Below are 72,089 nucleotides of genomic sequence, written 5' to 3'. Positions count from 1 at the left end.
AATATACAATAACCTCCCTTAAGTTCTCATCATATAGACTAACACCTCCCTTCTATGTTAACACCGTTCATTTTTCGTTAACATTTTTTTTCTTTCTTTTTCACGGTTAATTTTATGAACCTATCAATCAACTGGGGATCATTTGAAGAAAGTTTCTGGGCAGTTTAAAGGACGCTAAAACTGGGATCATTGCCCTGTTTTCCATTATAATCATTCTTCTAAGTGAGGTACTTATTCGATTGATTCTCAAAATGATTCTTAGAGCCCCGCTCCATGTTTCACATGAGCATCAATATTGTCTTGTTGCTCTAATTTCAAGCCTTAGTTCTTCTGAAGTGGTACAAGTTATGCAAAATACACAGTAGAAATATTTATAATCATACTATAAGAAATTGAATTGAAATTAACGTAGAAAATTTCAATTCGGGGGAGTAAATAATAAGGAGATAAAGAAAATGGGAAGGGTTGTCGTAGGTATAATTGAAATTAACGAATAAAATATTGCAATTTGGGAGAATAGTTTGATGATAATGTAGGGATGCATCATATGAAGCTTGATGCTGGTTGTTTGAAACTGATGGTGGAAAAAAAGAATTAACAAAGAATTAATTGGGAGCCATTGGTTGTATGTTGTAATTTCAGAGAGTTTGTACTTGTTAGCGGCGGCATATTGGTTTCATAGACAGAAGTTTGACACCGTTAGAAGGGAGGCAGGTGAGTTTAGAAAATTAGAGGAGGTGTTTGTGTCGTATAAGTAAACCTCAGGGGAGGTCAGTGTAATTTACCAATTTCTTTATATATAGTATATAATAATAGATATATAGTATAGATACTAATTTTTCCCAAAAAAAAAGTATAGATATATACTAATTTCTATTTAAATTTAAGACAATTTGTCAGCTTTGAGTGAACGGAGACCTATTGGTGAGGCATTGTGAACGAGAAGAAATATTGTTACTCGTGAAATATTGGACGGAATGGAAATATGGCTGATAGCAATTGTTATTAAACATAGAGGAAAATAAGCAAGAGAAAGTAGATAGCTTGCAGCCCAAGTAATTGTTAGAGGGCAGTTTAGTCTTTGTACTTTGTTCTTCATTTGTTAGTTGAAGTTAGTTACAAAGGACTCATTAGAACTTGTATATATACCAGTGTAATACTTCAATATTCAATGAGAATTAACACTTCATTTCATTCATTTTGTTTCCTTGATAATATGGTATCAGAGCTACTCTCTCTCTTCTTGAGAGGAGTTTGTTACGATTCAGTTACAAGCTTCCGCCATTGATGCTCAAATTCAAGCTTTTCATCTTCTTCGTTTTCGTTGATTCTTTTGCAGAATCTTCTTGCTTCTTCTTCGTTTCTTCTCGATTTTGTCTCAATTTCACTTTGAGATTCTTCGTTCTTCTTTTTTTCTCTTTGATCATTCTTCTTCGTTTTCTTACGATCATACTCTGTTTTCTCTGATTCGCATTTCTTGCTTCTTCTTCATCATGCCTCCTCGTCAAGCACCAGTTGCTCATCAACCAGATACGAATTCTCCATACTATGTGCATCCTAGTGAAAGTCCAAGCTATGTGTTAGTTACACTTCTTCTTGATGGTTCTAACTACCTCGCTTGGCATCATTCTATGAAGCGTGCTTTAGGCGCGAAGAACAAGCTTTCCTTCATTGATGGATCTATTCTGATTCCTCCTATTGATGATTTGAACCGTATTGCTTGGGATCGCTGTAACTACTTGATTCACTCTTGGATTCTGAACTCTGTTTCTACACAAATTGCTCAGACTATCGTATTCCATGAATACGCCATTGATGTGTGGATAGAGCTTCAAGAACGTTTCTCTAAGGTTGATAGAATCAGAATTGCTTCTTTACGCATTGCTATCAATAACTTGAAATAAGGTACCAAATTTGTTCTTGAATACTTCACTGAGTTGAAGTCTCTTTGGGAAGAACTCAATTCACATCGTCCTATGCCTATGTGCACCTGCCCTCATCCATGTCGTTGTGAATCTATAAGATCTGCTCGCAATTTTCATTTGGAGGATCAAGTCATTCAGTTTTTAACTGGTTTGAATGATAATTTTAGAGTTGTAAAAACTCAGGTTTTACTCATGGAGCCTCTTCCTTCTATCAACAAAGTATACTCTCTTGTTGTTCAGGAAGAAAGTAATAATTCCACTATTATTACTTCTCCTTCTATTGAAGATTCTAGCATTTTGGTGAATGCTTCTGAAGCAAGAAAACCTTTTGGACGTGGCAAACCTACTTCTGGTTCTTATCCTCCAAAGAATAACTCCAAATATTGCACCTTTTGCCATAAGACAAATCACACTGTTGATTTCTGCTATCAAAAACATGGTTTCCCTAATGCTAACAAGGGAACTCCATCTACTCATGCTGTGAATTCAGAGGCTGTTCCTGATTCACAAGGTGTTGCTGTAGGTTCTTCAACTATCTCTCAAACTGGTTTGACTCAAGATCAGTATCTTCATCTTGTTAACTTTCTCCAACAATCATCCCTAACCCCTCCACCATCAAATACTACTTCAGCCAACACCAATCATGTTCTTTCTGCACCTGTTTCATCTTCTGCCAATGCTTCTGCAGGTATAAACACTATATTTTCCTGCACTTTGCATGTTAAATCACCCTACTGGCTTATAGACTCAGGTGCTAATGAACACATTTGTTCCTCTATATCATTACTTCACTCATTTTACAAAATTAAACCTCTCAATGTTACTTTACAAAATGGTCAATCTGTTTTAGTACATTATGCTGGTACTGTCTTCTTTTCCTCTTCTTTTCATATCACCAATGTCTTATATTCTCCTCATTTCAAGGTCAATTTGATTTCTGTTTCTAGACTCCTTCAACTTATGACTTATGCTATACATTTTGTGCATGATGTATGTACCATACAGGATGTGAAATCACAGAGGATGATTGGTTTGGGTGAACTCTGTGATGGGCTTTATAGACTGAGAATGCCTGCTACATCACTCTCTGATTCTGCTTCTGATAGTATTTCTAAGTTTCATTCAACTAAAAGTTCATTGCAATCTTGCAATTCAGTTTCTTGTACTTTCAATATTCATGTACCTTCTTCAGCACTGTGGCACTTTAAATTGGGACATTTGTCCAATCAAAGACTGTCTCAGATGCATCAATTGTATCCCAGTATTCATGTTGATAATAAATCCACTTGTGACATTTGTCACTTTGCTAAACAAAAGAAACTACCTTATACTTTAAGTACTTCTATTGCTTCATCCAATTTTGAATTACTTCACTTAGACATTTGGGGTCCCATTGCTAAAGTTTCCATACATGGTCATAGGTATTTTCTCACTATTGTTGATGACCATAGTAGATTTTTATGGGTTATATTACTCAAAACCAAGTCTGAAGTACCTTCACATATTCAAAACTTTGTTCAACTCATTAAAAATCAATTTCATGTTACCCCTAAAATCATCAGGTCAGACAATAGACCTAAATTCCTTTTGTCTACATTTTATGCCTCTCATGGCATCATTCATCAATGGTCTTGTGTTGAAACTCCTCAACAAAATGGTCGAGTTGAGAGGAAGCATCAACATATTCTGAATGTTGCTAAAGCTATCCTTTTTCAATCCAAACTTCCTAATTTCTTTTGGTCTTATGCTGTTTTACATGCTGTGTTTCTTATTAATAGAGTTCCAACTCTTGTTCTCAAAAACCAGTCCCCTTATCAAGTCCTTTACAATACTTTACCTGATGTTAATTCCTTCAAAGTTTTTGGTTGTCTCTGTTATGCTTCCACACTTCAAGCTCACAGAACCAAGTTGCAATCTAGAGCAAGAAAGTCTGTTTTCTTGGGATACAAGTCAGGCATTAAAGGGTTTGTTCTTTATGATTTAAACACCAAAGAAATCTTCATTTCTAGAAATCTTACCTTTCATGAGTCCATTTTGCCTTACATTTCACCTCCCACTCAATTTTTTTCCAATTGGCAATATTTCACATCTTCCCCAACTCCAGCATCTTTTGCTGATGAACCTGTTTCTCCTTCTTTACCTATTATCATTCCTCCTAACCCTCCACCTATTAGAACCTCCACTAGAACTAAACATAAACTTGCATATTTACATGATTTTGTTTGTCATTCTGCATCTCATAATCAAACAATCATTTAACTAGCAAATATCCTATTTCTGATTATCATTCATATGCAAATTTATCTAACTCTCATTCCTTGTTTTCTTTGTTCATATCCACTCACACTGAACCTAAAACCTAAACTGAGGCCATTAAACATGATTGTTGGAAGCAAGCCATGCAAAATGAAATTACTGCTCTTGAACAAACTGTTACTTGGCAGATAGTTGATCTTCCTCCAGCAGTTAAACCTATAGGGTGCAGATGGATTTTCAAAATCAAGCACAATGCTGATGGATCCATAGAGAGATACAAAGCTAGATTGGTTGCCAAAGGATATAATCAGATTGAGGGGTTAGACTATTTTGATACATACTCACATGTAGCTAAACTCACCACAGTCAGACTCATCATTGCTTTGTCCTCCATCAATCATTGGCATTTACATCAACTTGATGTAAATAATGCTTTTCTGCATGTAGAGTTACAGGAAGATGTTTACATGACAATACCCCCTGGTGTTCCTCATTCTAAATCCAATCAAGTTTGCAAACTCACCAAGTCTTTGTATTGTCTCAAACAGACTAGTAGAAAGTGGTATGAGAAGTTAACCACTATTCTTCAATCCAATGGTTATAAACAAGCAGCTGTTGATGCTTCTATGTTCATCAAAAGCACCAATTCCTCCTTCACTGTATTATTGGTGTATGTTGATAATGTTATTTTAGCTGGCAACACTCTCTCTGAGTTTACTTTGATTAAGAATGTTCTTCATGATGCTTTCAGAATCAAAGATATTGGCCAACTGAAGTATTTTTTGGGACTTGAGGTTGCTCATTCCACTTCTGGCATCTCTTTATGTCAGAGAAAGTATTGTCTTGACTTATTAGAGGATTCAGGTTTACTTGGTGCTAAACGATTGTCTACTCCTTCTAATCCTTCTATCAAGTTACACAATGACACTGCACCTCCTTTTCCAGACATTCCTGCTTATAGAATGCTGATTGGTAGATTGTTGTATCTTAATACAACCAGACCAGATATCACTTACATTACTCAGCAATTAAGCCAATTTCTTAGTAACCCTACTCAAACTCATCACAATGCTGCTATGAGAGTGTTGAGATACTTGAAAGGTTGTCCTGGTAAAGGCTTATTCTTTCCCAGAAATTCATCCCTTAAAATCAAAGGGTACACTGATGCTGACTGGGCTGGATGCAAGGACACTAGGAGATCTATATCTGGCCAATGCTTCTTTCTTGGTCACTCTCTTATTTCATGGAGAACCAAGAAGCAACTCACTGTTTCCAGGTCCTCTTCAGAGGCTGAATATAGGGCCCTTGCATCTGCTTCATGTGAATTGCAGTGGCTTACCTACCTTCTCAGAGATTTAGAGGTCCAATGCATCAAACCATCTGTGCTCTATTGTGACAACCAGAGTGCTATCTACATTGCTGCCAATCCTGTTTTCCATGAACGCACCAAACATCTTGAGATTGATTGTCATATAGTCAGGGAAAAGTTGCAAGCTGGTTTGTTCAAACTGCTGCCTATTTCTTCAAAAGATCAAGTTGCAAATTTTTTCACCAAATCCCTGCTTCCTCAACCATTTCATCTACTCCTATCCAAGTTGGGGTTGCTAGACATTTATCAACCTCCAACTTGTGGGGGGATATTAAACATAGAGGAAAATAAGCAAGAGAAAGAAGATAGCTTGCAGCCCAAGTAATTGTTAGAGGGCAGTTTAGTCTTTGTACTTTGTTCTTCATTTGTTAGTTGAAGTTAGTTACAAAGGACTCATTAGAACTTGTATATATACCAATGTAATACTTCAATAATCAATGAGAATTAACACTTCATTTCATTCATTTCATTCATTTTGTTTCCTTGATAATAGTTGTTGTGCTAATGTCATTGTTATATCTTGTGTTGATATGTATGATCTGCAGTTTGCAGGTATGCGTAGGGTGGTTAGGACAAGCACAACCCATTGATATGTATTAATGTTACTATTATCACCCTTGTTAAAAAAAATTAAATTTTTGTCGAGAAATATTTATAATGTTCTAAACATATCTTCAAAAGTTGATTATAAAATTATATGGATATATATGAGTTAATTTAATAGCAAATGCTAAAACTGTTGACGAAAAATATTTAGTGAAGCCTGAAAGATAGAGAAATTTTTATAGGGTCTAAACATGAGAGTTTTAATTTTTATACGACTCACATACCAATTCTTTCTTCTCCCACCACTCATCAGATGCATCAACGGTATTCTTCTCAAAATTCCATCCTAATTCGGTAACTTTTCCAAACAAGTTATACACTACTTTCCATTCCTTTCTCAAGCTATCATACCTATTATTCAACTTTACCTTGTCATATTTCAGTCCACTTAGTTCATTAAATTGGGAAACAATACCTTGCCATCCTTTCTTGGTAAAACAAGTACCAACGCGTTGACCCTTGGTAACTTGATCCAAACATGCATTGACAAAGTACTTAGTGGCTTTAAGATCCCTCCAACTAGCTTTGGAACTTTGACCCTCATTGTTAGTTGAAGGGGGGTTAGCAGAAACTTTCCTCTTAAGTGAGTCCATACTACTATATACACAAAAGTATGATAAAAAATGAAACAAACTAGACATAAGCAACTTGATCAAACTAACACCAATACCCTTGTTTTATGCAGATGAAAATGATAACATAAAACAAAATACTAGAAGAAGTTCTGTTACTTTATGCTAAATGTAACTCTTTTTTGTGAAGGTTGAATAACGTTTATCTAAGAATGAAAAGGCACAAAAATTAGCATTACAACGGCTTGAAACTATAAGTTTCTTTTCTTACATTATTTCCTTCATGTTCAATTACTTTGAACACACCAAATACCTTAAACAAAAAACAATACACTCCTTGCTAAAAACACAAAAACATAAGGAAAAAAAAGACATAAACATATCAATAATAACATAACAGTCACTTCTACAGGTCAAGAAGATTCATCAACATAAACATATCAATATAAGAAAATTGTTTTTTCTTTGAGACTATTTATCAACCACATACAATGCATTGATGTAGAATGGAAAAATTTATGTAAAACTTGTAACAATTAGAGCAAAGAGAAATAGAAATTAACAATATTGAAGCAAGTAATCAAAGCAAAAAAAAATATGAATATGTATTTACCTTCAAGCCTTGACAGAGCAATGGAATGATTCTCACAAGTATCTCATAAGCATCATATATAGGGGAAAAGGTGAAGGAATAAATTCACCCAACCAACACATCTACCATGAGTAATGAGATTAACCACGAAATCTGAAAAAATTGGGGAAAAGCTGAAGAAAATTGAAAGCTTGGATATGCAAAATCTTCACAATTAGCAGAAAATTCAAGGTTGAAGTGATGTGAAATAATGAAAAGGAAGAAAAACTGCAAGAAAGAGAAATTGAAGGCTTGAATTCATGGGTAATTAAGTAAGTACCTGCCATTTGAGTAATTAAAGGCTGAAACCACATTTTCATCTGCCGTAGAAGATCCGAATCTCAGCTTCAGAAAACTGCGTTTTAGAGACAGAAACCGCGTTTCACAAACTAACTTTTTGATTCATCCAAACAGCATGGAAAAAGGCAAAACGGTGTCTGGCAAAAGTAACCCACATTTGGAGCCTGAAAACATGTTGCCAAACACATACATAGTAAGTTTGTGGTCCAAGATTCATAAAACACACAAATTTCTCTCTCTTGCTTTCCAAATCCGTAAGCTTGCTCCCTCCCACAATCTCCATCTTCTCTCATCCATAACTTCTTCATTTCTTGTCCGAATCGCGCAAACGAGATATCAAAACGAAGCTAGCGACGAATCCTACCTTCTTTTGCATGATTCACTGTCATTTGATCAGGTATTCCTCTCATTTTTAATCTTTTAAAACTCGGTTTTGAGTATTTTTGAGTGTTGTGTGTCGATTTTTGATTTTCTTGCATGATGTTATGTATTAATGTTGTTGGGTAAGTCCGTTTGAATATAGATCTACAAAGAAATTGATGATCTAACTATTTTAGAATTTTAGCATTTTTTGAAGAGTGTCGGAATGTGAATTTTATTTGATATCCAAGGTTTAGACGAGTAAATAAGTTGAATCAACCGATTGGTTTCTGAAAAATGTTGTCCCGACAAAAGGGCTGATCTATGTAGGGGTATTTTCGTCATTTTAAAATTGTTGAAATATGAAAATGAGTTGATCAATGGATTCATGTCGTAGAAACGGTCAAAATGGATCTATGGTTCGTGATGTATCGACGACGAATGAATTTATTTTGATTTTTTGAAAATAATGTGTCTGAGCTGGCGCTGGAAGTGATTGCTGACACTATAAGAGTTCGAATTTTAAAATGTTTGAACTGCTAAGTTGTGAAAATATTTTATCTGTGATTTTGTGTTAGGTTCACTGAGCCAAAAGCTCTGGTATACGTTGCAAACAAAAAGGAGACTCTATCGAAAATTAATCAGATTCAGTTTATCTTATTTTTGAGTGGTTTTGAAAAGAGGTTTCTAAACGGATAATATTTTGGGATTCATCTGAACATGAAAAGTATTTGTCAAATTGTTTGGAAATCTGTAAGTATGATATTCATTTCAAATTATAAATATATATATATATATATATATATATATATATATATATATATATATAGAGGATGTATATTATGAGAATGAGTATTTTATATGAGAATGGTGAGAATGATTATCAATCATCAGATCAAAAATAAATGGTTGGGATTAAAAAACCTCATTTTAATAACAATGTGTCTCTCTCTGCTCAATTATTTCTACTACTCCTTTTTCATCTTCTTCCACCATGTAAATCAATTAATTAAATGTTTTGATTTTCTAACTATTACCGACTCCATAATTCTTTTTCATCTTCTTCCACCATGTAAATCCTTTTTCCTTTTTCAATTATCGTGAATCGCTCTTAAAACATTACTGACTCCATTTTTTCATCTTTCTAACTATTTACTTAAATCAATTAATTAAATATTTGGTTTTCAATTAATAGCACACGAAATCTGAGTTTTGTTCATCTATCAATTTGAAACTCCGTCTCCGTTCAAAGGGAAAAATATCACAACCTGAAAACGAATTCGTGGTGCAATTGCAATTAATCCGATCTGCGAATTGGATTGTGGTGTATTTGTCAAACCTGAAATTGATTCAGAGAAAGTTTGAAGATTAGAACTCAGTTAAGATGAATCAGAAAAGATTTGGTGTTTGGGTTGATGAAAGAGATGTTTCAATGGATCTGCCTGCAGAAAGAAATTACATTGAAGATTTGATAGATGAAAAAGTTAAAGAAAATGGAGATTTGGATTTTGGAGAAGATGAAGCGCTGAATGGGTATGGTGGATAGACTAAGTGAGGAACATGGGTTGTTTAAATAAGATTATTTAATCGCAACCATTTATTTTTGATCTGATGGTTGATAATCATTCTCACCAATCTCATATAAGATACTCATTCTCATAGTATACATCCTCTATATATATATATATATATATATATATATATATATATATATATATATATATATATATATATATATATATATATATATATATATATATATATATATATAAGTTGCTTTTTGTGAACTCAAATCATGGTGCGAAAACCATCACACACTTCCAAGCTCCTAAATAATCAACCTCGTCATTCTCGTATCATCTCCCACTCTCCTTCATGTTCTTCTCATCAACCTAGTCATTCTAGTATCAACTCCCCTGCATCTTCTTCCTATACTCCCCTTAAGATTTAAGCCAAATAAAGATCATATGGTGTTAGGAAACATGGCATCCATGGATGAAGGAGAGAAAAGCTTAACTAACTCTTTGTATTGATGAAAATGAAATATTACAATGAGTGAAAGTTGGTTACAATGTGACACCTTAAGCCTATTTATAGGCACTAACTAACTAGTAACTATATGACTAACATATATCTCTAATAGTCCCCCTCAAGTTGGAATGTGTTGAAAACACTTCCAACTTGAAATGAGAAAATACAAGGAAATATGCCGGGAATACATCGGCTAAAAAAAAATCATCAAACAAGTGTTTATCCAACAGGAAGCAACCACAACTCAAGGTTGAACCAATTGAAGGAAGGAGCATCAAAGCAAAGCTTAACCACCATCCGGTAGAAGCCAATATCGACAAAGCCAATTAAGGCACAACGCTTAACCATCAAGAGTTCTCAATAACTCAAGACAGAAGCACAAGAAGAAGAAGAAAACGACGCTTAACATTCATGACGGAAGCATATCAACATGACTTAACCATCATGAACAGAAGCACAAGACAAGAAATACAAGGATATCCAAAATCAATGATGATATCCAAAAAAGAAGTGCAAGGAAGGGCCAAAGTCTTCAATGGAAGGAGGTCATATGTTGAACAAACTTCACACCAAAGGTACCATGAAGCAACAAGACCAAGGTTCCAAAGATAAAAAAGTGATGCCCTCCAATGCCGAGCCGAGACAAGAAAAACCAAAAGCAAGCCAATAGAGATGCATAGCCATGTGATGTGTCTTCAAACCATAGAAAACAAATCCATGTTGATGCATTCAAACCATAGGCCAAAGCCAATGCTTCCAATAATGAAGCTAAACCAAATCCAAAAATAGTCTTCCATTGTCACAATAATAGGCAAACCAGAAGCAAACAATAGGCCAAAGCACAAGCTTCAGAAAGCAAACCACTCCAAACTAAGAAAGCCAGTAACAAATGCTAATGAAGACATGATAGCAACATATAAAAGAAGCTCCATCAGACACCAAAATTGTGGACAACAAGGTATGGAAACCTCACCAACGATCCAGGACAGTAATAAATGGCATATTATCACAAGCTGCCAACTCAAATACCACACATAACACAACAGAATGAACTTTTATGAAGCAGCAAGATATTAGAACAGCAAAATATCGAGCAAATGAAGATAGTGTAATTCCCACAACAGTAACAAGGATGTCCAAACAATAATCCCAAGAGAATGGATCATCAACACTCAACGAAATCATAAGAGTGGGAAGTTGTCTTCAAGATAAACAGGGAATGGACTCACATGCATTGTTGAGAGACAAACACTAAATTTCCACAACTTGATCAAAATAAGCCAATTCCTACACTCTAGTGACTGCTCACAATGTAAAGCCTTCTGCAGCCACTCATTTACAAGTGCTTCATACTCAATTGTAATCACCAGAAAAACTCTCAAGAGAATAAATCCAGAAACTAGCAATTCCCACACAGTTATTCCTGTAAATATGCTTCAAAATCATGTGGCAACCAACATGAAATAACAAAAAATAATCCAAAATGTGTTGCTGCAATGCCTTTCCATGAACAGATGCAGGTCCTCAGAACTCAGTAGACCAATGACTATTCGAGACCAATTGCTACAAGTCTTCTAACCATAACCCAAGTCTTCTAACCATAACCTATTCTACCACTGATTTCGTCATGCCAAATCCTCCAATGCAGTATAGCATCGATATAACATCAGAGCCAACATATATCAGATAAAAATAGAGGACATGGACAGAAGAATGAGGCATACCAGAACCAGCACAAACCAATATCCAAAGGTCGGTTGCAATGAGGCAGTCGATTACCAAAAACAACGATCCTTAATTGAAGCTTCTTATCCTCAATCAAGTCAGAAACCATGCGATATGGATCCAATAATCAACAATATCACACAATCTGAACATGTTCATCTTCATTCAGTGATTGATTGTGTTGTCAAACCATAACAGAATCCCAATAATCGGGTTCGCAAAGCCGTGAACCAACAAGAACAGAACCAAAATTAGACTCAGAGGAAGAGAAGAATGTAGCCAGAACATTCAAGCTCAAAAATAAGACTCAGAGGAAGAGAAGAATGTAGCCAGAACATTCAAGCACAAAATAATCGAACACAATGGATTGGGAACAATGAAACCCTAGAATTTAGAATATGGGAAGATGAAAATAGAATCAAATTGAACATGAAACGCAATTAGAATTTTAAATGAAAGCAAGACAAATCAGATTGAAACCAAACAAAGAAGATCGGATCAAAAATCAAAACCAAATTGGAGTTGGAATCGCAAACCCTAAGATTTGGGGAAAATTGCGAAAATGAAAGATTTCGATCAAGAACTCAAACAGAATATGAAATTAAATCAAAAAATTGAACAGAGAAAGAAAAACAGTGCACGAACAAGAGGCAAACACACGCGAAATCGCGAAACCCTAGGAATTGGGGAAAAATACAAAGTGGAATTGCGAAGAAATTACGAATCGAAAAATGTTGATCGAACAGGGAATAGGATGAACAAGAGTCATATGAAACTGAGATAAGGATGGAACACGAAATCAATTGAACAAAACAAGAAAAGAAACTTAATCAGAAGATTATTCTTGAATTTTCTCTAGAAAAACGAAAGAGAGAAAGAAAAACAATCACGAAATTGAAGATGAGAAAATTTGGATTTTCTCGAGAAAATGCAGCGGAAAATTCCTTCAAGGAAGATACCAAATTTGCTCTGATACCATGTTAGGAAACATGGCATCCATGGATGAAGGAGAGAAAAGCTTAACTAACTCTTTGTATTGATGAAAATGAAATATTACAATGAGTGAAAGTTGGTTACAATGTGACACCTTAAGCCTATTTATAGGCACTAACTAACTAGTAACTATATGACTAACATATATCTCTAATATATGGCAATTCTTGAATGGACATGTGTTGTTTACCGTCACCATCGTAGATGTAAATATTATAAAATAAAATAAAAAGAACCTATATGAGTGGGCTACCAAGCATCTTGTCTTTAAGGAATGAGAAGTTCAACGCGATAAAAATGACAAAGATTGAAAGTTGTGCTTTGTACCACCGAACGATGAAAATTAGAGGTTTGATAAATTTTTCGATGCTTGTACCTATGAGTTGAGGGAGGCGCAAGATGTGGAACCCTTAATTTTCAAGAAAACTCTTTATGACGAAAATTTAAGGTGTGGAATGTGTAATATTGTAGTTATCAATTCTGAGATTATTGAACTGCATCAAACCTTCTACAACGATGCATGTAAGGTGTGCTTTTATGCTCTACAAAATCAGGTTTGCCATAATACTATCATTGATGATCACTTGTCATCATGGTCTCTTATTAAGTATGATCAACGAAGTCCAAGTCCGATCAAAAATATGATCCTAAACTTTTCAAGAAAGACTCTAGTTAAAGACGAATGAATTGAGTTGAAAACTCACCATAACTGAGTGATACTTTAAAAGATTCCATTTCTTTATTCTTTCAATTGTATTCTTTAATATTCTGAATCTATTATAAAATGTTTTGCTGTATCTTGAACAACTTATATGTTATTTTGTTTTGGTTTTATTTGATGGTTATGTAAAATTTGAACAATGGTTGGGTTGTATTTTAATGTTGAACAACATACGTTTTATGTTAGGGGGCTGCTATGGTGAAGTTGCTTTTGTGACTTTTTTGGAAAAGTCGCTTATGTGGGCTAATAGAAGGGTGCCAAACGATTTTTAAAAAACTTTTGTTTTTTGAAAAAAAAAAGATATTTTATTTTTTATTTTTGTCTTCATACTTTTCCCTTAAGATTGTATTACTGGCTCTGATACCAGGTTGGGGGCAGAATCACCAACGGAATTTTGTCGAACTTGGTTTAACATTTGTTCGATTTTAATTAACCCTTGAAAAGGTTTTAAGAGTGTTTTAGCTCTTTCTTTTTGTATATTAGTAAGATTTTCTAAATCTTCTATTTCTCTTAGTAGATCATCAATGTATTTTATATGATAAGCTACGAATTCTTTAGAATGAAAAAGAATCTGTCTTAAGACAATTCTTCTATGATAAAATTCTATATCAGAAACTATGTTTTTTACTCTTTCTTTAAAAAGTTTTAATTCTATTATAAGACCCAAACCAGGCATTATATATTTGAGGAACTTTCTTGAATGTTCTTTAAAGATTGTTTAAATTTAATTAATTTTTGGGATGGCCATAACAGAGTTGTGGCTCTTTCTTTTTGTGTAACAGAAATATTTTCTGTTTCTTCTAATTCTTGTACCATTTCTTTTACATATGAAATATGTAAAATCATTAAATCACGAATTCCCCAAAGTGTGTTCTTCATTTCTATTCTTAAGAAATTTTCTTCTATTTTATTAACTAAATTTTCTAGTTTTATTTTGAATAAACTTAATTCATTTTTTATTGTTATTCCTGGCATTATAATTTTCTATTAATGCTTAAAAGTTCAGTTTTTATTTCTAATAAAGTTTTGTCAAGCCTTTTCTTTCCATTACTATCTAATGAAGTTCTTGCTGGTAAAAACCTTGATTCACTAGTACTTTCTTCTTGTCTTAGAAGAGGTGTTCTCTCTATTGTCATAATAGATTTGGACCGTTTTAATGGTTTTAGAATTGGTGATTCTAATTTTATTAGTGGTGCAAATAGTTCATCTATTTGTATCTTTTCTTTTCCACTAAACTCTATACTATAATGAGAGTTACTTAACGCATAGTTCATCTTATAGCTTATACTAAAAGGATGATTTCCTGGTCTCATGAGGTTCTGGTCCTTAAGTTTATAATGAATTACTAAAGATCTGTTCAGATCTATATCATTTAGACTTAAACCTATTTGTAGATTTATGTCGAACTTTAATTTTCCACACTTTAAATTTCCTTCACCTTGGGTTATTAGTGAATGTTTTTCATTCATCCTAGCATCTTCGATAAGAAGTTCTAGTTCTGCATCTATTCCTTTCATAAAAGTACTTTTTATCATTATTTGGATAGTTGATATATGAATATATCCTATCTTCTGTCTTTTTTCTAACGATAGATGTTTTAATCTATTATTAATTTGATCTTTGTCTATTATGGATATTACAACAGATCCATCTGTTGCTTCCATTGGAACAAAGTACTTCTCCTACCATAATTCCATATTTTAATATATTTTCTCTAGATTATTTTTCTTTTATTAAAGAAAAAATACTTTTTTGTTTGAAGTTTTCTTCAGGTTTTAAGGTAAAATCTACCTTTTCTATATGGTCTATTAATACATCTGCCATAAAATCAGATGAATCCTCTTTTTTCATACTAAATTCCATCATGAAATGTAAAAAACTATAAAATATTTAAAATCATACCTGACTTAGAGTTTTTGATGATTCTTGAATTTTGAAATAACCTTGCGATTATTGGTATTTGAAATTTGAAAATCTTTCGATTTGGTTATGACAACCTCAAATCCTGCAAAGTTCTTTCCCAAAAACGTTTCTCAAACTATATGGTACTTACTTCATTGATTTAAGTTGTACATACAAATGAGCATCAAGCTCTTATTTATAGGCTGATGAGACTTACAAATCGGTCACATGTCTCTACCTCGCCAACTCAAAAGAAAAATAAAGATAACACGCACTAAGAAAAGTAAAGACACTAAAACACGCAAAGAGAAAAAAGATGTATTATCACCTAATGTGATAAGATTCTTATCTCTAAGTGGTCCCCATCTGACTCAGATGATAAGGTTCCACTATTACAACTTTTATTCATACGGTCATTTACATGACGCGTGTTTAGGCTTTTTCTTTTGCCTTATCTTCCAATGCTGAAGCTGTCGGTAATTTGTCTTCTTCTGCCAACACTCTGTTTTTTGCACACCATTTATAGATATGTCCTTTGTATTTTGAGAAGTATTGGCAACACTCCTGTTGTACCTCATCTGGGATCCGGTAAAGACCATTTTCAAATCCTGAAAATAAATCTTCAAAATGAAGCGTTTGCTTAAGGTGTTCTTCTGAAACCTTCTTCCTTGAGTCACAGACCATGAAACAAAAATCTGAGACATATAAAACTTTGTAATTAATAAGGGATGATCCGAATTTAATCAGATAATCATAAAAATATTTCATTTGTTGGACAAATGAATTTAAGGTCCATCCAACACTTGTTGAATTTGGTTCTAGATAGGTTTTGTTTGAAATGCCTATCTTTATGATTGTTCTTGGCCTTACAGCCATTTGATTGTTTTCTTCTTCGAACCATGGGTATGTTTGTTCGAATTGGAGGAATATTTCTCTTCCTTTAGCAAGAAAGTCGTTAAATCTTTTTGCTGTGTCACCAATTTCTTTTGGGAGATCAGCAAGTTCTTGGAATCTACGACCATCCTTTTCATCAAGATATACAGTCTTGAGCATTCCGTAGTCATGGAATTCTTTGAGCAATTCCTTGGATATACATGGAGCTGTATTAGCTTTTACTCCATATTTGGTGTTAACTGGGTAAAAACATTCAAGTGCTAGTTCTTCTTTGAAGTTTGCAAGCCACCTCCATTTTCCCATGAAGTCATCAAGGGTTTTTAGCTTATTTTTCTCTTTTTGGAGATTTATGATAGATCCTACTGAGATCTTCTTTTTTGTTTCCATTTTTGATGATTGACCAATATCTTTGGCAATGGCCATTTCTTTGTAGGAAGCTTTATAAGCCTCTTTTGCTTCTTCCATGGTTGGATATGAAGGTGAGAAAAACACAAGAAGGGGGGGTTGAATTGTGTTTTGAAAAATTCTTCGTTTCTCCTAAAAACTGAACACACTGATCAGAAGCTAAGTGAGACAGCTTCTGAAGTGATAATCAGAATCTAAATGCAGCGGAATAAAACAGAGAGAGAGAAGAAGAACGACACAAAGCAATTATACTGGTTCCTTCCACAATCCGGAAGTAGTCCAGTCCCCCTTGCACTTCCAAGGAGATTTCACTATGAGTAATATCTGATTACAAATGCTCAAGCACACAAGCAAGAGACTTCCTTTGCTTAAGCACACAAGCTAGAGACTTCCTTTGCTCAAGAACACAATCAAGAGACTTCCTGCTCAAGCACAACTGCAAGAGACTTCCTAACTAAACAAAATTACACAGAAAATTGTTTAAGGTTGAACACTTGATATACAATCAGAGGTGCTCTCAATACAAATCAGATACAGACTCAATGGACTTAAGAATTTCTAAGATGTGACTTTTAGACACATAAATTCTAAGTGAATGCAGAACAATTTCAGCAGAGGTTTGGTACTTGTGAAAATCTTGTGAGTCTTTCGTTCAGCGTTCTTGCATTACCAAATCTCTAGGTCTTCACTCCTTTATATAGAGGTGTGAAAGAGACGTTGTGAAATTGCCAGCACATCAAAGAGTCGTTGTTGAAGCTTGATCTTTCACCAATGATCTTTTGCCTGATTTGGTTGTTGTCCTACGAAGAACCAATTTGAAATCCATTCCTTATCCAAAGGAACATATATGCAGGCGAGACCGTATTCTGGAGCTGTTTTCTTGTCTTGAAGCGTGGACACAAAACAGAGTAGTGGAGAACGTGGTTGTACAATTCGTACAATAGTACAATGTCAACGCTTTCGTCCAAATTGCAAGCACATGCCTTCAAACACCTTTGAAATGACCGTTGCAATGTTCCACTAATTTTCTGATATGTTTTCGAATCCAATAGACAGCTTTTGCATTGATAATTCTTCAATTCTTGAATCTTTTGCAAATCCAGTTGAGATTCAGCTTCTGGTGAAATAGCTTCTGATGAGGCAGCTTCTGATGATGCAGCTTCTGGTGATGCAGCTTCTGATGATATGACTTCTGCAGCTTCTGATGATGCAGCTTCTGATGATATGACTTCTGGACTTCTTGTCTTCAGGAGCACTATTCTTACTTCAGAAGCGACTTAACTTCAGGAGCACTATCCTTACTTCAGAAGCGACTTAACTTCAGGAGCGCTTTTTCTCTTCAGTAACAAGTTGCCTTCAGGAGCGTCCAAGCTTCAAATTTTTGTTGTTTCCTTTGCTCTTTATTTGCTCATTCAGAACCAATGATGATGTAACTTTATAATTATGGTCATGTACACTTGAACAAATATTAGCTAGTCCAATTTACAATTTTTAATACCTTGTTATCATCAAAACTCTTTAAGGTTCATTGTTAAACACATTTTGTTCCAACAATCTCCCCCTTTTTGATGATGACAAACAAAAGTATTTAAAATTGATCAATTGTTGTTAATCTAATTAACAAGTTGACTTTGGGGTTCTGAGGTTTGTAAGCTCAGAGTCTGAGGTTTGTAAGCTCAAACTCCCCCTGAGTCTGATAGTCTTTAAGGTGAGGTTTGTAAGCTCCCCCTAAGTTCTATCCAGGTTAATTAAATTCATTTTTCGCACAATAAAAATATCAGAGCTTTAAAAAATGAATCATTGAAAGAATTAACTTATAGATAAGAAGAATGGTTCAATTAATTTTACTTGAATTTTGATACTCCTTCTTTCGTTCATAACTTATACCAATAAGGTAAAAAAAATGATAGAAGTTTTTCAAAATTTCAAATGCCATTAATGTTAATGGGGCTCAGAGCCTTTAAATACTTGTCACATATACTCCCCCTTTTGTCATTATCAAAAAAAATGAGATAAAAATAAGCATAAAAGACAAAAAGATTTGAGAAAAACTCAAACATGAGAGAGTATACTTAAGAAATTAACTAAATAAATCAGACCAAAGTATATGAACATGAATATCCAATTATCAGAAGCAGCTAAGCAGTCAGAATCATTTAAGCATTCAGAAGCATAGAAAAATAAAACAAGATGGTTTCAGAAACAAGGACTAAGAAATTAAAACAAACAACAAACAAAAGATAACACTAAGGTGTGCAACTAAGGGTTGGTTTGTTGTTGTTTCTTCATCTTCTCCATTTCTTCAGTTTTTGCCTTCAACAATTCTTCAAGGTATTGTTGCCTCTGGAGAAGAGCCTGTTCCCTTTCCTTAGCCTCTTGCTGCTGCTGTGCCATCTGTTTCTTCAGAAGCTTACACAACCTTGCTTCTCTGGTCAAGTAGTCCTTTTCTGAGAAGAAAGGCTGGTTTGCCAGAAGCAGTGTAGAACTTCTTACTCTGAGATTCTGCTGCAGATGCTCCATTAACTTCCTGACAGAAGCTTCCTTGCTTCTGATGCACTTAGCCTTTATGCTTTCAATTAGCTCAGTTGCCCGGTTCTGAAGTGATGCCCAGGAGTCTTCATATGCGTTGGTAAGATCAATTGTCATCCTTTGATCCACCAGATTATGCATTTGACTAAGGATTGTGAGAAGCTCAGCATTAATATATCCAGATTCCAGGATGTTTGTGGGTGGTTGTTCAAGGGTTTCAAGATCAGAATCACTGATTTTCAGATCTTGAACAGGGTTAGGAACTGGAATGGTAAGGTGTGTTTGTGTGTTTGAAGATGAGGGCTGGTCAGAAGCAATGTGTGCGGTTAGGTCTTGGACATTGACTTGAGAGTTGTCAATATCCATGGGAGTTGGTTGTGGGGAGTGTTCAATTTCAGTTGGTGGTTGTTGTGGTGAAGTTGATGTTTGAGTGTTGAGTTGGGGGTCAATGGTAGCTATTGGTGATTGTGGGGGTGTTGTGGGTTTATGTGGTTCAGGTGTTTGTTGATGGGGGTTTTCTGAAACAACATTTGCAGAAGCAGCTGCTTCTGGAGTTGTTTCAGAGGCCTTTTCTGAGGTGAACTCAACATTTTCTGGAGGAATCATGTTGAGAGGTTGAATGTTAAGGGGTTGAGGGTTAAGGCGAAAGATAGTGTCAATGACTCTTTCTCTCTGCTCAGCCAATTCAGCCAACTTCTCATTAATTATGTGACCAACTGGTTCATAAGTAGTTGACTGAGAGGGCTTTTTGTTGGTTTTGGTTGATGTTGACTGGCTCTTTACTGGTTTTTGAAAAAGTTGAGCTAAGGGTATATCATCATCAGAATCATCAGAATCTGATAATGGTGTGGATGCGGAATCTGATGATATATTAATTACCTTCTCTGGTTCAGGATCAGAATCCTCTTTAGCAGACTCACTGGTCATCAGCAACAGTTGCTTGGCTTCTGAAACTACAGACTCTTGTAGCTCAGCAGCAATCTCCAAGACTTTTTCAGCTGCTGCCTTCTTCCCTTTTAACTCCTTTAACTCCAAATCAGAAGCAGCTTGAGCTGTCAAAGTGATATGAGGAAAATCCTTGGTCCTCCTCAAAGCTGGCTTCCTCTTCCTCTTTGGTATAGCTGGTTGTATAGGGGCAATACCAGAACTTAGGACTGCACAAGAGTTGTTGTCTTCAGCTACCTCTTCAATTGATGGTATTGCAGAACCACCAATCTTGAGCTTGACAGAAGCAGGTCTTGCCTTCTTAGCAGATTCTTCAACCTTCAGATACTCTTCTTTGGTCATTTTCCTCTTAACACTTCTGCTTTTTGCCAGAGGCACAGTACCACCATACATTTCCTCAGGTACCTCATCCAACCTGATGACCTCTTTGGTTGCCACATAGTGTTCCTTGATGTACCTCATTTGTACTTCAATAGGATCCTGTTTGCAGATGGGTGGAAAATCCCTCATAAGATCAGACACGACATGGGATTCACTTAGATCAGTCTTAAGTTTGGTGACCTTGCTGATCAGCTTCATATTCTTGAGAGTTTTAGCATTTATGAATGCTCCAGTTTTTGTATCCAGCATCTGATCTGTGTAGCCTTGAGCTCTGCTTAAACTGTCCAAGACACCTCCTTGATAGAATATTTCTAATAAGAGTCTTCCATAAGGAACCCAGGGCCTTGGTTTATCTTGCAGCTGACTCTGTTTCAGACACTCTACCAAGTACTTGAACATGTATTTGGGCACATTCACCTTTTCCTTCTTGATGAGGTGCTGGAGAAAGACCTTCTGAGCCAAATTTGGTTTCTCATTGTCACCACATGGAAGCAAATCCTCATTCTGAATCTTCAGAAGCATCTTGGTTTCCATGTTTAATTCAGCATATTTCTTCTCCTTTTCAGAATTGAATATAACCAAGTTAGCTCTTTCCTTCCAAATGCGTTGTTCAGCAGCACTTGAAAGATCAATTCCAGAGTAATATCCAGATGCTTCAACCTTAAGAACAGCTTCTATCTGCCATTGAGTAATTCTTACTGGAATACCACAGATACTTGATCTGATTTCATCCTCAACAAACGGTGCAAGACCCATTTCTTCTCTTGTTTTCCCTTCTAATTCAGGATACATTAACACCATTTGACTTTCCTCAGCAAGGGATGCCTCTCTGTTGTAAAATTTTGCTCTTACCCAGAAGTGTCTAACCAGAGCTTCGTATGTTGGTCCATTCAACATTTTGAAGTAATGCATGAGTCCTTGCTCTTCAAAGTAGCTTCTGATCCAACACTTATGAAAACCCAGAGAATCAAAATCCACTGGATTCTCTATCTGGACTTGTAAATCCCATTCTTCCAATTTCATGCTTCTTCCTCTGTAGTCATATTCAGGGATCATTCGTGAAGTAGATACTGAATCTTCTCGTTGCGAACTAGATGATGCCATTTTGATGATTGACGAAGATTTGAAGAAGATGAAGATTTTAGGGTTCTAAGGTTGAGAGAATGCGCTTACTTCGCAAGAAGTTTGAGAGCAAATGTGTTTGTTGTGAGTGAGTAGTGTGTGAATTGACAAAGTGTTAAAAGTAAAACGATTGCAATTCAAAAGAGACAAACAAACATAACATTAATGACAAAATTGGGGGCGCGTGAAAAGTACTTTCAAAGCTAAAATCATCATTGCCCTTTTTAGTTATACACCAACACATACAGGCCACGTAAGAAGTTCACAGAGTAACTACCAAGTTAGTGGGCCAGAAGTTACTTTTAAAAAGTAACTCCCAACGTTTCCACTAATTCAACTATTCAGAAGCAACAAATCCAGCTTCTGGACTTCAGATGCTGACGTCATCATCAGAAGCGAGTTTTCCTCAGAACCTCAATAAAGAGCTTCTGATGGACTACCGCTTCTGAACTAACTTCAGAACCTAAAATCCTATTCAGGAGCAAGCAAGCATTTAATCAGATACAAAGTGCATGTTCAAATTTTTCTTTATAAAATCAAATCTTTCAACAGTTAAAGGCTTAGTAAATATATCAGCCCATTGATTTTCAGTATCAATGAATTGTATATCTAAAATTCCTTTTTGAACATAATCTCTGATAAAATAGTGTTTGATTTCAATGTGCTTAGCTCTTGAATGCAAAATTGGATTTTTAGACAAACAAATAGCAGCAGTATTATCACAATAAATGGGAATACTGTTAGTAGTTATCTGATAATCTTCCAACTGATGTTTCATCCAGAGTAGTTGTGTACAACAACTTGCAGCTGAAATGTATTCTGCTTCTGCTGTAGACATAGCAATAGTTGTTTGTCTTTTGCTAGCCCAGGATATAAGATTGTCACCCAAAAATTGACAATTGCCACTAGTTGACTTTCTTTCAATCCTATCACCAGCATAATCAGCATCACAGAATCCAATTAGCCTATAATCTAAGGATTTCCTATAAAGGAGTCCAAGATTAGTTGTTCCTTTCAAATACCTGAAGATTCTCTTGACAGCAGTCATATGAGATTCTCTAGGATCTGATTGGAATCTTGCACACAAGCATACACTGAATAAAATATCTGGCCTAGATGCAGTGAGGTATAACAAAGAACCAATCATACCTCTATACAGCTTCTGATCTCCTTTAGCTCCTTCATCTTCTTTGCTTAAGTTGCACGTAGGGTGCATTGGAGTGTTCATCACTTTACAATCTTCAAGTTTGAACTTCTTCAGAAGCTCCTTTGTGTACTTTGATTGATGAACATAGACTCCATCTTTGCATTGATTGATTTGAATGCCAAGGAAGAACTTCAGCTCTCCCATCATGCTCATATCAAATTCATCCTGCATTAACTCAGAAAATTCCTTGCAAAGAGATGCATTAGTAGAACCAAATATTATATCATCAACATATATTTGCACAACAAGAATATCCTTCCCAAGGGTCCTTCTGAAGAGTGTAGTATCAACATGTCCTCTTTTAAAATCATTCTTGATTAAGAAATTACTTAGTCTATCATACCAAGCTCTGGGAGCTTGTTTCAAGCCATATAGTGATTTCTTCAGTTTAAAAACATGGTCAGGATATTTAATATCCTCAAATCCAGGAGGTTGCTTGACATACACTTCTTCTTCTATGACACCATTTAGAAATGCACTCTTGACATCCATTTGATATAATATTATGCCATGATTAACTGCATAGGAAAGAAGTAACCTGATTGCTTCCAATCTTGCAACTGGAGCAAATGTTTCAGTGTAATCAATGCCTTCTTGTTGACTATACCCTTGTGCAACAAGCCTGGCTTTGTTTCTTGTTACTTCACCTTGCTCATTCAGCTTGTTTCTGAATACCCATTTTGTTCCAATAATGTTCTTGTGCTGAGGTTTGGGTACCAGATCCCACACATCATTTCTTTGAAATTGATTCAACTCTTCTTGCATAGCTAGGATCCATCCATCATCTGAAAGTGCTTCATCAACTGTTGTAGGTTCAATCATTGAGATTAGTCCAATCATTGACTCTTCTTGTCTGAAATGTGATCTTGTTCTTCTTGGACTATCTTTGTTTCCAATGATTAGCTCCTCAGGATGTGAAGACTTGTGTTTGAATTTGTTTCTGGGAGGATCTTCTTGATGTGAGCCATCTTGTGCTTCATCAGAAGCAGTTTCATCTTGCGCTTCTGATGTGGGTTCAGCTTCTGGACTATCTTCAGACTCAGCTATCTGATCAGGTTCTGGAGTAGCTTCAGGAACCTGTATCTCTGCAAAACTTTCACCTTGCTTTGAAGTTTTATCTTCAAGCTCCTTGTCATCAAATTTAACGTGCATAGATTCTTCAACACAGAGTGTTTCTGAATTATACACTCTGTATGCCTTTGACCTTTCAGAGTAACCTAAAAAGATTCCTCTTTGGGCCTTGGCATCAAATTTCTTTAGGTAGAGCTTGTTGTTCAGAATGTAACATGTACATCCAAATTGATGAAAGTAAGAGATATTGGGTTTTCTTCCTTTAAAGAGTTCATATGCTGTTTTCTCCAAAATAGGTCTGATATAGATCCTGTTTTGAACATAGCATGATGTATTCACTGCTTCTGCCCAAAAATGTTTTGGTAAATTGTTTTCATGAATCATGGTTCTGGCCATTTCTTGTAAAGTTCTATTCTTTCTCTCTACAACCCCATTTTGTTGTGGTGTTCTAGGAGAAGAGAATTCATGGAAAATTCCATGTTTTTCACAAAAAGCTTCAAATGGCTCATTTTCAAATTCTCCACCATGATCACTTCTGACTTTCAAAATTTTTGATTCTTTTTCAGATTGAATTTGAGTGCAGAAGCTACTGAATACATCACACGCAACATCTTTACTCTTTATGAATTTCACCCAAGTCCATCTGCTGTAATCATCAACAATGACTAATCCATATTTACTTCCATATAAGGATGCAGTACTCACTGGTCCAAATAAATCAATATGGAGTAATTCTAAAGGTCTTGAGGTTGAAACAATGTCTTTGGTTTTAAAAGATGATTTCACAATTTTCCCTCTCTGACATGCACCACAGAGTGCATCTGAATGATAGTCAATGTCTGGTAGCCCTTTCACAAGTTGTAACTTACTAAGCTTAGAGATTAACCTCCAGTTAGCATGTCCCAACCTTCTGTGCCACATCCATTTCTTATCATTCACTGATAGTAGGCACATCACCTTCTGATCAGCCAGTTCAGAAAAATTGATTTTATAGACATTGTCAACTCTCTTTCCTTTGAACACAATGGATTTGTCTTCCTTGTTGATTACTGTACAGTTGGGTTTTTCAAAAAGCACATCATAACCATTATCACAAAATTGACTAATGCTCAAAAGGTTATGTTCAAGACCATCTACCAACCATACATTATTAATTGAGGTAGAGGAATTACCAATAGTTCATGTACCTATGATCTTGCCTGACTGGTTGCCTCCAAATTTCACATTTCCTCCCTCTTTCATTGTTAGGCTGAGGAACATGGACTTGTCTCCTGTCATGTGTCTTGAGCAACCACTGTCTAGGTACCATGATCTTTGCTTTGGCACTGCTCTTAGACATACCTGCATCATTGACATTTTTAGATTTAGGTACCCATTGTTCTATGGGTCCTGGAAGGTTAGTACTTAAGGCTTTACTCTTCACTTCTTGTACCTTGTGCTGTGAGTTGGGTTGCTTCTGATTAACCATCACCTTAGGTTTTGGTACTTCAGAAGCAGTAACTGTCTTCTTCTGAAACTTAGACTTCAGAACCCCAGATTTTGGTTTCACCAGACTCTGAGGAATAGGTTCTGATCTTTTCAGGATCCTGACCTTTGAAGTCTTGGAATCAGATTTGATCATAGCCTTTGACTTAGAGTTCTTTGGCTTTGAAGTAATCTTAGCCTTAGGACTAGAAGCTTCAGGTTCTGATTGAGCAACAGTTTCCAACTCAGCCCCTTCTGGTACAAAGAATGTTTTCAGACCTTCCTTGATGCATTCACAACAAGATTTTAGATTGGTTTTCTCAAGTTTCACTTCTGGAAAACCAATTCCTCTGCCATTGTTCTTGTAAATGCTATAAATCATAGAAGCTACTCTGCTTCTGTCAATGCCAGATATAATGAAATCTTCAAGAGCAATTTCATGGTTACTTAAAGGTTTTTCATTACACTTTTCTTGTAGCTTCTGACATAAGAACCTGAGCTGATCTTCATATGTTTTACACATGAAGTCAAAGCCCCTAAGTCCTTGTTCAGAAGCTTTCAGATCCAATAGAGTTGATTTTTGCTGTTGTACCAAATCAGCATATTTTTCTTTTAAATCCTTCAACTCATTGGTTCTTACTTCAAAATGTGTAAGAAGTTCTTTAAGTGACTCAACAAGTTCATCTCTGGGAATTTTGGAATATACCTCGTTTTCATCTTCTGAGTCTGAATCTGATCCAGCTTCTGAAGTTGCTGTTGCTACCAACCCAACAGCTACCTTTGCATCTTCATCAGCTTCCTCTTTATCAGATCCAGATTCACTACCCAAATCATCCCAGGTTGCCATTAAACTCTGCTTAATCTGCTTCTTGAGTTTGCTTGGTTTGAATGTAGACCTCTTTGACTTGTCCTTTGACTTTTCTCTTTGAAGATCAGGGCATTCAGCAATGAAGTGTCCAGGCTTCTTACAGTTGAAGCATCCCTTCTGATCTTCTTTCTTTGAGCTTCTGGAGTTACCCCTTCTGGAGAGAAACTTTCTGTTCTTCTTGGCCATATATTGAAGTCTGTTTGAGAGCATGGCCATTTCAGCAGCATCTGGTTCAGAATCTGAACTTGACTGTTCTTCCTCTTCAGATTCAACTACTTTGAGAGCTTTTGATGACTTGCCTTTGGATGGAAGAGCTATTGATTTACTCTTTTTAGTAGACTCGTGTTCATTAAGACTTAACTCATGAACTTTGAGAGAACTAACAAGATCTTCGACACTTAAAGTGTTTAAATCTTTAGCTTCCTCAATGGCAGTCACCTTTGGTCTCCATCTGGCAGGTAAGCTTCTGAGTATCTTGCTTACATGATCAGAAGCAACATAGCTCTTCTTTAGAATCTGTAGCCCAGAAACTAAGGTTTGAAACCTTGAGTACATCTCCTCAATAGTTTCATCATCCTTCATCTTGAATAACTCATACTGATGTACAAGCAGGAGAGCCTTTGCTTCTTTGACCTTCTTGCTCCCTTCATAATTTGAACAGAGAGAAGCAAACATAGCTTTAGCAGTGGATTTGTCACTCATCTTCATATACTCTGCTTTGGGTATGGCAGTGACAAGAGCTCCTCTGATAATATGATGCTTCTTGTAAAGTTTCCTCAGTTCTGGAGTATGTTTCTTTCTATCCACAGCAGCTCCTTCTTCATCAAGGACTAAATCACCAACACCATCTTCCAGAATATCCCATAATTCTTCATCTAGGCTCATGATGTAACTGTAAAAGTTGGTCTTCCACCAAGAGAACTCTTCAGCATCTCCATTGAACTTTGGAACTTTTCCAACACTGGTTTTCTTACTATCACTATAATCATGTGAGACATTTTTATAGCTAGTATCACTAGGACCAGTAGGAGGAGGAGTAGACATGTTTTTCTCAGATCTTTGACTGTTGCACGGTTAAGTGTTACACAACAGTCCCAGGCTCTAGATACCAATTGAAGGTGAGAAAAACACAAGAAGGGGGGGTTGAATTGTGTTTTGAAAAATTCTTCGTTTCTCCTAAAAACTGAACACACTGATCAGAAGCTAAGTGAGACAGCTTCTGAAGTGATAATCAGAATCTAAATGCAGCGGAATAAAACAGAGAGAGAGAAGAAGAACGACACAAAGCAATTATACTGGTTCCTTCCACAATCCGGAAGTAGTCCAGTCCCCCTTGCACTTCCAAGGAGATTTCACTATGAGTAATATCTGATTACAAATGCTCAAGCACACAAGCAAGAGACTTCCTTTGCTCAAGCACACAAGCTAGAGACTTCCTTTGCTCAAGAACACAATCAAGAGACTTCCTGCTCAAGCACAACTGCAAGAGACTTCCTAACTAAACAAAATTACACAGAAAATTGTTTAAGGTTGAACACTTGATATACAATCAGAGGTGCTCTCAATACAAATCAGATACAGACTCAATGGACTTAAGAATTTCTAAGATATGACTTTTAGACACATAAATTCTAAGTGAATGCAGAACAATTTCAGCAGAGGTTTGGTACTTGTGAAAATCTTGTGAGTCTTTCGTTCAGCGTTCTGGCATTACCAAATCTCTAGGTCTTCACTCCTTTATATAGAGGTGTGAAAGAGACGTTGTGAAATTGCCAGCACATCAAAGAGTCGTTGTTGAAGCTTGATCTTTCACCAATGATCTTTTGCCTGATTTGGTTGTTGTCCTACGAAGAACCAATTTGAAATCCATTCCTTATCCAAAGGAACATATATGCAGGCGAGACCGTATTCTGGAGCTGTTTTCTTGTCTTGAAGCGTGGACACAAAACAGAGTAGTGGAGAACGTGGTTGTACAATTCGTACAATAGTACAATGTCAACGCTTTCGTCCAAATTGCAAGCACATGCCTTCAAACACCTTTGAAATGACCGTTGCAATGTTCCACTAATTTTCTGCTATGTTTTCGAATCCAATAGACAGCTTTTGCATTGATAATTCTTCAATTCTTGAATCTTTTGCAAATCCAGTTGAGATTCAGCTTCTGGTGAAATAGCTTCTGATGAGGCAGCTTCTGATGATGCAGCTTCTGGTGATGCAGCTTCTGATGATATGACTTCTGCAGCTTCTGATGATGCAGCTTCTGATGATATGACTTCTGGACTTCTTGTCTTCAGGAGCACTATTCTTACTTCAGAAGCGACTTAACTTCAGGAGCACTATCCTTACTTCAGAAGCGACTTAACTTCAGGAGCGCTTTTTCTCTTCAGTAACAAGTTGCCTTCAGGAGCGTCCAAGCTTCAAATTTTTGTTGTTTCCTTTGCTCTTTATTTGCTCATTCAGAACCAATGATGATGTAACTTTATAATTATGGTCCTGTACACTTGAACAAATATTAGCTAGTCCAATTTACAATTTTTAATACCTTGTTATCATCAAAACTCTTTAAGGTTCATTGTTAAATACATTTTGTTCCAACAGGATAAGATTTGTGTCTGACATTTTTGCCATTGATATGAAGGCTTGCAATCGCCCAGTTACTGTAGATGCCCTTCATTGGTCTATCAAAGATGACATACACCTTTTTCTCTAGTTGTTCAATGATTGGATTGACGACAACGTTTGGTTGGTCTGAACCATTTTTTGGCTCTCCATTTTCTTCTTCTACTTTGTCCGCCCATGACTTTTTTGCATCTTCTTCTGGCATGGATCCTGCTGAAGATGTTGATGAAAAACTTTGTTGTTCATTCAAAGTCTTTTTTGGACTTTCTTCTGTTTTTGTCGAAAGTTCAACATTTACTTTAGTTAGGCTTTCGATCATTTTTATCATCTCCCCCTCTCTAAAGAGAGCTGATTTATCTTTTGTTGATTAAGCTGGATCTGCTCATCTTTTTGCTTTAGGATATTTTGAAGCACTTTTAGAGCTTGCTCCATTCTCTTGTCAATGTATCTGCAAAACAATTATTTTCTGATTTTATTATTTGAATATAAGGATAGAATTGTTGGATGCGCATTTGCCATCGAACAAGTCTTCCTTGTTTATGATCAACCTTTAAATTGTAGTGTAACAGCCCAGGTGGGTCCCGCACCGCAGTGGGGCCGCCCCACTACCCCGGCACTGTCACTCACAAGCTTAATCACTACCCCCTTCACTAGTAGTGTTCTTGCCTCCCGTGGGAATCGAACCTAGTACCTGGGGATAAGTACTACTTCAATGCATTCCCACTACCAATTGAGCTAGCTCAATTGGTAGTGGGAATGCATTGAAGTAGTACTTATCCCCAGGTACTAGGTTCGATTCCCACGGGAGGCAAGAACACTACTAGTGAAGGGGGTAGTGATTAAGCTTGTGAGTGACAGTGCCGGGGTAGTGGGGCGGCCCCACTGCGGTGCGGGACCCACCTGGGCTGTTACAAAAAAGGGCGCCTTTTTTTGTAACGGCCCAGGTGGGTCCCGCACCTATTAGTGGGGCCGTCCCACTACCTCGGCACTGTCACTCACAAGCTTAATCACTACCCCCCCCCCTCCTCTAGTAGTGTTTTTGCCTCCCGTGGGAATCGAACCTAGTACCTGGGGATAAGTACTACTTCAATGCATTCCCACTACCAATTGAGCTAAGCTCAATTGGTAGTGGGAATGCATTGAAGTAGTACTTATCCCTAGGTACTAGGTTCGATTCCCACGGGAGGCAAAAACACTACTAGAGGAGGAGGGTAGTGATTAAGCTTGTGTTAGCCAATATATTTTACTAGCTGTAATAAATGTGGTCAAAGTATAGTTGACCTAGATTTAAAGAAGATTCGAACAGAGTGTTGTGTTGAAAGCAAATATGGGTTCGAAGATGGTAGAAGACTTCGATAAGGCAGTTTTCGAAGGTGGTTATCAGCAGTTATTCTTTAAGTCAGTTTTTATTTTAAGTTTGTTTTCAAATAAGTAAAACTGTCGACTTGTGGCAGTTGTAGTTTGAATTTCAAAGAAGTGTAGTTATTTCTAGACTTAGTATAAATAGTAGTTTTTCATAGAAAAAACGGGTCACAATTCCGTCATACAAACTTACACTCAAAGTATCCGTATGGAAGCGAGAAACGAGTCACAAGTTGCAATGTATGAATCTGTGTACCAACCTTTGTTTAATCAATGCAATTTACCCTTTGTTCTTTAAGTGTTCTTGCACTTTACTTTATTAAGTTCGATTGAGTTCAAGTGGATTGAATTCGATTGTTTTTATCATATTTCTTATATTTTTGACATCAAAAACGCAGAATTTCTAACAACAAGAACAAACACAATATGTCCTAAGATTTACTGGTTGATCTTGCAAGTTACCATTTGTAAACCAGCGGTTGTTTACGAAAATCCAACGTAAACAAATTGGCACGCCCAGTGGGACCGTTTGTGTTTTTTGTTTATAGTTTTTGTTAGAATTTCTTTTAATTCTGGTTTGTTTTGTTGTGTATGCAATTAAGAAACAAGAAATTGTTTCTTAATATGACACGCGCTAACAACCAAAAGAAAACAAATCCAACATCTTCAAATGAAGATGTGGATCAAGTGACGGTTGAAGATGATGTTTCATCCCCAGGGAATGTTAGAACATCACAGGCTGTTCCAACCAGTAATACAGTCACTCAAACATCGTCTCAGGCCATGCCTTCGATGGCCACAATAATTTCTCAAGCCATGCCTTCGATGGTTACCCAAACTTCCCATGATTATCCAAATACTTCTATTCAAGGAGTTTGGGATCATAGATCAATGCCATATGGTATGCCATCATCATTGATGCAAGGCTTACAAACTAGTGGTAATATGTTTTCAGAGAATTTAAATGTTTCATTACCACAACTTTTTGGTCCTGGGGTATCTACAACATATAGAAGTCCCCAACAAAATTTAACCAACGCTTCTATGGCTGCCATTAGGCAAACTATGGAAGAAACTAATCATGATATGGTTAATATGATGACCCAACAAATTGGTACTGTCATAAATCCTTTAATTCGAGACACCAACACTAGTTATCAACGGTTGTCTGATCAAATGGAAAGAATTGCCAATTTCTTTGGCGCTCCACCAATCCAAAATAACCCATTGCCTCAAAATCGAAATGTGAGGGCAATTGAAATAATTGCTGATGAACCAGTGGTTCGAAATCATGAAAATATTGTCCAACCACAAGTAGTACAACCACAAATTCAGGCAGAACCTGAAAGACAACCCATTTTGGTTAACAGAAACCAAGATGCCGATCAAGTGGTTTTACAAGCCCGTCGGAACAATTTCGATGGTCAGAATAATATAGCAGGTATTGTCGAGGCTTTGTTAGCCCAAAATGGTTTTAATATGGGTTTACATAGACCAAATTTTGTGTCTCCTTTGTCTGAGTATGTTTTAGATGCTGAATTGCCTAGAAATTGGAAAATTCCAAAGTTTACCAAATTTGCTGGAGAAACTGATGAATCTACTGTCGAACACATTGCTAGGTTTCTCATGGAAGCAGGAAATATTGCAGAAAATGAAAATTTGAGAATGAAATATTTCCCAAGTTCTTTGACAAAAAATGCTTTTACTTGGTTTACAACTTTACCTCCTCATTCAATTTATAGTTGGAACCAATTAGAAAAAGCTTTTCATGAACAATTTTACATGGGTCAATCTAAGATTAGTTTGAAAGAATTGGCCAGTGTTCGACGTAAAAGTCATGAGTCAATCGATGATTATCTCAATAGGTTTCGTCTCCTTAAGGCTAGATGTTTTACTTCTGTTCCAGAATATGAATTAGTCGAAATGGCTGCTGGTGGCCTCGATTATTCTGTTCGAAAGAAATTAGATACCCAGTACTTAAGAGACATGGCCCAATTGGCAGAGTTCGACAAGTTGAAAGACTTAAAGCTGAAAAAACTAGAACTCATAACAAATTTTCTAAAAAAGAAAAAATTGCCTATATAGAAACAGGAGATAGTGAACCCGAATTCGATTGGGGTTTAGATATCGTTGAAGACAATGATATAAACCTGGCAGAATTAAAAGATGGACCTCCATATGCTTGTAAAATGTTGAGGCCATCCAATGGAAAAAATCCTGAAGATCCCAAGAGTGACAAATATCCTTCTAAAACTTATACTTTTGATATTACTAAAAGTGAAGAAATTTTTGATCTATTAGTTAATGATGGCATAATATTGGTGCCACCTAATATGAAGTTACCTCCTTTGGAACAAAGGAAGAAAAGAGGATTTTGTAAATTCCATGGTTTTTTAGGTCATAACCTATCTCGATGTACTCGTTTCAGGGATTCTGTACAAAAAGCTCTTGATGAAGGGAGGCTAAAATTCGGAGAAAAACCAAAACAACAAGTGGATGGAGATCCTATGAAAAAGGCAGAGTCCATGTTTGCTGATGTGTCTACCAATGTGGTAGAATCCATGTTTGCTGGTATTTCTATCAATATGGTGGAAATTTCAGATAATATTGATGTAGAAATGGTTACTGAGGACCATCGAATTGAAGAGCCAGTGGTTACTGAAGATCAATTGGCCAAGGAAATGGAGAAAGCATATCCAAAGGCTGAAGAAGATTTGGTTGATTTTTTAAACCGATGTAAAATATCTAACACCCATGCTATGCTTTGTCCTCGATGCAGTGCAGTGTTCGATAAAGAAGCTGCGAAATCAGTTGAAGGATATCAACCTCAAACAAAACGTAAAGGAGGGTGGTTCGAGAACCGTTCTAAGTTTGGCTTTAACAAAAGAGGTGTTCCTTACAAGATGAAAACTTCAGAGAAGTATCAAGTGAAGAACCATAAGAAGACGTTCGTTCCTTCATCGAAGTCTCCTATTGATACTTGGGTTTTCTCTGGAGGCAGGAAAACTGGTCATTCTGCGCCTCCAGCACCACCAACAAAATGGGTAAAAAGAGCTGTCAAAGTTCCAGACCAACCAGAGAGTTCTAATCCTAACAAGTATGCTTACAAAAATAATTATAAAGGTAAGAATCCTATGACTAGAACTCAATGGCGCCGTTTTCAACGCCAGAAAAAGGAAGGAGTTTTAAAAGATGTCACTAATGGTGACAAAAGTAAGGGAAAACAACCAATAGTTTTCGAAATGGTTAAAAAACCAGCTACTGAAAGAATTTTCCCTCCATTATCTTCTGCTTTAAACATCCTTAAAGGGGATGATGATATTCTAACTTCTACTTTTTCAGATTCTGAACCAAGTCTTGACATTATATGTGTGGTTTCTGTACTACCAATTGAATATGCACATGATGTATCTTCGAAGGCCAATCATGATGATGAATGTGATTTCACTGAGGAAATGGCTCGTCATAGGCCTCTATGTTATTATGTTATGAATAATGGCTGCATCGAAGATCAACATGCAGTGTTCGAGAAACCTGATGATAGCATGAAGCTTCATTTAAAGCCTTTGTTTATTCAAGCTAAATTAAATGGTGTTGGAATTAACAAAGTGTTGGTAGATGGTGGTGCTACTGTTAATCTCTTACCACAATCTTTTCTAAGGAAACTTGGTATTTCTGAATGTGATTTGAAACCACATAATGTAGTGCTCACTAATTATGAGGGATCTACTGGACAATCTCTTGGTGCTATCGAACTAGAATTGGTAGTAGGAAGCATAACCAGAGCAACTGTGTTTTTGGTAGTTCCTTCTAAAGCCAATTTCAATGCATTATTAGGAAGGGAATGGATCCATGCTGTAGGTGCAGTTCCTTCTACAATGCATCAAAGGATTGTGATTTGGAGGAAAGATGGTTTGGTAGAGAATATTGAGGCTGATCAGAGTTATTATTTTAAAGCTGAAGTTGATAATCAAGATATCAACAAAAAGAACTTTGACAAACAGCTTCAATTTATTGCACCATTTATGGAAAATGATGCATCAAGTTCTATGACTAAAGAGGAAAAATTCTTTGTAAAACTTGCACCAGAATGGGGTTTTCGTTGGAAAACTGCATTCGAATTGTGGCGAATTGATGACATCATTGATGATAAAAAATTAGATTGTATTTATGATGATGAACCTTTGGGTTTTGAAGAAGATCCAATGGGATCTACAATAAAAATGAAGGCCCAAGATCCTCTTGAAGAAGTGGATATAGGAGATGGTTCTGTAAAAAGACCAACATACATAAGTTCAAAGATTCCTAAGAGCTTCAAAGATCGAATTGTGGCGCTTTTGAAAAATTACAAGGATTGCTTTGCTTGGAATTATCATGAAATGCCTGGTTTGAGTAGAAAGGTAGTAGAGTTGCAATTGCCAATCAGGACAGACAAGAAACCAGTGAAGCAAATTCCAAGAAGGTTTGCACCAGAGATTCTACCAAAAATAAAAGAAGAGATCGAAAGACTCCTCAAATGTGGCTTCATCAGACCTGCAAGGTATGTTGATTGGTTAGCTAATGTAGTTCCTGTTAAAAAGAAAAATGGTAGTATAAGAGTTTGTATTGATTTTAGAGATTTAAATCTCGCTACTCCCAAAGATGAATATCCTATGCCAGTAGCAGAAATGTTGGTAGATTCTGCAGCAGGTTTCGAATATTTGAGTATGCTTGATGGTTATTCAGGTTATAATCAAATATTTATTGCTGAAGAAGATGTTTCTAAAACAGCATTTCGATGCCCAGGGGCATTAGGATGTTATGAGTGGATAGTAATGCCATTTGGTCTTAAAAATGCTGGTGCTATATATCAAAGAGCAATGAATTCAATGTTTCATGATTTTATTGAAGATTTTATGCAAATTTACATTGATGATATTGTTGTGAAATCATCTTCTGAAAACAAACACTTAGAACATTTACGGTTATCATTCGAAAGGATGAGACAATATGGATTAAAAATGAATCCATTAAAATGTGCGTTTGGTGTTTGTGCAGGTGATTTTTTAGGATTTGTTGTCCATAAAAAGGGCATCGAAATCAATCAAAATAAGACTAAAGCTATAATGGAGGCTAAAGCACCCTCTACCAAAAAAGAGTTGCAGTCTTTATTAGGCAAAATAAATTTCCTCAGAAGATTTATCTCTAATCTCAGTGGCAGAGCGCAAGCATTCTCGTCATTACTTCGATTAAAGAAAGAGGAAACTTTTAGATGGGAGCCTGAACATCAAAAGGCATTTGAAGACATAAAGTCATATTTATCTAATCCTCCTATTCTTTCACCTTTGTTAAAAAACAAAAAGATGAAGTTATATATAGCATCATCTGAAAGAACTATAGGGAGTATGTTAGCACAAGAGGATGAAAATGGTATAGAAAGAGCCATTTATTATCTTAGTAGAGTTTTAAGTGATGTTGAAACAAGATATCATCCTAGTGAGAAACTATGTCTTTGTTTATATTTCTCATGTATGAAACTTAAACATTATATAAAGCCTTTTGATGTTTATGTGTATTCCCATTTCGATATTATTAAGCACATGTTATCTAAACCTATTCTGCATAGTAGAGTTGGTAAATGGGCTTTGGCACTCACAGAATATTCTTTAACTTATCAATCTTTGAAAACTGTGAAAGGCCAAATAGTGGCTGATTTTATTGCTGATCATTCCATTGAAGAACCTGTGACTGGGGGCATCGAAACATTTCCATGGACATTGTATTTCGATGGGTCTAGTCATAAAAATGGTTCTGGAATAGGTATAGTTATTGTTTCACCAACAAATGAGGTAACCAAATATAAATTTCGAATTAGCCAATATTGTTCGAATAATGAGGCAGAATATGAAGCCTTAATAAATGGTTTAGAGATTTTGCTCGGACTGGGGGCAAAATGTTTAATTATTAGAGGTGATTCTGAATTAGTAATAAAGCAAATAACAAAAGAGTATAAATGCCTCAAAGAAACTTTGATAATGTATTACACTATAGTTAATGAATTACTTAAACATTTTGTTCAAATTGAAGTTCAACATGTTCCTAGAGCAGAAAATCAAGAAGCTAATGATTTAGCTCAATTGGCTTCTGGGTACAAACTTTCGAAGGAACAAGAGCAAGAGGTTATTGAAATTAAAACAAAGCGTAATTCGATAGACATTGTGCCTAACAAATTGTTAAGACCAAAACTTGGGGGCATGGAAGCATCTCAAGGATACCTTCAGAGTGCAAAATTTTCTGAAATTTTGGTCATTAACAATTTGGATGATGATGATTGGCGAAAACCCATAGTCAATTTTTTGGAAAATCCAGATGGCACAACTTGTAGAAAAGTCAAATATAGAGCCTTGAGTTATGTGATAATAGGCAATGAATTATTTAAAAAGACTCCAGAAGGAGTTTTACTTAAATGCCTTAGTGAAGCAGAAGCATATTTGGCTGTATCGAATACTCATAGTGGTGCTTGTGGTACACATCAAGCAGGCCATAAAATAAAATGGCTTTTGTTTCGACAAGGTGTTTATTGGCCAACCATGTTAAAAGATTGCATAAACTTTGCTAAAGGTTGTAAAGAATGTCAAGAACATGCTGGAATTCAAAAAGTACCAGCTAGTGAATTACATTCAATAGTAAAACCTTGGCCATTCAGAGGATGGGCTTTAGATGTAATTGGGGAAATTAAACCTAAGTCATCCAAAGGCTACAAATATATTTTGGTTGGAATAGATTATTTCACTAAATGGATAGAAGCTGTTCCACTAAAAGATGTTACTCAAGATGAAGTTATAAACTTCATTCAAAAATTTATTGTTTATAGATTTGGCATACCAGAAACTATTACTACAGATCAAGGATCTGTATTCACTGGTCGAAAGATGGTAAAATTTGCTGAAGAAATGGGATATAAATTGTTGACTTCAACACCATATTATGCTCAGGCAAATGGTCAGGTAGAAGCAGCAAATAAGAATTTGATTACTATAATCAAAAGAAAAGCTAGCCAAAAGAAAAAACCCAAAGAATGGCATGAGTTTCTTTATGAAGCTTTATGGGCAGTTCGAACTTCTCCTAAAGAATCTATAAATACTACTCCTTTTCGATTAACATATGGCCATGATGCTGTATTGCCAACAGAAATCTTACTTCAATCTACTCGAATTCAAAGACAAATCGAAATTCCAACAAATCAATATTTGGATATGATGTTGGATGAATTAGTAGATATTGATGAAGAAAGATTGATGGCTTTAGAAGTGCTTACAAAGCAAAAAGAAAGAATAGCAAAAGCCTATAACAAAAGAGTTAAATCGAAATTATTCCTGCAAGGAGACTTAGTTTGGAAAGTCATTTTGCCTATGGATAAAAAGGATCGATGTTTAGGAAAATGGTCTCCTAGTTGGGAAGGACCATGGAAAATTCTAAGAGTTTTTTCGAATAATGCGTATGAGATCGAGGAACTACAAGAAGATCAGAGAATTCTACGCATAAACGGTAAATATTTGAAAAAATATAAACCGATGTTACAAGAAATTAAAATTACACAAGAGTAATTTGATTCGAAATAAAACTTGGCATTAATTTAAAAATGCCAACTGATGGGCAGGTTACATCGAAATGCTTGAAACGGAAAAACCATTACAAAAGAAAACACAAAGTACTTAAAGACAAAAAAGCATTTAGAAATGGTTTTCACCATTCAGTTACAATCCCAAAGCGATCGAGAAACCAGCGAATTTCTGTATCGAGACGACACCTGAAGCAAGCATTGACCAGGTGGTAGTCATGATCTGGCCCAGGTAGAAGTGAATACCAGCCTCCAATTCTCCCATTTCCTGCACAGTTGTGGTAGTTGTTGCAAAAACGACGCCTAGTAAGCCAAATAGGCATGGGCCTATTCCACCAAGGACAGCGAAATCGATAACTCGAAGTTCCTCCCAAAATGTCGCTTCGAAATTCTGCCAATCGATGTGTCCATGCAAGATCTTTGAAGTCTTCGAGGATGTTTTCTGGCATAGGCATGGAGAGCGCATTGATGAGAAGAAGGTAGTACCTTGCACTCAGAGAGCCAGTGGCATTGATAGCAGTAGTAAGGAGGCGTTTCATTTCTTCAACGTTTGGATTAGCATCCAACATGTGTTGAGTGCTTCGAAGAATACAGAACATGGCGTTGCCATGATTCCAGAGTCTAAGTTTAAAAGCAAACTTAGAATGAGCCACCATAGCATTGTTGTACCATTCATTGGGGTCGTAGAGGAAGTAGAGGACATCATTTCCAAAAGCCCTAGAAACTTCAGAATCCTCACTGATGCGCCAATGCCTGCTATTGGTATGGCGAAAGGCAAAAAGATCTTTCCTGCTTTGAGCAGCAATCTTTGCAGCAATCTTGACTAAAAGATCATCACTCAGATTATCAATGGTGGTCATGATGATTTAAGAAAGAAAAGCTTTGAGTAAGAAGGATTTTTTCAGACGAAGACGAAACAAAGAAAAAGAGTGATTTTTATAAAAGGGAAAATCATATTTGTAATGGAGGGAAGTTGAAAGAAGTGGCTCAATCAAACGGTTCTTCTTGCTTTGAAGATGATGACACGTGGGAACGGTTATTCCGATGGCCAATGGTTACTTAACTTTGTAATCTGAGGGAAGTTTTAAAGGTTTTATTTTAAAAGGATTAATTTGTGTTAAAAGGTCATTTATTTGTTTTATTTCTTTTCAACTTCCTAGGCAAGTTTAACTTGTTGGGTTAAACAAAAAAGTTACTTTTTTGTTTCCTCATCATTAAAATGTCTTGGAAATTGTTCCAATCTTATTTGGATTTAAATAAAATTTAAATTCGATACAAGAAAATAAGAAAGGAATTTCGATGATTGAAAAGAAATTGTCGTTCGAAATAGAAAATGGTCCACAGATTGTTATAAAGACATTACAGACCAAGATATTCGATAAGGCTGAAATAAAATAAAAGTCTTAGAGAATAAAATAGAAACAGAACTAAATCTCAAATGATGAGATGAGTTTCTCAATTTGGCTTTTGTATTCAGCCAGTTGGGTATCGAGAGCATGGTTGTCATTTGCAAGTTGAGCAATGGTAGACTCTAGTTCCTTGGAGAGCTTGAATTTGTTAACAGCTTCATTGGCTTCTCGATTTCTGGCTTCATCCTTAGCCAAAATTTCAGCTTTCTGAGCTTCCAGTTCTTTAATCTTGGCATCGATGTCAACCACTTGCTGCTTCGCATTGTTTCTTTCTTGCTGAAGAGTTTTAAATTTCTCTTGGAAGGATGACAGTTCGATCGCAATTTGATCATGATGCGCTTTCTTCTCTGCCATCTGAGCTTGACCAGTTTTCCTCTTCTGGAAATTTTGATTAGCACTCTCCAACATTGGTTCAAGATAATTAAACAGGTTTCGAAACTTCCAACCAGTTGGGAGAGCACCAAGTTTTTCAAATAAACTCTTGATTTCAGCAAGAGCTCCAGCATCCTTTTCAATCAACTCTAGCAAGTTGGCTTCGATGATCTTCTTTTGAAATTCTGCTAGCAGGTTGCTCTTTGAAGTCTCAGAGGGATTTCCCTTGGATGAATCAGAAGTTTGGCCAGTGCTAGTTAAGAAAAGAGTATTACTCTTAGCTATCAAGGCAAAGGCATTGAAAGGATCATCTTTGGCCAATCGATCGATTTCTTCCAGATCGATCATAGGGGCATCTTGTTGAGCAATCATCTCTGCATCACCAGGAGCATCTTGTTGAGTAGTTATGTTTGTATCTTCAGTAGCAAAGTTCGATACATTATCTCCAAGGGTGGGTGCAGAATGAGATTGGTCATTGTTGAGTGATTCATCATTTACCAAGTCATCAGTGGGTGTTTCTGCCTGTTGTTGTTGAGGAGGATCCACTTTAAGACCTTCTGGACTGCTAGCATCATCATGCTCATCCTCTTTGTCTTCAGCAATTGGTGAAGTGGTCTTCGAAGAAGGAAGAACTTGCCCATGTTGTGATGGTTTAGTTTGTTCTTGTTCGATACCCTAAAAAGAATAAGATAGATGCTTAAAAAACAAGACATTTAGAGATATTTCGTATAAAATATGGTTTCGATAAAATACCTTCGAACCATTATCACCAACATGTGAATGAGCACTAGAATGAGAAGTCTTTCGACGACGTTTGAATGGTTTAGATGGTGAGATGGGGGGAGAACTTTCAGAAGCTTCCACTTCGACTTCCTTTTCTTGGACAAGTGATATTTGTTCTTGTTTTCTTTTCCTTCTTCCTTCAGTATGGACTTTGGGAAGTGTTACTTTGGAAGCTTCGATCTGTTCTTTAGTTATCTCCACCTCACTATCATCATCAGAGAGATCGACAGTTGCTTGTTCTTTCTTGCTCTTCGATCTAGAATGTCCTTTTGATGAAGTTGTTTTCACTTTGGGTTCCTTTGATTTAGGAGGTTCCTTCGATGCAGCCTCAGATTTCTTCGATTCAACTTCTTTAGTTTGGGAAGCTTTCTTTTTCTTCTTGTCAGACTTGCTTTTCAAAGTGTTCTGGGTGCTGGCATCATCGAGCTTTGCTTCTCCTGGAGTTAAAGGCAAAGCTGAAATATGTGATTATACAGATAAGTACTATTTCTTTTAACAATAGTATTAATGTGTTTTAGCGAAAGAAAAAATCATACCCATGATACTGGGAGTTTCGATTCGAACTTGGGATAATTCATAGCCAAGTTCACCATTATATTGGTATAAATTGCATTTAGCATAGGTTACTAAATTATTTTATGGGAATTTGAAATTATAAAGTAACCATTTTGGGTATGGTGGCCTGAAGGCCAAAGCAAGATTACAAGATGGAAGTCTTGCTAGTCTCATTTTCTTTTCTAAAACATAAAGATATTTATTGGGTGTTCCAGGGGGAAAAATTGTTTCTGAAATTTTCTCTCGAACTTTATCTCTCAGAGTTTGAGCAGCATAATATACTGTCCTCTTTGGATGTAAAGGGTCATATGTTGTTTGATAATATCTTTGAAATTGCTGAATTTCTTTAATGTGCGTACCTCTAGTCTTCTTGTCTTTGTTCTGCAAAGTGTGAAAAGTACTGGTCAGTTGAGGCAGCAATTCATCGGGATTCCCTCGATTGGATTGGCGCATGTAATAATTTCGCCACCATCGAAAGAATGCTTCAGAGCATGCAAATGATGTTGAGAAATATGTAGGCTCGAACACAGTTGTTCTCTTGGCTTGAATTATGGATTTCCACACAGGTTCGATCAGAGGAATTCTCCATTCACTTATACTTTTGAACAAGGAGCTGGGTTTTGATTGAACCATACCAAACTGTCTAGCTACATGGTTAGGTTGATAACCATATACTCCATAAGGGCTACCAGGTGTAAGTCTGCTAGATAGATAGGTAGGGGTCAAATAAGCTTCCCATATAGCATTGATTTCTGTTTTATTGGCTTTTTTCGAAGTAGTGGGAAAGTCCTCTTTGAACCAGTTAGGTCCATATTTCCTAGTGGTAAATGGTGCCATCATAGGGGTGAAAATGGGACAATCAAGCAGGGTTGTATAAGCATTTTCAAAAAGTTGTTGTGAAGACTTGTTCCCATCGGGGTGAAACATAGCTAAGCCTATACCTTCAGTGGTCTTGTCTGAGTATGCTGATGTGGAAGAGGAAGGTAGGATCGAAGCAAGTTTTGATCCAAAAATGGCTAAAAGCCATAGTTGAAACAACCATATGGGTCCTGATACAACTAAATTTCCACCAGTTTGGGGATAATCTCTAAGATTATTAGTTGTTTGGTTAAGGGTTTCATATAAAGAACCTAGAATCAGTTTGCTTAAACAGATATCTGTTCCTTCATGCAACTGACTAGCTAGACACATGAATTTCTTAGGGACTTGTACTGACCTCGAGCAAAAAACATGCATAGACAACCAGTAGGTCAAAAAAGCTACATGTTCATCTGCAGATACTTCAGCACATTCGATATCATGGTTGTTAGCTATAAATAAACCATAGGCAGGGCTATCGAAATTTACTGAGTATTGAGAAGTGGTAACATCTGGATTAAACGTGTATCCAGTTGGTTTTAAGCTAGTAAGGCCAGCCACATCTAAAAGGGTAGGAGTGAGCATTCCACATTTCAAGTGAAGGCTGTTGTTCGATGGGTTCCAAAAATGTAAAGCAGCAAATATCAATTCATTATGGTATTTTGGACCATATCGAGATATTTGGATGAGATCAAAAATCCCTTTCTCCTTCCAGAACTGTCCCTTTTGTTTTTGAACTTTGTCTAACCAAGCAATATATTCTGGATAAGTTTTTGGTTCAGTCCTAATTTTGGATTTTACAAAACTTAGGTCAAAAGGACCTTTTGTGAAAATTAAAGGAGGTTGAGTTTCAATGCATGGGAAAAGAGAATTAATCTCTGGAGTTTCAGGTTCTAGAGAAATGGGGCCTAAAAATGCATGTGGAGTATCAGTACAAGGGATGATTACCTGGGTTTTCCAGATAGCTTTTTCAGCTTCATTGATCTCTGGTTCGTTCATAAAAGCAGGAGCAGCACTGGCGATTTCTTTAGTAAAATCAATGGGTTCTTCGCGATTCACATGAGAAGTTCCTGCTGCGTTCGTCATTGTTTAAGTATTTTTGTGAGAATTTGATGAATAGTTCGTGTGTAAAGATAGGAGTTGCAGAAAATTTAAAGTTTTTTCTTCGAGAGAACTTTTGGCGGAGAAGAGGAACAGTGAAAGTGAAAATGAAATGGTGAAAAGTGAAAAGAGTAAAGGTGAGTTTGCTTTTATATGGACTTTTGATCATGACACATGTCAAGATCTTATTTTGACAGTTTTACCATTAAAGTGTTGTCTTTTCCAATGTTAGAGAACGTGGCCCACTAACTAAGATTGTGGGGTCAGTATTTAAAGGAAATTTGAATTAGTTTTGAATTAAATACTGACATCATTCATTTCGATGGAGAATGTTAGTTTTTTTTTCAAAAACGTCTTTTTCTTCTTCGATGAAATCGAAAATGGCGTTTCTGGGGGGCAATTTGTTAGCCAATATATTTTACTAGCTGTAATAAATGTGGTCAAAGTATAGTTGACCTAGATTTAAAGAAGATTCGAACAGAGTGTTGTGTTGAAAGCAAATATGGGTTCGAAGATGGTAGAAGACTTCGATAAGGCAGTTTTCGAAGGTGGTTATCAGCAGTTATTCTTTAAGTCAGTTTTTATTTTAAGTTTGTTTTCAAATAAGTAAAACTGTCGACTTGTGGCAGTTGTAGTTTGAATTTCAAAGAAGTGTAGTTATTTCTAGACTTAGTATAAATAGTAGTTTTTCATAGAAAAAACGGGTCACAATTCCGTCATACAAACTTACACTCAAAGTATCCGTATGGAAGCGAGAAACGAGTCACAAGTTGCAATGTATGAATCTGTGTACCAACCTTTGTTTAATCAATGCAATTTACCCTTTGTTCTTTAAGTGTTCTTGCACTTTACTTTATTAAGTTCGATTGAGTTCAAGTGGATTGAATTCGATTGTTTTTATCATATTTCTTATATTTTTGACATCAAAAACGCAGAATTTCTAACAACAAGAACAAACACAATATGTCCTAAGATTTACTGGTTGATCTTGCAAGTTACCATTTGTAAACCAGCGGTTGTTTACGAAAATCCAACGTAAACAGCTTGTGAGTGACAGTGCCGGGGTAGTGGGACGGCCCCACTAATAGGTGCGGGACCCACCTGGGCTGTTACATGTAGCGCCAAAATCCGCTAACATAAGTTGAATCAGTTCTTAATAAAAATCTTGATGGAATTAAATCCATTCGCCATTTTTCCAAAACTTTTAAACAAGAAAGAGTTTCTTTCTCATTAATATGATATCTTGTTTCAGCATCTTTAAAAGAACCTGAAACATATTTGCATAATACAAGTTCATTATCCTTAATTCGGATGTTATTACTTGAATAATCAAGTTTTGTATCAGTCGAGACTGATTTTATATCTGATCGCCCATTAGGGATATCTGATTTTAACTGTGGGGTTACGTCCACAATGGTATAGGATTGTTGTGGGGTTTCATCCTCAACATATCCACTGAGATTTAGTCCCAGTTCTTGTTTTCCATTAGGTAGAGCTCTCATAACTCCACCCCAAGTAAACTGGTTTGCATCAACATTTACAACCAAAAAATCATTTTTTGTTGGGTTGTATAGTTGTGGTAAAACTTTTAGTTTTTCTTTTAAAGATTTTACAGCCTCAGTATCTTTTTGTGTCCATGACCATGGAACTTTTTCAGATATCTTCTTCTGTAAAATTTCCTATCATTTGCTAAATCTTGGAGAAATCCTTCATTAGCAATGTAGTTTAGACATCCCAAAAATCTTTGGATTTGTTTCCTATCTGTTAATTGATCAGGAAAAAGTAGAATTTTTTCTTGAACATGTGGTGACAAATCGAGTTTTCCTCCTTCTCTTATGATAAGACCAAGGAATTCGATTTCCTGTTTCAAAAGTATTGACTTTTTTCTGGATAAAACAATACCTCTATCTTTTATCCTATTTAAAACAATTGTGACATCCTTGACATGTTGTTCTTTACTTCCTTTAGTAAAAATTAGAATGTCATCAATGTATACAAAGCAAATATGATCAAGACCTTTAAGAGTATTATCCATAAATCTTTGGTATATTGATGGTGCTTGTTTTAAACCAAATGGTAAAACATTCCATTCAAAATGTCCTTCTGGACAACTAAAAGCTGTTAAAAGTTTTGTTTCTTCTGATAACCTCAACTGCCAATATCCAGATTTTGCATCTAGAGATGAAAACCAATTACATCCTCTTATTTTTTCAAAAATGTAATCTTTTCTCGGTAACTTATATGAATCACTTATAGTTGCATCATTAAGTTTCTTATAGTTGATCACCATTCGAGCCTTACCTCTTTTTATCTCATTGTGTTTTCTGACATAAAAAGCTGGCGCTGAATGTGGACTAACAGAAGCCCTTATTAGACCTTTCTCTAATAATTCTGCTATTTCTTTTTTAAATTCTTCCTTATCATCAGATGAATAAGGGATTTTGTATAAAACCTTAACCTCTTTTTTAGGGTCTTTAAGTTTTATGATAACTAAATCTTGTATCTTATTTACTATAGAATCTAATGGATTTTCATAACACACTTGATCTAAATGATGTTCTAATCCTTGTTCAGTTTCCCACATACATCTGAGTACGTTAAGATTTTCTTTTATTGCCTTTAAAATTTCATTTTTTGTTACAATGTTTGTTGTAACAAATTCACTTTCCTCTGGATTATTAACATTGAACCATTTTAATGTTATAGTGTCAAGTTCTTGAACAAAAGGACTATATAACTTTAAAAAGTTATTTCCTATTATCAAATCTATTCCAGAATCATGTTCATAGATTGATCTTACATAAAAATATCTATATTCAATTTTTATGAAGGTATTTTTCAAAACAAACCATATCTTATGTTTTGTTTTGTCAGCAATTATTATTTCTTTTGGTTTTTTTAATCTAATCCATTCTTTGGATATAGATTTTCTTCCAAAACATAGAGTTGCACCTGTATCAATATAACCCATGATTTTCTTTTTATTCAAACTAATTTGAATAAATGTTGAATTAGGGTTTCCATTTTTTAAAATTTTCCTACTCATTCTTCAAATTCCTCTTCAGTAGTGTATTCAAAGATACTACTTTCATCAGAATCTATATCTGATTCTATTGGTTCGAAACCTACTTCCCAAATTAATTTTAATGTTTCTTTTTTAGAATTTTTCTTCTTAGGACACTCATTTGCATAATGTCCTTCTTCATGACACAACCAACATGTGCATGTTTTCTTACCTTTGGGACATGAATTCTTCTTAGGATATTTTTTCTTTCTCCTAAAATATTTTTGTTTATTAAATTTCTTAGGAAATTTATTTTTCCTTCTGTATTCTGATCGATCTATTTTTCTAAAAATTTTCTTTTTTCGTCGTCCTTTTGGCCTATTACAACCATAGTTTCCTACCCTTTCTTGTAACTGGTTACAACAAAGTTTTATTTGAGCTTCTTTTAATGTAATTTTTTCTATACAATGTTCAGTTATCCACTGCCTTAGTGTTGTTATTCTTGCTCCTAAGGTATTTTCCAATCCCAAAAAAAAATTTTGCATTTTTATTCCTAATCCTCTTGGGAGTTTATTATAGAATAAACTTAATAAATTATATTCTATTCTTTTTGTTTGATGAATATCATAGTAGTATTCTTCAAATTCACATATGAATGGATCTATTTGACACATTTCACAAATCTTTAAATTAAAAAAATTATGAATTAATGTATTTTCTAATTCTTTCTTAGCATCGATACTTTCGTATCCTATGAATTCCGCTCTTAGGACCTGGTATATATAATCTACAGTTTCATTTCCCGTAGACGGTAATTCTGAATCTGGATATTCGTGTATGAATTTCATCGCATTTCCAGATGTTTTGGTTTTAAGATAATTGAAGATATCTGTTTTATCTTGGTTTTTCGGGTGTCAAACATTGATTAAGTTTGAACCTTTTTAACCGGTGATATCTCATTTTTTCTTGGGAAGGGAAAAAGTAAGCAAAACCCTTGAGAATCGAGGTCCGGGAGTTGTTTTCGCTACGGGAAGGTGTTAGACACCCATAACGACTATAGTAACCTATAGGAACCGTCTTTAATTTCTACACGCGCGCTTCATTTTAAATGCTATTTTGAAAGATGATTTTAAGCCTAAAAGTGTTCTAAGTGAAGAATTGGAGGGAGAAGAATGTGTTTGAATTTTTATTTTATTTGAATTGAAGGAATTTTGTCCTTGCCTACGTACCCGTTTAAGGGATCAAATCCACCGTAGTTCTCTTCCAAAAATGTTTTTGTTTTTGTTGGTTGATTTTAAGTTTGAAAATTGGAGTTTGAAGAATGAGATTGAGAGGCCTTAAAGGCATGAGATTGTGGAAAAGTGGGGTTGAATTAGTTATTTTGCAAAGAAGGTCTAAGCATGATTAAAGTTCATTAAGGTTTTTATTTAAGAAAATAAAGGGAAAATTCAATGGGATTTTGATCCCAAGGTTTCTTTGGAAAATTATTTGAGTGATGTTATTCAAGTTTTTTTTTGGAAAGTTGATTTTTCTAAGTGTAAAGCCTAAGCATTCATCTAAAATGCAATCCTAAACATACATCTAAACATGCATATTCTAAGCATACGTCTAAAACTATCTATGTGATGTGTGTGCATGTGTCGGTGCTTGTGTCGGTGTACATCATTAGAGTCCATTGTCCTTTACATCATTCACCTACATACACACTACTTCTTTGTGAGAACTTAATCCCACACAAATGAATTAAAACCAAAAGAAATGTAAAGAAATGGGATGAGAAAGTGTGATAGAGAGTATGCTCATGATGTATGAAACATGAAACACAAGAAAATGGTTAGTAGCACATGATAATATGGAGAAAAATAAGGCAAAAAAAATACTAGAATAAAAGCATAAAATAAACCAAGACAAGTGCAAAATATGACTAAATCACCCACAAAATGTAAGAATCCTATTGCCTAAAATCCTCACTTTCTCATACATTTTTTAAAGGCTTAGAATCAAATCTTAAAGTGAGAATTAGGGCAACATGATGGACTTGACATTTTTAAGGTGAATTTAGACATATATGCATTATTTATTCACAAATGTGACTTGTAAACCAAGCAACTAACCAAGATCCACACACAAGCATCAAAATCAAATACAAACAGTAGCAATGAACTCACAAAATTCAAGTGATATGTACCACAAACAACTATCAAGAAATTAAATGGAATTAGGTGTTTTTTTCTATAGGAATCTTCATATCAATTCAAGAAATAAAACAAAAACGTGCTAATATTTTTTGCCAAGATTTTCAGTGAACAAATTGCATAAAAACAATACAAAATTGACAAGAAACATACACAAATTTTTATAGAATTTTCTAGACAAATTTGAACATGATCAGAGGTGCAAAAAGCCAAAACAGAGTGCGAAATAGCAACAAATCAAAAGAAAACGAAAGTGAAGACCCAGGCCCAAAGGGAAAATGGATCTTGGATCATCCAAACGCATCAGGGGCGTTGGATTGATCCAGATCAAGTTAACCCTAAATCAAACGGTGGAGAGTGAACCATAAGTGAACCAAGGTTGAACCGGTCTGGTTCAATGGCCTTTATAAAGATTTGAGGACCGGTCCACCTCATTCTTCACTTCCCTTTCTCTCTCTAAGCTCTCTCCTAGTGAGAGAAGCTCTGCAATCCTTCTTCTTCTCCGACGAGCACGACGGTGGAGGTACGGTGGCTGCCGATGGCGCCGCCGTACCTGAACACCTTTTCTGGAAAAAAACATGTCGTTGTGTTCGTCTTGACTTCCTCTTCATGATTTCGAAACTATTTTTTTGAAAAGAGACTTAGATCGGAGTAGATCTACAACTGAACTTTTCGGTTTTAGGTTTTTCAAACCTACTTCGAATCTCTTGAAACGAAACCCCAACCTACTCTATCTTCTTCACTGATGACGAATTTGAACTCTGATTTGAAAAATAAACGGTGAATCTTCATGAATTACATTTTTAGGGTTCGGTTTCAAAGTTTTTCGAATCTTTTTGAACTTTTTCGCGTGAACAAGTTCTAAACTTGTTAATCCACGTTGTTTCACCGTTTACTTTTGTTTATGGACCTTCGATGATGACTGTATGCTAAAACGAGAAGGTTTTTTGAATATACCTGGATTTGATTGGAGATTCGAACAAAAGATCCTGGAGTAAGCCTCTGATTCTTCTGGTAAGTGTTGAACCGAAAATAAATCGGTGAAACTCTCTTCTCCTTCTTCACCGGTTCAAATCTTGCTTCGATCCTCTTCTTCTCACTCTCGTTGCTTCTGTGATCGGTCGAATTTATTACTCAGGTGATGAATTCGAGCTTCGAATTGCAGAAATCAAAGTTCGATGATGATGATTCACTTCGAATCTCTGAGAACTTGCGAAACAAAATGTTTTTAATTCGAACTGTTTTTGTTGCAAAATTGCTGGATTTGAGTCTTATGTGATGAAATTGTTGAGAATTTGTGATGGATTGGTATGGATTTGCGAGGAATTGAGGTTAATGTGAGTTAGGGTTTATGATTTGGGGATGAAGTTCTTCATGAACTTCATCGTGTTCTTGAGTTTTCTGGATTTTGATTCGTTTGATTCTGGAGAGAGAATGGAAAGGTGTTTGTTGAGTTGGCACTGAATGAATGGATATGTGATGATTAGGCCTTTTATAGGCTGACACCTGTGCTTGGGACCCAATAGCGAGCTGACACGTGGCCTGGACTGTAACTAACTCTCTTTGGACTAATCTGCAAAAACTGAAACTTGAGGACCAAACTGCAAAAATAATAAAAAGAACTAAAAAAAACCAACTGGTCAATATGGACTGTTCTGCAAAAAAAATTTAAAAGAAAAGGACTTAAAAATAAAATTCGAAACAAAAAGGACTTAGCTGCAATTATTAGAATTTTGAGGACTTAAAAAAAAGAAAAAATTAAAAATAAAATTTGAACTAAAAAATGGTAAATTCGAATAAACGTAAAGTGAAACGATTAAAAATAACAAAACGGACTAAAATGAACCAATTACTTAAATGAGGTACTTCAAAGTAACCTCTCTCTGCCAAAATTTCATGTGAAATGACCAAAATGCCCCTAGGGACTAAAATGACTCAAAATGACTCAGATGCAATTTAAAAATGGGTTTTATCATTGAATTAAAGCAAGAGTTTATTTAAACAAATTGAAAAGACTCAGAGACAAATTTTAGAACTTAAACAGAGTTTTAACACATGAAAAGACAAAAATGCCCCCAGGGGCAAGACTGACTCAAAAATGACTTCAAATGCAATTTTTTTGAAATGGTTTTGACATAGAATTGAAGCAAGGGTTTGTATAAACTATTTGAAAGGACTCAAACAATTTTAAAAGACTGAAAGAAATTTTAACATAGGAAATGACTAAAATGCCCTTTTATGTGAATTTTGCAAGTGATATTGAAATAAAATGCAGAGAAAGATGTAATTGATCAGAGATATATTCAAGTGACTTGAAATGCAAGAAAAGAATGAAGCTAGTATTTTTAGGTCCAAAATTAGGGTATAACAGCTGCCCCTATTTAAGTTTCTTTGTCTGGAGAGTCAAAAGACGTAGTCTTTGATTTGACGGGACGAAGATACTTAAATATTAACATTTGCACTGTTTTTGGACATAAAAATACGCTTTCAGGTTTTCAAAGATATGAGTGCCATGCAATATTCTGATTATGAATGCAAGACAAACAACCGGAGTCTATGGAGCATGTCATGTCACTGGGGATTCAGATAGACACTGACAGGGTAGACAAACCAGGGGATAGAAAATAGGGTACAAGCTGTTCTTTAGATCGAACTAGCCACTTGACCAAGGAATACAAAACAAGAGATAGGTACAAGCTGTTCTTGGGATCGAACTTGGCACTTGACCGGAAACATAGACATATAGGCAGACAAAAGCTGTTCTTTGGATCGAACTTGACACTTGGTTGAAAATACAAATAGATGGACAAGCATAAAACTGTTCTTAGGATCGAACTGGTTGTTTGGCTGGAGATATAGACAAAAGGGTAGATACAAACTGTTCTCTGGATCGAACTTGTCGTTTGACTGAATCAAAGCATAAGCTGGGTACAAACTGCTCTTTGGATCGAACTTGCTGTTTGTCCGGAAGCATAGGCGTATAAGCAGGTACAAGTTGTTCTTCGGATCAAACTAGTCACTTGACCGATAACAAGATACAAATTGGAAGTTTGATTCAGAAAGATTCAAATTGAGAGTAAGTTGATATTGACTTGATTTGAAGATAGACATGACCATTTTTGTTGGCCCAAAGGCAAATTGAGAGTGGATTAACATTGACAATGACATTGAATTGAAAGTTTGATATTGAAAGAGGGATTGAAAGTTGAGATTGAGCAGAGACATAGACATTAACATTGAATTGAGAGTCAAAATTGAATTGAATTGGAAATTGACATTAAATTGAAATTGAGATTGGATTGAAATTGGAAATTTGATTTGAAATTGAAATTGAGATTGAGTTGAAATTGAAATTGAGGTTGGATTGAATTGAAATTGAGGTTTGAGAGTTGAGATTGCATCGAATTTGAGATTTAAAATGATTTGAAATTGAGATTGGAGAGTTGAGATTGCAACGAATTTGACAATTGAAGTTGAGACTGGATTGAAATTGGAGATTGAAATTGAATTGATTTAGAGATTGAGATTGAATTGAATTTGGAGATTGACATTGAAATTGGATTGAAGGTTGAAATTGAATTGAATTTGCCAGTTGAAATTGTGATTGGATTGAGATTGGAGATTGATTTAGATTGAAAATTGAAATTGGAAATGCAACATGTATGTATGGTATAACAAGATTATTGAATGTATGAGCACATAAAATGCGTGATTATGCATGTATGAATGCTTGAAATGCATGATTGGCTTGTAGTTTGACAGAGAAGTTTCACAGAGATAGACAAAAACATTGAAAGGTTGGGCACGTAGTGGCTCGTGCTGCAATATATATTCACAGGGGAAAAACCTCTTTGGAGAGACCGTCGTTGAGAGACGTATCGAAACCATGACTGAGGGCAATATAAACTGTAGAAGAGGGAACCTTGGAAGATTCTTGGATACAGGTCGCCGTTGCTAGGCGTGTCAGTGTTGGGTAAACATTGGATGTTCGCATCTGTGGTCAATGCTTTTCAATATTTCATTCTTTCATTCTTTCATTTTTCAATCCCATTTTTGCCTGAACCGCCCTTTCGGGTTTTCGATTCACCGGGGAATAAAATTCTTTTCATTGCCCCATTTTTGCCTGAATTGCCTTCATAGGTTGTCAATCAGCGGGGTGCTCATTTTTGCCTAAGCCGCCCTTTCAGGTTTTCAACTTAGCGAGCTTTTCATTTTTATTTTTCAATTTTTCATTTCCATTCTGTTTTTTCATTCTTGCCATTGACCACAGATCATCCTGGGGAGTAACCTGCTTGTAACATGTATTGAAATAGACATTGACATTCATTTGTTCATGCATGTTTCATTGAAATGTACCCTATTGCTCAGGTTTGTTTTCAAAATAGACAGAAAAAGATTTTTCAGTTTTCAAAAATGTTTGCTTCAGATATTGACATTATCAAAATGGAAAGAAAATATGTTTTGTATATAGCATTGAAAATAGAAAGAAAAATAGAGTTTCAAACAATAGCACAGGCTCAAATTGATGTAGAAGAGTGAGGGTCAGCCAAAGGCATGACTTCACGGATTTACAAAGCTTGGAAAATGGTAATTTTATTGGTTGGTGATACATTGAACACGATGACCGCTACATTTCATAGAAATTTTGAATTCACAAGTACAGAAGCTTCTGATGAAAACGATCATTGACAGTTGCAGATGCTCCAAGGGGTGATGGTGATTTGCCAGATATAGTTACTTGTCTTTTATTGTCAACCTCATTTTTGCATGAACCGCCCTTTCGGGTTTTCGGCTCATCGAGGCGGTCATTCTTGCCTGAGTCGCGTACAATCTCAGCGAGCTTTTTCATATTCATTTTTTTGTCCCTAACTTTTGCCTGGATCGCCCTTTCGGGTTTTCGACCCACCGGGAAGCGCATTTTTGCCTAGGCTGCCCTTTCGGGTTTTCGACCTACCACGCTATTCTTTTCTTTTTAGACTTGACTATATCGGCATTAACAGGATTTGGGAGTTCAACACCATCCATGTGTGTAAGAATCAAAGCACCACCAGAGAAAGCCTTCTTGACAACATAAGGACCTTCGTAGTTAGGTGTCCACTTGCCCCTTGGGTCGGGTTGCTGGCTTATCCTTCTTTTCAATACAAGTTCGCCTTCCTTGAATTCTCGAGGTCAGACTTTCTTGTCAAAAGCATTCTTCATTCGCACTTGATACAACTGTCCATGGGCCATAGCATCCATACGTTTCTCTTCAATCAGATTCAATTGATCGTACCGACTTTGACACCATTCAGCCTCAGTTAATTTTGCTTCCATGATCACTCGAAGAGATGGAATCTCCACTTCCAGAGGGAGAACTGCTTCCATACTATATACCAAAGAGAAAGGGGTTGCCCCGGTTGAACTGCGCACTGTAGTACGGTAACCATGCAAGGCAAACGGCAGCATCTCATGCCAGTCTTTGTAAGTAGTGACCATCTTCTGAACAATCTTCTTGATGTTCTTGTTAGCGGCCTCAACTGCACCATTCATCTGAGGTCTATAAGGAGAAGAGTTGTGATGTTCGATCTTGAATTCTGCACATAAAGCTTGCATCATGTTATTGTTCAGATTGGAGCCATTGTCAGTGATGATCTTGTTGGGAACACCATATCGACAGATGATGTTATTCTTGATAAACTTCACTACCACTTGCTTGGTCACATTTGCATAGGAAGCGGCTTCAACCCACTTGGTGAAATAGTCAATTGCCACTAGAATGAAACGATGTCCATTGGAAGCCTTTGGTTCAATTCTTCCGATCATGTCAATGCCCCACATAGAGAAAGGCCATGGGGAAGATATAACATTGAGAGCGTGTGGAGGCACATGAATCTTGTCAGAATAAATTTGACACTTGTGGCATCTCTTAGCATGTTTGTGGAAATCACATTCCATAGTTATCCAGTAATAGCCGGCTCTTAACAGTTTTCTTGACATGGTGTGACCCGAAGCATGGGTCCCAAAGGTACCGTCATGTACATCATGCATCAACTTCTCAGCTTCCTGTTTGTCAACACACCTCAACAAGACCATGTCATAGTTCCTCTTGTATAGGATTTCTCCGTCCAGAAGGAATCTGCTAGCCCATCTTCTCAAGGTCTTTTTATCCCTGTTGGAAGCACCAGGTGGATATTCATGATTCTGCAAGAATTGTTTGATATTGTGATACCAAGGCTTTTTATCATTCGCATCTTCATCAGTCCGATCTGGTACATTTTCAATAGTAAACACATGAGCGGGTCTATCAAGACGCTGCACCTTGATTACGGGCACATCATTCCAGTGATTGACACGAAACATAGAGGACAAAGTAGCAAGAGCGTCAGCCATCTGATTTTCATCCCGAGGAATATGGTGCAGCTCAACCTTGGTAAAGTATGTCAACAGACGTCTGGCATAGTCACGGTAAGGGATCAGCTTCTCATGATGAGTCTCCCATTCACCCTTTATCTGATTAATAACAAGTGCAGAATCTCCATAGATGTCAAGGTGTTTAATTCTCAGGTCAATGGCTTCTTCAACGCCCAAGATGCATGCTTCATATTCAGCTATGTTGTTTGTGCATTCAAAAGTTATTCGAGCGGTGAAAGGAATGTGGTGCCCCTGCGGAGTTACAATGATGGCTCCAATTCCTTTACCATAAGCATTAACAGCACCATCAAACACCAATCCCCATTTGCTATTGGGATCTGGCCCTTCATTGATCAGTGGTTCTTCACAGTCTTTTGCTTTCAGATACATAATCTCTTCATCCGGGAAATCAAACTTAATTGGCTGGTAATCATCAAGAGGTTGACAAGCAAGATGCTCAGCAAGGATGCTTCCTTTGATTGCTTTCTGAGCTTTGTACACAATATCATATTCAGACAACAACATTTGCCAACGTGCAATCTTTCTAGTAACAGCAGGCTTCTCAAAGATGTATTTGATTGGATCCATTCGGCATATCAACCAAGTTGTATGATTCACCATATAATGACGCAGGCGCTTGGCAGCCCAAGCTAAAGCACAACAAGTCTTTTCAAGCATTGTATACCGAGTCTCACAGTCGGTGAACTTCTTGCTCAGATAGTAGATAGCATGTTCTTTCTTTCCAGTCTTGTCTTGTTGACCGAGAACACAGCCCACAGAATCATCTAACACTGACAGATACATAATCAAAGGCCTTCCTTCCACTGGCGGGACAAGGATAGGTGGCTCTAACAGGTATTCTTTAATGCTATCAAAAGCTTCCTGGCATTCATCATTCCATACAACAGGCTGATTCTTTCTGAGCAACTTGAAAATTGGGCCACAAGTAGTAGTCATATGAGATATGAATCTTGAAATATAATTCAGGCGTCCGAGGAAACCTCTGACTTGCTTTTCAGTTTGAGGAGCCGGCATCTCTCTGATGGCTCGGACTTTATCAGGATCAACTTCAATGCCTCTTTGACTGACAATGAAGCCCAGTAACTTTCCAGATCTTACACCAAATGTGCACTTATTAGGATTCAACCGCAGCTTGTACTTTCTTAATCTTTCAAACATCTTTTTCAAATACACAACATGCTGCTCTTCATCACTTGACTTCACAATCATGTCATCAACATATACTTCAATCTCTTTGTGAATCATATCATGAAACAGGGTTGTCATACCTCTTTGATAGGTAGCACCAGCATTTATCAAGCCAAACGGCATCACTTTATAACAGAACGTTCCCCACGGAGTAATGAAGGACGTCTTTTCTCTATCTTCAGGTGACATCTGTATCTGGTTATATCCAGAGAAACCATCCATAAAAGAGAACACTTTAGACTGAGTAGTAGTGTCAACAAGCACATCAATATGAGGCAATGGGAAGTTATCTTTCGGACTGGCTTTGTTCAAATCTCTGTAATCAACACACATTCGAACTTTCCCATCTTTCTTTGGTACTGGTACAATGTTGGCAATCCACTCAGGGTATTCAGCTGTCATGAGGAAACCCGCATCAATTTGCTTCTGCACCTCAGCTTTGATCTTAAGAGCCATGTCCGGACGAGGCCTTCTCAATTTCTGTTTGACAGGAGGACATTCAGGTCTTGTCGGTATCCGATGTTCCACAATCTTGGGATCTAGTCCCGGCATATCTTCATAGGACCATGCAAAGACATCTGGATAATCATGGAGAAGCTGAATAATCTTCTTTTTCACCTCTTGCTCGAGTGCAGCACCAATCTTGATTTCTCGCTTGTTCTCTTCAGTACCCAGGTTGATAAGTTCGATCTCTTCCTGGTGAGGCTGAATGGCTCTTCTTTCTTGCTCAAGCAGTCGAGTGATCTCATACGGTATCTCTTCATTATCTTCCTCATCCTCAGCTTCATATACAGGGAATTCAAAATTTGGAGGAACCATAGGGTCACTGTGTTCAACGGGTTTATTGTGGTTCAATCTGCATAATATGATTGGGATGATTTTAGAAAAATGCTTTTCATGCAGATTTTTTGAAATTAATAAGAAAATACAGATGTTTTGGTTTTTTCTGGCATTACCATTATTTCCAAAAAAAGGCACCAAAAAGTAAAAAACAAAGAGTCGTGAGCAAGACGACAACTTTTATTGATAACGGCAATGCCGAAACAAACACGCCCTTACAATGATATCACTTTCGCCTTGGGCAGAGCGAAAGGATTGTTATTTTGAAAACAAAAAAGCATGAGCAACAAGACACATTACATGGAAGCATGCATGACTAAAGGAACATCAATGGCCTCCCAATTTCTCACAGTGCCTCCTGGTACAACAAATGTAGGCACATAACTACTTTCAGCAGCATCTTCAGCAATAGCATTGATAAACCCAGCACTGTAGAAAGTTCCTGTTGAAACGCCAGAGGTTGGGGAGAATCCAAGGCCCTCTTTGCGCTTGTTTTCCAAAATCTGAATCACTTTGCCCCAGCCAGCAGCTTGTCCTTCTTGAACAGCTTTCTGGGCATGTTTTAATGAATCCATGCTAGCACCAGCCCTCCGGGGCTCTGCACCTTCAACAGTCAAGCCTTGAAATGACGTCCCTTCAGCGGACCCTGCTTCAACACAAGAGAAAGATGACACTTGGCTAACCAGATATGCTTCTTCACCATGTACAGTGACAATCTTACCGTTCTTCACAAACTTGAGCTTTTGATGCAAAGTAGAAGTTACTGCCCCGGCGTCGTGAATCCACGGTCTTCCGAGGAGACAACTGTAAGAAGCATTGATGTCCATGACCTGGAAAGTAATCTGAAATGTCTCAGGACCAATGGTAATTGGCAAATCTACCTCCCCAAGAACATCTTTGCGAGATCCGTCGAAAGCCTTAACCAAATAGCTGCTTCTCCTCAGAGAAATTCCATGATGACTCAACTGTCTTAGTGTAGATTCAGGCATTACATTCAAGGACGATCCAGTGTCCACCAGCACATTGGATATCATGTCAGACTTGCAGTGCACTGAGATATGCAGAGCCAAGTTGTGGTGTTTCCCTGCTTCGGGGAGTTCATCGTCACCAAACCCCAAGTTATTGCAAGCAGTAATGTTACCTACTATTCCATCGAACTGATCCACAGAGACTTCATGATCAACATAGGCCTGTTCAAGTACCTTCATTAACACTTTCCTGTGAGCCTCTGAGCTCATGAGCAGAGACAAGATCGATATTTTTGACGGAGTTTGCAGCAGCTGGTCAACAATCTTATAGTCGCTCTTTTTGATAAGCCTCAGAATTTCGTCCAAGTTAGATTCGTCAATAGATTGGCCTGATGGGCCGGGGCTCTTGTCAATAGGAGGAGCAACTGGTGGAGTCACCATGGCAATAGGTGTAACCACCTTCTTTTGGAACAAGGGTGGACGGACCTTTCCGCTTCTCAGAGTTGTAATTTCACCTGCAACATTATCAACTGTAGCTGGGGATACCAGAGGCACTTCTACTCCATTCTCAATCATGGTTGCATTGTACTTGTAAGGGATTGCCTTTGTAGAGGCGTAAGATACCGGACCAGGTAACCTGATCACCAAGGGCTCAGCATTCCTTGTCTTAGATGCACTTTTAACCGGAGAATCATGAAACACTGGCACGATCACACAAACATCACTGGCAATCAAATACTTGTCATCCATCAGGCTCTGGATATCATCTTGCACCTCACAACAGCCCATAGGATTTTGAAGACATTCTGAACAAGAAGCATGATCGTGATTGAACAAAGAGACTTGGCAAAGTTTGACATGTAGCGGTACCAAGGGAGTAACAACATTGCGGACATCCAACATGGGATCCTCTTGAGGAACGGGGACCTTTTCAAAAGCTTCAATCATGTTAACAGCAGCATGGTTTGGAAGTGGATTGTCAAGAACATGAGGAACGCTATTTTCAAAAGTCAATCGTCCTTTTTCTATCAGATCTTTCACAATATACTTCAGAGCATAGCAACCTTCAACATCGTGGCCTTGAGCACCCTGATGGAATTCACATGTGAGATCCTGTCGGAACCTGGGAGGCAATGGATTAGGCGGAGGTTTGCCTGGTCTAGTAACACAGTGTCCCTTGGCAAGTAGAGTTGGGAGCAGCTCAGCATACCGCATAGGTATTGGTGGAAAAGAAGTCTTGGGCCGAGGACCCTGTTGTTGCTGCTGCTGTTGTTGAGGAGCAGGAGGTTGGTGTTGTACTTGTTGAGCAATGGCATTAACGGGCACTGGTGGTTAACCCGGTGGCATAGGATATTGCTGATAGAATGGCGGGAAGAAAGGATGTTGAGCGTATTGCATGTATTGATAGGGCAGAGGTAATTGAGTAGCAGCTGCAGATGAGTTACCAGATACCATCCCTACTTCGGATTCTTTCCTCTTATGGTGGCCATTACCGTACTTCTTTGGTGCACTGGCTGAAGATTCACCCTTCTCAAGAACAATGATACCCTCTCTGACAGCCTCCTCTAGACGAGTTCCCATGGTAACCATATCGGAGAAGTTGTTTGGAGCCGAGACAATCATTCTTTCCTTATATTCCTTCTTCAGAGTCTTCAGGAATGTCTGTGTTAATTCTTCCTCATCAAGCCGAGGAGAAACATGGGCAGCTGCCCCTCTCCATCTCTGGGCATACTCACGGAAGGTTTCATCTGATTTCTGAGACAAGGACTTAAGAAAGTCTTTGTTTGGCTTCAGACGGGTGTTGAACTCATAATGACTTTCAAAAGCAGTAGCAAGCTCCTCAAAGGTATGGATATTGTCTTTGCTCAAACCAGTGTACCAATCTGCCGCATCTTCTGCTAGGCTGTCTTGGAAGCAGTGTATCATCAGTGCATCATTATCTGCATAATTGGCCATCTTCCGGACGTACCGAATGACATGGCTATGTGGACAGGAAAATCCATTGTATTTGTCAAAATCTGGTACCTTAAACTTCTTAGGAATCTCGAATCGGGATACCAAGCATAGATCACGAGCCTTAGCAGAGACATTGCTTCCACGGCTAGCCTTGACCTCACGGAGTTCTCCAGCCAACTCCCTTAACTGTCTTTTCATAGCTTCCATTGCAGGATCTTGTCCACGCGGAGTATCGACATCAATCACTTGTTGCACAGTGTGGACAATAGGATCGGTGACAGTAGTCACCTGAGGCATAATAGTGGATACAGGAATCTGTCCTTGACCAGCAAAACCAGACACACCAGCAGCAGTATTAGGAGAATAGTACGCTGAGAGACCATAAGGACGCCCATTGGGCATAACAAACCGAGCATCGGTAGCCACAGTATACAATGGGATAGATGGAATTGCTTCAGTAGAAGCCGGAACAGATGTGGCTGGTTGTTCTTGTGCAGCCATCAGAGCAGACATAGTGTCATGAGCCTTAGCCAGGTCTTCTTTCATAGCAGCCAATTCGGCACGGAGCTGAGCATTTTCTTCTTCAAAGTTAGCCATAATCCTTCTCTTGTGAAATCTTGTTTGATGAACTCTATCTGGTTGGTAAACCTTGCGAACACGAGCCACCTTTCAGACTGCGGCGGACAAAACCAGGAGGCAATGAGCACGAGAGAAGTTTTTTGTGGCCAATGAATGCATATGATGCATGAAATGTGTTAATGCATATGCAAAAAGACTCTTTTTTGTGTTATCGAAGGGTTTTTAGACAAACTAGAAACTTGTAAACATTACTAAGCAATAATTAACATAAACGGAAAACAAACAACCAACATATAGTTTTACAAGACGATTCCCTTTGAAATGCTAAGCCAAGGGATAGACTTTGAAATGTAAAACAACATAAACAACTGGAAATAACAACAGGAAAAAGAAATCCTCAAGCATAGGAAGTGGAAGCGTCATCCTCAGACTCAGACTCATAACTGCAGTATCGTGCATAGAAGTCACGGGCACCCCTAGCCCTCTTAGAGTCTCTCATAAGCAACCTATCTTTCTCTTCAATCTCTCTCTTAGCCTTAGCTAACTCTTTCTTCAGTGTCAAGACCTCATGAGTCTTCTTCTCATCCTTTCCATCCAAAGTCATGATCAAGTTTTCAGCCTCATAGTATCTAGCCATCCATTGATGCTTCTCCCGACTCTCCATAGCTAGATGCTCCTGATACATCTCCTGAGTAGGTGGGAGTAGAGGCAAAGGCATGGTAGGAATAGATGCAGACACATATCTCATAGAGGGGTAAGGCATACCAATCTCCACAGCTTGGTTTATCACCCACTGTGTATAGGCTTCATGAGCAACACCGGACCTTACACCCATATGCTTCACCTCTTTCTTCTGAAGTTTGGACCAAGCTCCTATGAAATCCTCTCTTATTCCCATGGGAGCATTGAAGTAGTGAAAGAAGTAAGGAGCTGTAGCAAGATTGATGGGCTTTTCTTTCATCGGGAAACCAAACTGTCGCAAGGCGAGCTCCGGGTTATAGTTGATTCCACCCCGGGTACCAAGAAGAGGTACATTAAGGAACTTCCCACCACCAAAGATGATTTCCTTACCCTAGAAACGGGAGTGAGCCAAACCACTTCATTAGGAGTGAGAGCCATAATCCTTTGTGAAATAGACCAATTCTCCGGATTGGCGTGGAAAGACTCCGGAAGGTGCGAAATAAACCACCTATAGAGGAGAGGCACACAGCAAAGAATGTATCCACGACCCTTGCCGGATCGACCGTGAATAGCATGGTATGTGTCAGCTAGCAAAGTAGGAACCGGATTCTTGGAGTGGAAGATCATAATAGCATTCATGTCCACGAAGTCATCAAGATTTGGAAAGAGAATAAGCCCATAGATGAGAAGTGCAAGAATAGCCTCGAGAGTGTCCTGACAAGTGGTATTGAGGTTGGCTTTCTCAAGTAGATACTCTGAAGTGAACCCTCGGATACGTGCCTTAGTGACAAGATTCTTGGAGACATCGGTGGTCTTGAGATAGAGATCTTTAGCAATAACCAATGGAGTAGGAGGATTCTCAAGTCCCGCGAAGGGTACCCCCTTAGCAATAGATAGACCCATCAAGGAAGAATAAGCCTCTAGAGTAGGCACCAACTGAAAGTCGGGAAAAGTAAAGCACCGATAGTCCCGATCATAGAATTGCACTAGAGTGTGCACAAGCTTCTCATCCATATTAGTCTGGAGAATAGTAAGTAAAGCCCCGTAACGGCGTCGGAAACCAGTCGGATCCTCGACCTTGAGTGCCAAATCTCTCAAACTAGCCAAATTCACTTCCTTGAACTTGTAGGACTTAGTCTTCCCCATTCCTACAATGTTTACAAATTCAATTTGTCTAAGCCCTTCGATAACAATGCATGGAAAAAGTTTATGCATGTATGCATGTATCCATGAATGATTATGTTCAAGTTCGGAGAAAACATGGTGGGTTGAAGTTCAAAGTCGAGGAGTCATGGGTGGACACGGTGTCCAGTGAATCTAGGGCTTTAGGATAATAGTAACCGGGTTCTAAAAAGGTTCCCAAGTTGCAACCTCTCCGACATATATCACGGTGTCACGAGACATCACTCGCTCCATGATTATACGTAAGAAGGTCTAGCTTGAGTGTAGTATCGCGTGACAACTAAAACTCGAGACAACACTCGGTTTAGCCTCCGCACTACATCCTAGAAAATGGCCATGGATGGGTTTGGTTATCTACGGTTCATAGCGTCATAGAACAATTAGAAGTAAAGTGCCTAAACACGACAACACGCGCCGACAACATCACCCCCAAAATGCCTCAGCTATGTGGGATTGATCGCATAATCCAAAACACGAGGCAACCCCCGGAATGAATTGTCGATTATATCCCTCCTAAATCCTAAGTTCACTCAGCCCGGGTGCAGGACTTTTGATATTCTCACCCCACACGTTTGCAAGAAATTAAACATTTATTCACATAAGAAAATAAAAGAAGCAAGTGAAAATACAAGCGCAAGCGTGGAAATAAAGACTAGGCGTAACTCTCGAATCTCCCCAGTGAAGTCGCCAGCTGTTTTATCTTGGTTTTTCGGGTGTCAAACATTGATTAAGTTTGAACCTTTTTAACCGGTGATATCTCATTTTTTCTTGGGAAGGGAAAAAGTAAGCAAAACCCTTGAGAATCGAGGTCCGGGAGTTGTTTTCGCTACGGGAAGGTGTTAGGCACCCATAACGACTATAGTAACCTATAGGAACCATCTTTAATTTCTACGCGCGCGCTTCATTTTAAATGCTATTTTGAAAGATGATTTTAAGCCTAAAAGTGTTCTAAGTGAAGAATTGGAGGGAGAAGAATGTGTTTGAATTTTTATTTTATTTGAATTGAAGGAATTTTGTCCTTGCCTACGTACCCGTTTAAGGGATCAAATCCACAGTAGTTCTCTTCCAAAAATGTTTTTGTTTTTGTTGGTTGATTTTAAGTTTGAAAATTGGAGTTTGAAGAATGAGATTGAGAGGCCTTAAAGGCATGAGATTGTGGAAAAGTGGGGTTGAATTAGTTATTTTGCAAAGAAGGTCTAAGCATGATTAAAGTTCATTAAGGTTTTTATTTAAGAAAATAAAGGGAAAATTCAATGGGATTTTGATCCCAAGGTTTCTTTGGAAAATTATTTGAGTGATGTTATTCAAGTTTTTTTTTGGAAAGTTGATTTTTCTAAGTGTAAAGCCTAAGCATTCATCTAAAATGCAATCCTAAACATACATCTAAACATGCATATTCTAAGCATACGTCTAAAACTATCTATGTGATGTGTGTGCATGTGTCGGTGCTTGTGTCGGTGTACATCATTAGAGTCCATTGTCCTTTACATCATTCACCTACATACACACTACTTCTTTGTGAGAACTTAATCCCACACAAATGAATTAAAACCAAAAGAAATGTAAAGAAATGGGATGAGAAAGTGTGATAGAGAGTATGCTCATGATGTATGAAACATGAAACACAAGAAAATGGTTAGTAGCACATGATAATATGGAGAAAAATAAGGCAAAAAAAATACTAGAATAAAAGCATAAAATAAACCAAGACAAGTGCAAAATATGACTAAATCACCCACAAAATGTAAAAATCCTATTGCCTAAAATCCTCACTTTCTCATACATTTTTTAAAGGCTTAGAATCAAATCTTAAAGTGAGAATTAGGGCAACATGATGGACTTGACATTTTTAAGGTGAATTTAGACATATATGCATTATTTATTCACAAATGTGACTTGTAAACCAAGCAACTAACCAAGATCCACACACAAGCATCAAAATCAAATACAAACAGTAGCAATGAACTCACAAAATTCAAGTGATATGTACCACAAACAACTATCAAGAAATTAAATGGAATTAGGTGTTTTTTTCTATAGGAATCTTCATATCAATTCAAGAAATAAAACAAAAACGTGCTAATATTTTTTGCCAAGATTTTCAGTGAACAAATTGCATAAAAACAATACAAAATTGACAAGAAACATACACAAATTTTTATAGAATTTTCTAGACAAATTTGAACATGATCAGAGGTGCAAAAAGCCAAAACAGAGTGCGAAATAGCTACAAATCAAAAGAAAACGAAAGTGAAGACCCAGGCCCAAAGGGAAAATGGATCTTGGATCATCCAAACGCATCAGGGGCGTTGGATTGATCCAGATCAAGTTAACCCTAAATCAAACGGTGGAGAGTGAACCAGAAGTGAACCAAGGTTGAACTGGTCTGGTTCAATGGCCTTTATAAAGATTTGAGGACCGGTCCACCTCATTCTTCACTTCCCTTTCTCTCTCTAAGCTCTCTCCTAGTGAGAGAAGCTCTGCAATCCTTCTTCTTCTCCGACGAGCACGACGGTGGAGGTACGGTGGCTGCCGGTGGCGCCGCCGTACCTGAACACCTTTTCTGGAAAAAAACATGTCGTTGTGTTCGTCTTGACTTCCTCTTCATGATTTCGAAACTATTTTTTTGAAAAGAGACTTAGATCGGAGTAGATCTACAACTGAACTTTTCGGTTTTAGGTTTTTCAAAACTACTTCGAATCTCTTGAAACGAAACCCCAACCTACTCTATCTTCTTCACTGATGACGAATTTGAACTCTGATTTGAAAAACAAACGGTGAATCTTCATGAATTACATTTTTAGGGTTCGGTTTCAAAGTTTTTCGAATATTTTTGAACTTTTTCGCGTGAACAAGTTCTAAACTTGTTAATCCACGTTGTTTCACCGTTTACTTTTGTTTATGGACCTTCGATGATGACTGTATGCTAAAACGAGAAGGTTTTTTGAATATACCTGGATTTGATTGGAGATTCGAACAAAAGATCCTGGAGTAAGCCTCTGATTCTTCTGGTAAGTGTTGAACCGAAAATAAATCGGTGAAACTCTCTTCTCCTTCTTCACCGGTTCAAATCTTGCTTCGATCCTCTTCTTCTCACTCTCTTTGCTTCTGTGATCGTTCGAATTTATTACTCAGGTGATGAATTCGAGCTTCGAATTGCAGAAATCAAAGTTCGATGATGATGATTCACTTCGAATCTCTGAGAACTTGCGAAACAAAATGTTTTTAATTCGAACTGTTTTTGTTGCAAAATTGCTGGATTTGAGTCTTATGTGATGAAATTGTTGAGAATTTGTGATGGATTGGTATGGATTTGCGAGGAATTGAGGTTAATGTGAGTTAGGGTTTATGATTTGGGGATGAAGTTCTTCATGAACTTCATCGTGTTCTTGAGTTTTCTGGATTTTGATTCGTTTGATTCTGGAGAGAGAATGGAAAGGTGTTTGTTGAGTTGGCACTGAATGAATGGATCTGTGATGATTAGGCCTTTTATAGGCTGACACCTGTGCTTGGGACCCAATAGCGAGCTGACACGTGGCCTGGACTGTAACTAACTCTCTTTGGACTAATCTGCAAAAACTGAAACTTGAGGACCAAACTGCAAAAATAATAAAAAGAACTAAAAAACCAATTGGTCAATATGGACTGTTCTGCAAAAAAAATTTAAAAGAAAAGGACTTAAAAATAAAATTCGAAACAAAAAGGACTTAGCTGCAATTATTAGAATTTTGAGGACTTAAAAAAAAAAGAAAAAATAAAAAATAAAATTTGAACTAAAAAATGGTAAATTCGAATAAACGTAAAGTGAAACGATTAAAAATAACAAAACGGACTAAAATGAACCAATTACTTAAATGAGGTACTTCAAAGTAACCTCTCTCTGCCAAAATTTCATGTGAAATGACCAAAATGCCCCTAGGGACTAAAATGACTCAAAATGACTCAGATGCAATTTAAAAATGGGTTTTATCATGGAATTAAAGCAAGAGTTTATTTAAACCAATTGAAAAGACTCAGAGACAAATTTTAGAACTTAAACAGAGTTTTAACACATGAAAAGACTAAAATGCCCCCAGGGGCAAGACTGACTCAAAAATGACTTCAAATGCAATTTTTTTGAAATGGATTTTGACATAGAATTGAAGCAAGGGTTTGTATAAACTATTTGAAAGGACTCAAACAATTTTAAAAGACTGAAAGAAATTTTAACATAGGAAATGACTAAAATGCCCTTTTATGTGAATTTTGCAAGTGATATTGAAATAAAATGCAGAGAAAGATGTAATTGATCAGAGATATATTCAAGTGACTTGAAATGCAAGAAAAGAATGAAGCTAGTATTTTTAGGTCCAAAATTAGGGTATAACAATATCCTTTGGGCTGAAGGCTTTTAATTGGACATCTATTTGAACATTTATTTTATGTTTTCGATACCATTCTCTTAGTTCTTTTCCTTTATCTGTGATACAATCAAGATTGAGAACATCATCCTCTTTTTGTGAATTTACAATTGGAATATATTTTGATGGTATACTCTTATATTTTCTTTCATTTATTTTTTTCTTGTATTATCATTTGTTCTTTAAATTTTTCCTGATCTTGTCTTTTTCTTTTAGCACCTGCTTCTGAAGTTTCTGGTTGATCTGTTTTGACCAATCCTGTTTGTTGTTCATCTTCATTACTAAAGGAACTCTCTGAATCAAAATCATAGACAAATTTATTTTCTTCGTCTGATTCTTCTATTGTTTTTTGTCTTTCATTAATGTCTAATGACGCCATTAATGTTTGTAATTCACTGAGCTGGTTAGCTATTTCTTCCTCTGTCTCATCCATTTTAATATTTAGGAACAAAGAATTGTATTTGTTGCGAGGCTTTTTCTTTTACCTATTTATCTTCTCCCTCCTTAAAAAGGAGTTTGAGATCCTCCAAAGTTAGACTTTTGTCTTTTTTAGGTAAAAGACTTATTAGATCAATTAAATCGTCTATTTTCATGCAGAGTTTTTCATCTAACCCTTTTTGATTATCTTCTAAGCTAGATAATCTTTCGTCGAGTTTTTCTTTAAACTCCTTTTTATCTATCCAATATTCTGTTGAAGTTTCTATAAAAGAAACTATTTTCTCTAGTCGTTCTTGCAAAACAACTATTTTTTCATAAATATCTTGTATTTTTTCACTTAATCCTTTATTAGCCATTAGTTAGTTTTTGTAACTTTTGACTTAAAAGATTTGCTAAGTTTTCATATTCCCAGTATGTAAAATAATTGTCTTCAATTATTAAAAACCAGAATGATGTCTCTCTTAACCAATTAATCTGGTTTTTTACCTTAGTTATTTCATTGTAATCAGGATCTAGATGGTTGTGGTATTATTTTTCCAAATGGATTTATAAGACCATCCATTTTTATCTAGCTAATTTTTTAAGTCCTTCTTTTAAAAGCTCATGTTTTTCTACATATTCTTTAAACAGAAAATAATTAAAATCTTCTCTTAAATAATACAAAGATGTTTCTTTGCACCATTTAATTTGTGATTTTACTATTGTAATTTCTTGATAATTTGGGTTTAGAATAAAAGGTTGGCGAGTAATTCTTCCTTTTGGATTTTTAATATACCAATATTTTTTTTTTATATTTTTAATTTAGACTTTCTAAGCCGGTTTTTGTCCAACTGATTTAAAATTTTTGACTTTTTTGAAAAAGTCATTTGGATGACTGCACCGTAGAACTTACCTTTATGTTAATGGTGGTAATTGCTTTATTGAGAAAAAAAATTGGTTTTATTTTTTATTGGATGAATGAATGATGCATAAAGTATTAAATACCCGGAGTTTTAGTTTAATCATCAACGAATGCGTGGTAATGATAAAAACATTGATGGTTGCAAAGTCAAGGTACATGTTTATAACATTTTCTAGAATGTTTACATGAAGTTGGAACTTATACTTTATGAAAAAACACTTCATTCATTGCTCCTCAATGACATGTTTAATTTTGAATCATTTGAAACTAGTCAGAACGTGAGGTAGCTTCACAAATTTTACTATATGCATAGAGACCGACAATTTTGTGTTTTAACTCGGTAATTTCATACGGAATCTTGATGTTTGTTATGTTTAAGAGAATAGATATGATCAAGGCAATTTGTTTCAAATTAAGCTTAAACACTTGACGAAAAACAACTTGAATTATGCTCTTTACCCAAACAGTATTGCTCATTCCCAAAGTAAAAGACCAAACTGCCCCTACGCATTTTAAGTTACGCTAGTACAAATATTAACGCATGTTAACATGCGCTACGTAGGTTAACATGCGTTAGTGTTATTTGTTGAAAAGCACTGCGCATGTTAACATACGTTGGTGTTATAAGTAAAAAAAATAACGCATGTTAACATGCGTTAGTGTAATGGAGTGCGTGAGTTAACTCACGTTGCCATTTGCACTGGCGTGAGTTAACTCACGTTCATAACAGAAACTGCATGCATGCATGCAGTAACAGAACAGACTTTTGTAAAGTCTAGAAAGACCTGTAATCACGCCACATTCATAACTTAACCAAATTACGCCAATTTAAGAAGTTTATCCGATAATACGACATAATTGATCAAAATTAATTAAAAACATTGTTTTTCTCACAATCACATAATCACACATAAACGATCCAAACGGTCCAAATTTTACAAATACGCCGGTAATGACCCGTAATAATTTAAACACACTTAATGACACGTAAACGATCCAAAATAATTCTTTTCATATATTTATATAATATTAGTTACATATTGGCCATAAATATCAAAATTACACAATAGGCCACCAAAAAATATGTCGAGGTGTAATACCACCAAAAAATAGGACGAACACCCACCGACCCAAAAGTGTCATAACCTATCTAACTAGACTAGTGATAGTGCATAATCTCCATCTTCATCCATGACTTCGTTCTCTTGCTTTGGCTTTTCCGGGGTGTCCAAAGTAATAGGATTGTGCTCATTTGTTGGTTTCTTTGGCGGCTTCGACTCCTTTGACATGAGCTCATCGAAGACGGCGTTTCTATCCAAAAACTGAAAAAGCCATTGCTTCGCTTCACCAATCTTGTGAGTCATCCACTCCTTAGGAGGAGGTGGCATTGACTTTACAATCCGTGATGCACCTAGATCTCACATTCTTCTCAATATGAAAATAGCAAAGCACATGGTCCGTTTTAGGGAGAACTTCGGCAAAGGCTTTGATCAAAGCGAGGTCCCTATCGGTGACAATCACCTTAGGCATGTTGTGTTTTGAGGTCAAAAGACCAACCAACATCTCAAGTGTCCATATGAAGTTATTCTCTCTTTCAAAGGAAAGAAAGGCAAACGCAACCGAATAGGTCAATTTGGTAGAGGTGACACCAACAATCTCAAATAATGGCATTCGGTATATATTGGTTTTGTAGGTGGAGTCCATGACCACAACGGTGGGAAAAGTGTTGAGCATATCAATTGAATCCGGATGAGCAAATAATAAATCTTCAAGAGTGGTTTCCTCGCTGTTTGCTCTTGTGAAATAGACATACCGATGCTTCTCCAACTTTGTAATCAAGTATTGCAACTCGGTCTTGTCCTCCCTTTGCCCCTTGCGCCATCTAGTTCGTGCATTATACACTTGCTTGATGCCTGTCACACTTTCTTTGTTTCTTTCCTTCAAATCCGTGAGAATATTCCTAGGCTTTGCCAAGCTCTTTGTCATGTCGATAACTCTTTGCTTCTCCTCCCCTTTTATTCGACCCGCAAGAAGGTGACCGGATAAGTTTGGCGCCAATTCATGGTTGTAAACTCCACAAAGCATTGCAATCCACCATTCTTGTGTTTTTTTTCAAAGAAGCATTTCAACCTAAACGGACAATTGCACTTCCTTGATCCCGTGCCTTCAAGCTTCGGTTTCTTCCTCGTCTTAGGTGGCTTGTATTCACCACTCCTCTCACATTGCATCGTCATGTATGGCGCTATTGTACTAGATTTATCTATAGAAATAGTAAATCCCGCCCTAGCCGCTTGTCGACGAACCCAACCATGCAATTCTTCTCGATCTTTCCATCTCTCGTTTGTTGTAAAAAATGAACCGGTGTTTTCTTCAATAACACGAACACCGGTAGGTACCGGTTTAGGCTTCTCTTCAAAGTTACCGGTAGGTACCGGGTTTGCTTGATTGTGAAGTATGTGAGCTTCAACTTGAAAAGGAATTTTCACTTTAAACTTCACATCAATGGGTGGTTTGCCTACGCTGGAAGCTTCACCGGAAGCTTTGTTTTTGCCCGGTTTGGGCTCAATGCCATCCTCTGCCACATGTTCCACCATGCCACTCAATGTCTACTCAATAAAAAAAAATACAAAGAAAAAATAAATAAATGACTTGTGCGGCAAGCAAAGCAAGTAAAAAAAAGTGGCGCAAAATTTCAAAATCTGGGCAACAGACTGGGCAACACACTAGCGTGAGTTAACTTGCGCTAGTGTTATCTTCCTACGCAAGTTAACTTGCGCACACCTCACAACTTGCGTGAGTTAACTCACGCTCAGCCCTAGCACCTACTGACAAAAATGACATGTCAGGCAGAAAAACCTGGAAAATAGGATGAGTTTTGGTGATACATTACCTGTTTTTTGATGCTTGATGAGCGTAGAAACTTGCTTCCTGACGATTTGCAATGATTTGGAGTTGAGATTATGACCCAAAAATTCGCACTTTTTGGGTTTTTGGAGGTGGATGGAAAGAAAAAATGGTGTTTTGGGCTTGCATGCTGAGTTTTGAACTAAAAACTGCACTTAGCGTGACTTAACTCACGCTGCGTGACTTAACTCACGTAGCGCATGTTAAGTTGCGTAGGGATAATCTGATCTTTTACTTTGGGAATGAGCGAAATCATTTAGGTAAAGAGCAGGATCCAAACAACTTACCATGTGAGAAAGTCAGAATTTGATGGCCCCTTTGAGACAAATTATTTTAATTTGCATCAATTCTGAAATGACAAATTCGTTAGGTGGGCCTAATTATCCTAGTGAATATGCTATATTTTTAAAAATCAATTATGTTTTGATTCCCAATGCAATTTCTTATTCTTTTGAATTTCATAACCTTGAATCTTTGTTGTTTACTCAAATAATATCCATTGCTTAGGATCAGTAGGCATTTATTTGAAAATGTCGATTTTATTCACATTTGAGAGATTAGGTAATATTTTTATTATATTAAAACAAGAAACATTGTTGATTTTCAGAACTATCTAGGCAACAAAAGAAAATAAAATAAAAAGATGAAAAGAAGATAGATATATATATATATATATATATATATATATAGAGAGAGAGAGAGAGAGAGAGAGAGAGAGAGAGAGAGAAGTGCTTGGAAGGGAAGTCTTCTGACTATCATGGGTAGAGTGCAGTTAATCAATGCTGTGATTAGTAGCATGCTCACTTATTCATTCCACATATACAAATGGCCATCAAGTTTACTTCAAGATGTTGCCAAAAGCATGAGGAATTTTTTATGGAGTGGAAATATTGAGGATAGAAAGATCTGCACTGTTGCTTGGTCCACTATCTGTAAGCCTAGAGATGAGGGGGGATTATCTGTTAAGGACCCTGCAAAAGTCAATCAAGCATCTCTGCTATTTTTAACTTGGAAATTGTTTAACTCTGATGAACATTGGACTCATATAGGTAGACAGAGATATCTCAACAAAGGCCAACCTAAAGCTCACTATCTGACCTCCTCCACTTGGCCTGGCATGAAACAGCAGATTCAACTGGTTTTGACCCACTCTACTTGGGCAGTGGGAAATGGAAAAAGCATCCATTTCTGGACTGACAAATGGTTGGACAATCCTATTGCCTCTCACTGGAACTTTCCTGCATCTATTGCTTCCTCTCTATCTATGAAAGTGGCTGACTGCATAGTGGAGGGTAACTGGTGTCTTCCTGCTTATGTGGTGCATAGAGACCCTGTTTTAGTCTCTCAGATTCACAAATTAACCCTCCCTGTGGATGACATTCCTGACAAGTTGTGCTGGTCTTCAGCTCCTGATGGTGAACTTACTAATAAGATTGCCTATGAAACTCTCAATGGTGCTGGCCAAAATATGCTTTGGGCTAAATTCATCTGGACCCCATAAATTCC

General features: G+C 36.7%; 2 protein-coding genes and 1 pseudogene across 2 annotated transcripts; all 3 read right to left on the bottom strand.

Moving 5' to 3' along the window:
• Positions 1–6,280: 6,280 nt before the first annotated feature.
• LOC146953854 (L10-interacting MYB domain-containing protein-like) lies at positions 6,281–6,749 on the bottom strand. Its single transcript, XM_085742924.1, has 2 exons — positions 6,381–6,749; positions 6,281–6,313 (listed from the first exon to the last, which is right to left on the bottom strand). The coding sequence occupies exons 1-2, from the start codon at positions 6,747–6,749 to the stop codon at positions 6,281–6,283; spliced, it is 402 nt and encodes a 133-aa protein (XP_085599050.1).
• Positions 6,750–39,161: 32,412 nt separating this feature from the next.
• LOC146953853 (uncharacterized) lies at positions 39,162–66,773 on the bottom strand. The gene is made up of 5 exons (XM_085742914.1): positions 66,560–66,773; positions 58,167–58,243; positions 44,204–44,456; positions 40,393–40,877; positions 39,162–40,314 (listed from the first exon to the last, which is right to left on the bottom strand). Exons 1-5 carry the CDS (start codon positions 66,771–66,773, stop codon positions 39,286–39,288), a joined length of 2,058 nt encoding a protein of 685 aa, XP_085599040.1. The 3' UTR covers positions 39,162–39,285.
• A 2,800-nt stretch (positions 66,774–69,573) lies between these two features.
• LOC146953852 (uncharacterized) lies at positions 69,574–70,435 on the bottom strand (annotated as a pseudogene).
• Between the last annotated feature and the right edge of the window lie 1,654 nt (positions 70,436–72,089).

This window comes from Medicago sativa, chromosome 1 (genome assembly GCF_051527215.1).
Source record: "Medicago sativa cultivar Bolivia chromosome 1, Bolivia_mono, whole genome shotgun sequence".
Classification (NCBI taxonomy): domain Eukaryota; kingdom Viridiplantae; phylum Streptophyta; class Magnoliopsida; order Fabales; family Fabaceae; genus Medicago; species Medicago sativa.
The sequence above is the reverse complement of the archived record's forward strand: the minus strand, read 5'-3'. Positions and strand labels throughout refer to the sequence as shown.

Coding starts and splice junctions, on each gene's coding strand:
- LOC146953854 (XM_085742924.1), bottom strand. CDS start 6,749: ATGGACTCACTTAAGAGGAAAGTTTCTGCTAACCCCCCTTCAACTAAC. Junction 6,314..6,380: donor GGTGGGAGAAGAAAGAATTG/GTATGTGAGTCG, acceptor TCTATCTTTCAG/GCTTCACTAAATATTTTTCG.
- LOC146953853 (XM_085742914.1), bottom strand. CDS start 66,773: ATGGATGAGACAGAGGAAGAAATAGCTAACCAGCTCAGTGAATTACAA. Junction 40,878..44,203: donor ATTATGCAAATATGTTTCAG/GTTCTTTTAAAG, acceptor CACATATTTCAG/CTTTGCCTTTAACTCCAGGA. Junction 40,315..40,392: donor TTGGTGATAATGGTTCGAAG/GTATTTTATCGA, acceptor TATTCTTTTTAG/GGTATCGAACAAGAACAAAC.